The sequence below is a fragment of the Tachypleus tridentatus genome, chromosome 7 (assembly GCF_004210375.1).
Source record: "Tachypleus tridentatus isolate NWPU-2018 chromosome 7, ASM421037v1, whole genome shotgun sequence".
Classification (NCBI taxonomy): Eukaryota; Metazoa; Arthropoda; class Merostomata; order Xiphosura; family Limulidae; genus Tachypleus; species Tachypleus tridentatus.
The window spans coordinates 158,017,600-158,089,688 of record NC_134831.1 but is presented as its reverse complement, the minus strand read 5'-3'; the positions used below and the strand labels follow the sequence as shown (position 1 = coordinate 158,089,688).

Sequence of the window (72,089 nt, the reverse complement as noted above, 5' to 3'; positions counted from 1 at the left end):
CTCTTTGATTGTTTTAAATTGCAAAGCTATACGAGAGATATCTGTGTTAACCGTCCCTAATTTAGCAGTGTGAGATTAGAGAGAAAACAGCTAGTCATCACTACCCACCGCCAACTCTTGGGCTACTCTTTTACTTACGAAGAGTGGAATTGACCGAAACATCATAACGTACCCACGGTTTAAATGATGATCATTTTAACCTTTTAGCTTTGGCATAGCAGTAACATACTGGAGTATACAACATAGTCTGGTAGCTACCATAATCATTTATGGAGTGGTTGATACTTTGGCCTTGTCTGTTGCTTTGAACACCCCTTAGGTACTGCTATAAAGGCGAATAAAATTGTTTTAAAAACATCTAATTATATAAATATACTTACAAAAGACAAAGAAAATGTCTCAGATATATGATTTTTAATTTTCAATACTTTAAAAGTGTCACATAATTATTTGTTTCTACAACTAAAAAAAACGTCATTGTGCATTTGAGAACAACAATAAATCAGGTTTAGTGCATAGATAAATATAAAAACTGTCCTTGCTGTGATGTTATGTTGGATCAGATATTAACCTTGTAAATATAAATATGAACGTTCTAAGTCTAAACTACCTTTTACCATACAAGTCTTTCATGTTGCTTTTACTTTTTAAATTCAACTATTCTTCTGTTAACTTAAGAGTAGTCTAGTTATTTTTGTAATCTTGTTAAGTGTTTTATTAACGAAGAGACATGATTTATTTTTTTCTTTTCTCTAAAACGTTAGTATAACTCATGTTCATATATGGTATATTGCTTGTGATTGCTCATACATATACCGAACTTTGCCACTAATGACTACATTCATATATTGTACTCCAAAGTTATAAATAGTTTTACATTTATTTTGTTTATTGAAGAGTCACTAATTGAGTGACGAAATTTTCTCACAGTGGTTTCACAAAGGCCTCGTGACAAGGTTAGTGACTTCAGGCTCAGCTTTATCTTATCTCTTTATGAATAGTGTACAGGCATCCTTTGTGAGTCCTGCTCATCTCCAACCGGCTTCAGCTGGGTATATTACAAGTTTATGTGAACTTACGTAATGTTTCTTGAAATAAAACAAAAACTATTAGTTTTAACTTTATTGTACTCTATTTTATTCTTTCTTCAATAAATTCTAAAAATAGTGATTTTTAATTATTACATTTTCATTATATTGGACATAGATGTTAGAATATATGAAAGTGGGTGAGAATAGTGTAACTTTTATAACTCACGAAATACTGCACTATTAATTGCAATAATATTCTCATTATTTAATGTTTGTTTGTTTGAACAAAGCTACTCAAGGGCTATCTGCGCCTGCCGTCCGTAATTTAGCAGTGTAGGACTAGAGGGAAGGCAGCTAGTCATCACCACCCACCGCCAATTCTTGGACTACTCTTTTACCAACGAATAGTGGCATTGACCGTCACATTATAACGCCCACACGGCTGAAAGGGCGAGCATATTTGGCGCGACGGGAACGCAAACCCGCGCCCCTCAAATTACGAGTCGGGCGCCTTAACACGCTTGGCCATGCCGGGCCTTTAATTATTTAAAATAAAACATTTACATTACTTAAATTAAATTGTTTAGAAAGAAGCACAAAAAGTCTAAAGTCATGATTATGAAGAAATAAAATTATTAGGTTTTACTTTCTTTTTACTTTTTTATGGAAATATTTGATAATTTAAAGAAAATAGCTTCAAGTTTGAACAATACATTTATAAGATTGTACAGCACAAATTGTTCTTTTATTCAATCCATATTATGGGAAATGTTAAATGTTGGCTTTTGAAAGTGATTGAATGATATTTTAGTTATTGAAATGGAGGAAAGCATTCTAAAGAAACAAAACAGGGAATTGAATTTTCCCTATGTCATTAGTGTAGTATTAAATTAATTCACAAATCATTTTTTTTGTTAATTAACGACTAAACCCTCACAACTTTCAGTTTTTTATACAACGATGAAATTACAGAAAGGGTTCCTTTTCTGTTTCTAATAATAGGAAGAGTTACTGGTTTAATTCTACTCATTGGGCTACTTTTGTACCAAAACTACCACGATAGTCAAATCAAGTTAGAAGAATTTTAACAAAAATATTAATAATGTTATTTTATATTACAAAGTAAATTCGCATAATATCATCTGAACATGTCCGACAAATTTCCTTGTGCTAGGTTTCAGTAAAGCAAGCTGAGATTATTTAAGTCCCAAGAATAATATGTGTGTGGATATATGCTGAATTTCAAGTCAACATATTTAACAAGTAATTAAGTTATAACCATACACACTGAATCTACGGAGATATATCTTTAGAACTTGATCTCATAAGTCATATTTGGATACATTTCGGTTATATGATGAACACAAACATAGATGATTGATGAACATATGAATATGAGTAACCTGGAAGATAATTAATTCCTTATCTTTATTACTCCTCTCTGTGCTTTTTTTAACAATCCCAGATATTCTGTAAATAGTAGTAAGGTTATTCTTATTATGTGTTATAGATACGTTTTCTCGAATACTGTTTTATTGTCTCTTCTCAAAGATTTCAACTGCTTTTGGTTACTTTACAGTTCAGAAGAAATTTTTATATCTTAATAAACAAATTTATAGATGTGAACCAATGCCGTGAAAACAAATGTTTATACTGGAAAATAAAACATTGATATCATTACAAATTTTAATGTAAAGAAGTTTATACAGGTTTAGCATAAAGGAACAATAGTGTTGTACAAGAAAATAGAGTTATTTAAAACGGTTGCTTTCGGAAAGAGAAAAAAAAAAAAGAAAACGTTGCATTTTTATTTTCAAGTATGGTGTATTATTAGCTTCTATAAACAGAAAACAACTGTTTTTTATATTTTTAACATAGGAAGAAGCAATACACAGTGAACTAACTAATGTGTGCGAAACGTCAAGACAATTATGTAATAAAGAACTTATTGGTCCAGTCACGAAAGACTTGGACTATATAACAACAATAAATAACGACAAATTTTGTGCATCGCTGGAAGAAGATTTAGTCAATGTGAACGCTGATGACAAACAACCATATAGTAATTGTGAAATTGATCTTCATGTGTCACTGAAAGAGGCTCTGAAAATGAAAAAAATAACCTTTTATCAGTAGTTTGTATCAGCTCATATTACCCATTCGTGTTTGTAAATGTTTCTTATAAAGTACGTAAATACATACTTTGAAGTTAAAATCATTGAAAAAATGTAACTCCAAAAACTACGATTTACATAAACAAGTTGAACGTCAGTTTTGTTATAAACCAACTTGTGTAAGAAAATATTGAGTTACAAACTGAGTACCACCATCAGGACTGTACTGAAATATTCTGACAACTACAATATTTATATTAAGTTCTTTTTTACTTCAAAATTCCTTTCTTATTGTTTTTCAGACATATAGACAGACTTTTATATCGCACTACACGATTTTGTCTACCACTGGTTCTGTTGCTGGAGTTGTTCACGCCATCAGCCAAGTGATAATCGGCTTAACCCAGGACAAAATATTTTACAAAGTAAGAATGTATAAAGTGAACTTCCTGTACTTATTATCGATGATTATTAAAATAATATTTTGTGTGTAAACGTGAAAGCTTATAACGATAAAATTCAGGCTTCGATTTCTACCGTGGGAAAGACATAGATCATTATTTGATTTCAAGTTGAGTGAAAATAAACTTCTGGAATAATACTTAGAGATACTGAAAAGGTGAAAATAGTTTGAAAAATAAAATGAATTTAGAGACTCTAAAATAATTCAGTGTAACGAACAGAAAAAGATTATCTATAGAATCTCAACTCACAAACCTAATCATTCAGTTACAAATTTTCAAATAGTTGTTTTTTCTTATATAAAAGGATAAAATATAAAGTAATATAAGGTAACATTCTAATAATATAAAGATGGAATAATATATACATATATTAATATTACATATTATATTATATTATATTATATTATATTATATTATATTATATTATATTATATTATATTATATTATATTATATTATATTATTATATTAATATTAAATATTATAGGTTTCATGTTTATTGGGGTTTTTATAGGTTTTATTTTAATCTCAATTGAATTATAATATATATATTTTTGGTTAACGATTTTTCTTCCGCTAGGTTTTTTGTTTATTTGTTTTCAATTTTATTTTGAATAAAAGTGATGATGGAATATTGTCTTTATTCCCAGCGAAAGGTGGCTCGGGATGGCCAAGCGCGTTAAGACGTTCGACTCGTAATCGGAGGGTCACAGGTTCGAATCCCGGTTGCACCAAACATACTCGCCTTTTGAGGCGTGGGGGCGTTATAATGTGACGGTCAATCCCACTATTCGTTGGTAAAAGAGTAGTCCAAGAGTTGGCGGTGGGTGGTAATGAATAGTTGCTTTCCCTCTAGTCTTACACTGCTAAATTAGGGACGGCTAGCGCAAATAGCTCTCGAGTAGCTTTGCGCGAAATTCAAAAACAAACAAAGAAACTTTGATGGTGACACCTTATGATGGAGAAGTGATGTACTCCATCTGGATTTGTAGACCCCTTTACCACATTTCCTGTTTTTTTTTTGTATTCCGCCTGCTGTTGCTGAAGTTTATAAAACGAATTACACTGTTGAAATTTTTGGAATGGTATTTTTTTACATCAGTAAGTGTAGAGCAAAGGTTAACAACAATCTGACAAAAACTCCGTAATATGAATCTTTTTTTTTTACTGAATCATAATTTAGCAAATATTCGAGTAGATGTTTCGATAAGGAAATGATTCAACAGTGTAAAAACGTTTGTGTAAATCAAACCTTGCGAGTGAAGATTTACTTAAATTTAACAAATGTTACCTCCTAAATTTTAAAATATCACAAATGGAGTTGATAATTTGCTAAAATATATGAGATAAACTGTTCTAATATTAACTAATAATTCATACTTTTATTTCAGCCAGTTTCTTTCTTTCTCTGGGCTTTAGCTTTCCATCTTATTGTTCCTTCTTTTGGGTAGTTTAGTTCGTTTTGTGTGACAGCGACTGTTTCATTCGTAGTTAAGATTGGTCAGGATCAAGAAATTCAAGATTAAACAGTGTGTTATCATTTACTCTATTTCACTATTTTGTTTTGTGTTTTTATGTGTTTCTTCTCACTAGTACATTTTTTTTCGATACGTGGAATCAAATTATGTAAGAGTGACAATAAAACAACATTGATTGAAAAGTATCGTTAAGAATGAATTTGTTGAACAAGAGGTGGTTGAAATATTATTCTTTCGTAAATAAGACCTAAGGGAGGAAGTAAAAACAAATTTATTATTGAGAGTACACTATGTAAGCCTAAGACTATTGTCCTGTAACAAATATAATCAAAACTCGCTCCAGCGTTGAAGGAATTCACAATGAGTATAGGCAAGAAGGGAGACGTTGAGCCTCCACCCATTAGAGCCCTAAAAACGGGTACAAAATTCTGGAATGAGGTGAGAAGTGCCCGGTGGTCGGACACATAAAACGAGACATTCCCAACCCGGTGAACTGCATCCCTGCTGAAGGACAGGTGTTACATAGAACCTGTCTAGGTGACAAGATACTTCATGACCACTCCAAATGGCCACAGAAGCAGACCCATACAGCACACGCCAGTCATCAAAAAATTCGAAATCTGACAGCACCGCGTGCAGAGACTGTGTACACAGATCACCAGAAAAAGGATTGCCAATAATCTTGTGTTCAGTTGAAGTCACCACTGAGGACGATATCAGCTTGTGTTATCAAGAACCTCTCCAAGCCCAAGAAGAAAGGATCCACCTCTACAAACCAAATAGGCACATAGACATAAACAAGCCGAATATTGGATGGTGCCATGAAAATGCGGGTGAAAAAGGATTACCATACTACGCGCACGTGTCGTGCAAAACGACCAGAAGGCATGGACAGGAAAGCGTGGAGAAAATGAAAAGTGGTTTATCCAAGAGGTAAAATTGGTCTCCTGAAGGAAGATAGCATCAATCGCAAAGTGGTTGAAAAGGAAAACTGCATAGCATTGTCAAACAATGCTATGCATCCCCTGGATATTCAGTGTAATAAAGGAGAGACCCATCAACCAGTTCAGAGGGATAATCAGTGTCACTGCTGCTTCGTCTGTACCGTCATGGGGGCGAGCAGCCTCTTGAGGCCACCTGCGTCTGCCAGAATCCTATCACTGCCTCTGCACATCTGGGATATTCTGACAAAAGTCTGATGACGTCAAGGGGCTGCAGGGCTCCTGCTCCCCCTCACTTTCTTTCTGCAGCCCCGAAAGCCTCTGGAGACTGGCGGAGTCGACGAGGCAATCGAATGATCCAGGTGACAGTAGCTCGTCCAATGTCGAGATGGAGTCTACAGAAACGGTTGGGGAGAGGGCCAAAAGTCCCACAACACCCGAGATCTGGGAAAGGGGCCATTGAGAAACCCCAGCCACATCCCCACCAGCTGGGGAATCCTTGGCCACCCTAGAGGCACAATCTACCCTGACTGACCTAACCCAACAGATGGGGCTTAATCCTCCTTAGAGGATCCCATCCCATCACTTACTGGGATAGTAAGAGCGTGGGTGCCAATGCAGCCTCAAACCCCTGATCACCAGACACGGAGGCCTGAACCTCCACAGAAACGAGGACACCCCAAGTTCACGCAGGCTAGCCAGAGTTCCCTCAGAAACACCAATCATATATGGGCCATTAGAATGTGCCTAAGCCTCCTCAATGGTCTCTCCCACCCAAACAGTTCCGGGAGGAGAGAACCAGACCTCCTCAAGGAACTGGTACCCTCCCTCCCGACCTCACGTGCTCTGCCAGTGCAGGCACTTCCTCAGAGACACCACCCACAACAGCTGTCGAACTTGGGGGCGAGATGGTGGAGGCCCCACCCCTTTGTGGTGGCCACACGTCCTCGCATTACCTGAGGCGTGTGGCCTCAATACACACAAGACATGTCATGGAACAGTCACTGTCTGTGTGTCCAAACGCCAGACATTTACTGCACTTCAGGGTCTGGCAGGCACTAAGTAAGTGTCCTTTGTGGCCACAGCGGTGGGACAGCCGTCGCATGCTTGGGTAATTACACATTACCTGGAAGCCTTAGATATTAATATAAATTGGGAACCAGCTTCTTCATGTCAATAAAACCCGACGGTTCCCTGTACAGACGCCAGAGCGTGTCTGTTACGCTTCGTGCTTAATCTTTCGTACCGACCTATAATCTGATAACACATCCTTCACGGCGTCATGGGTCAGCTCGAAAGGAGCCAACAGGAGTTTCATCCACTTGATGTCCTAACCAACGGTCACACAATGGTCTCCAAAGCGAAAGTCTCCTTTTGTCATCAAAGTCTGGGCGTGTGTGGAGGACGCATGAGTAGAGAGACCTGGACAAGACTGGCATAAAGAAAGTAAGACAAACCAGAACCCGAGGTCAGAATAACCTGACGGCTGGCGATTATTAAACATTGACTTGAGATTGACTTAAAATTGACTTAAACGGCTCTTTTCAGGAGTATGCTAGAATGTTGCCTTAACAGGGATCTACAGATCCAATGTCAGAGATTTAGCTGTGGGGGGAAACGGGAGTACCCCGGCCTGGACGCCGAAAAATCTACCCAGATCGTGTCCGATGGCTGGTTGTCTGGTAACTAGGAAAACTGCTAGCTGCGGTCTTGTAGAACAGGTAGGAACTTCAGGTTGAACTTACGTTCACACCTGATGCACAGTGGTGATAGAGAAAAACGTGAGCTTGGTGATGAATTAACTGGCTGTTCTTCTTCATTGAATTGTTCTTCATCGGTCTGGGACGTTTTGTTTGTGTCTTCTGAGTGATTATGGTCTGTTTTTCTTTTAGAACTGACGCGTCAATAGTCGTCATGTGAATGGTCTCAGTCTGGCTAGTGGTTGTATTCCGTGAAACTGGAACTGAGGTCTGGCAGGAACTATCACTTGTCTTCCTTTGATTGTGAAGTCTTGGCGTGTTGTTGACAGAGAGAGTTGTCGTCTTCGGAGTTAAGTTGCCTGAATCTGCATTCATGCTCTTTCTGGCTGATTCTGGACTCGGCAGTATTTTTGTAGTTTTCCTTTGATTGTGTATTTTGTCTGGGCACTTTGTTTGACCACGAGTTGAAAAATCGGCGATGCGGGCGTTCCCGTCAGTTGCATGACTGTGTGCATGATTTTATGCAGCTATTAGCAATGGATGTGGTTGAAATAGCTGAACCCACTGATTAAAAGGGGTGTTCACATACTTTTGCCATGTAGTATATATATCCTGATATTGACTGCAAATTACTTGTTCCTGTCTTGTCGAAATGTCGTTCATTTATAATAAAATTCTTTCATTAACCAATCAAACAATTTCAAAACGTTTATTTATAAATATGTGGCTTTATATTTATCAAGCTTTAAAACCTTTTTTTTGTATTTTGATTTGCATGCTTCTTATCTCAAACGTAAACACTGCTGTTCTACCATACTGTGAAAAATAAAAACAAACTAGATTTATGTGAGTTAAAAATGTTTTTTTTTAATAATTTTCTATTCTGTACACAAGATACTGTTGTATAAATTATTACATCTGATACACAAATTACATACAATGTATTTGAAGAACTTACAGTTTTGTAGCATTTTGAATTTTCTAATGAATCGAGGAATTTTTACGATTTTGATTGTGCTTGTGTAAGGAGTTATACATAATTTTGTATTTTGAAGGACATATATATACTTATGTAATATTGTATGTTATATTTTAAATGCTTTATATTAGATATTAGTTGGCTAGACGGCGCCTGATACAATATCTGGATATTAAATACAGATGTTAATAAGCAGTTAATTATCTATTATAATCGCTTTCTATAAATTGTAGGGAAATACATTCTTTATAAAGACACATGGTAGTGTGTCATGATACTATAACCATCTACGAAGACACACTGTATTATTTTGGTTTTGTTTAAATTTCGCGTAAAGCTTCTCGATGGCTATCTGCGTTAGCCGTCCCGAAGTTAGCAATGTAAGATTAGAGCGAAGACAGATAGTCATCACCAACTCTTGGGCCACTCTTTTACCAACGAGTAAGGGATTGACCATCACATTAATCAAATTCTAAATTTAATATAAATCAATATCGATATATTTGCTGAATAGAGTATTTACGCCATTGAATTACATTATTCACGAGCTAATCGCTTGTGTGCTTCGTTATACATTTTTATTATATATATTCTTATTTATTTTCACCTAGTATAATCTTAGCTAACCTTAAAATATATTTTTTTTCATTTAGTTAATTTTACAATAATAAATAAATGTGACACATTTAGGGACAAACATCCCTAATTTAGCAGTGTAAGACTAGAGGGAAGGCAGCTAGTCATCACCACCCACCGCCAACTCTTGGGCTACTATTTTACCAACGAATAGTGGGATTGACCGTCACATTATAACACTCCCACGGCTGAAAGGGCGAGCATGTTTGGCGCGACAGGGATGCGAACCAGCGACCCTCAGATTACGCGGGTTTAGTCTGAATTTCGCGCAAAACTACATGATTACTATCTACGCCAGCCGTCCTTAATTTAGGAGTGTAAGATTAGAGGTAAGGCAACTATTTATCACCACCCACCGCAAACTCTTGAGTTACTATTTTGCCAACGAATAGTGGGATTGACCGTAACATTATAACGTTCCACGGCTAAAAGGGCGAGCATGTTTGATATGACGGGTATTCGAATCCTCGACTCTTGAATTACAAGTCGAGTGCCTTAACTCCCTGGCCACGCCGGATTCTGTAGTTTAGTAAGAATAGTGTTTCAGATCATTGGATATCCATAATCAGTAAAAAAAAACACGCACACATATGTCTGATTCAAAAACGTGAAAAAATATTAAACATACGTTGCTATTTTCTCAGTTCTTCGTTAAGAATACGGATAGAGTTTTTTAGAAGGTAATGAACAAGTCAGTTCTTGCATTTTTAAAATTCTGTTGCATTTTGTATTACTGCCATAAACATATTTTAAATCATTAGTTGGAAATAAAGTAATTGTTTTTTGTGCAACTGCAGCCAGATAAATGTTAATTTTATATTAGCATTCTGAAACGTTGTTTCTTTTTACATATGAACACGCTCAACAGCATACAAAAACTTAATCAACAGAGGTATATAGGGTTACATTCATACAAATATACAACTAATGTTATAACTAAATAAAACAAACCACCGCTACAACCAGTGTCTGCAATCAGAATTGGGAAGGTTGTTTCTACTTTTTTTTTTCTATAAATACGTATCTATGGGTAGATAGTTATAAAAAAAACACACACATTATCTTAGGTTTAAATACTATAATGTTGCTATTATACGTAGTATTATTTTTCACCTAATCAGTAGACGTTCTGTTTTTAACTCTAAATTCTGAGCTTGATAAAGATAACTTTAAAAATCATTTACAATATGTAACAATTTTTTGTTTTTTTATGTAAAAGATGTTCAAGGTGGGTAATGTAGAACATAGCAAGATAGATTATAGATTTTATTTTCGGCAAGGCACGTCAGCTGTTTTGTTTTATACACATGTAGAACTTGCTGCCCAATAAAATGCAGTATGTGAAATACTTGATAGTCGTTGTGAAACAGGGTAGAAAAGTTTAAAATAGTGAAAGCCTTGTAAAATATGCTGAATGTTTTCTGGAATAGGTCTTTTGCAGTTTGTGAACTCAGTTGATAGCCCGATGTGGCTTTGCTATAAGAAAAACATAAATATAAACACATATTAAAACTACTTGGTTAATTTCTAATTAGTTTGGTTTTTTCTTTCATGTGAAATAAACTGAATATATTTTTTAACATTTTTTATAACAATTAACTACTTGAAACACCGCCGTGCATTTTGTTTTCACTGTTGGCATCTGAAGCATATTTAGTTTTGGAAGAAGTACCTGCATCTGTATTCTTTTTTTTATAATCATGGTAATAGGTTGCTTTTCTTGCATTAAGGGAATGGTCAATTCTATAACCAGTTTTACATGATAAATGATGACGTTTTACATCACCATGTAGCGTATGTTTAGAAAAATTAAGTATTATTTTAACTGTTTTTTAATATTATCTAGTATGTTTTCTTCAGAAGTTTCTTTCATGATCTATGAACATTATTTTTTCTTCAAAAAAAGAGTCATGTATCTGAAGATTGTTAAAATATTTTAGCTTCTTATATGTCTTTATCCCAGAAAACACAATCATAACATAATTGCCAAAGTTCATTTATCCTTTCTTATGTAAGAGCATGAGTTTACTTTTCTTACTTTTGTCTGGTAATGTGTTACTGTTTGTAGCCTGACTATTTTTCTCTTTCTCTATATGATTATTCACCATAACTCAGACTTTTATATAAATTTCATTTACACTTTGTGTCTTTTTTAGCAACAAAATCACCTGTTGCTTTTCTGGCATTGGAGCCAACTTTAGTCTTTTCTGTGTCATCAATACGATGTACTTGATTTCCTCTCACATTAGTAGTTGGTTGTATATGCTCTTTTTTACAACGCTATGTAGAGCTTTATATATGCAAAAACGGCTCGTTTGGGTTGAGAAAATATTTTTTTTTTTTTTACGTAGGAGAGCGAACAACGTTTTGACCTTCTTCGGTCATCGTCAGGTCCACAAAGAAAGAAGGTAACTGACCAGAAGCTGACCACATGTTAGGAAGGGGTTGTGTAACTGAGTGTTGGAATGTAGAGGGCAGTGTTAGATGTTTGTATATATAATTTTATTTTATTATATTTAATATAAGTTTAAAGGCGTTCCTTTATATTGGTTTATTTTGGGTTTAAGTTGTTGTATAAGTAAGGCTTCTTTAATTTTGCGTTTGTTTATGTTTGTTTCTTTATTTAGTATTTGAGTGTTTTCTATGGTTATGTTGTGTTTATTTGACTTGCAGTGTTCGAAAACGTGTGAAGGTGACTTTTTATGTTCTTTGAATCTGGTTTCCATTTTTCTACTTGTTTCTCCAATATAGAAGTCGTGGCAGTTATCACATTGTATTTTGTAAATAATGTTGGAGTGATGTTTGTCAGTGTAGTTTTTACATAGTATAGACCTCAGTTTTGTGCCTGGTTTTTGAATAAATTTGGTATTAACTGGAATGTCATATTTTGTTACTAGTTTCTGCCAAATGTTCATTATTTGTCTGCTGATGTCGGTAATATATGGTATGCAGCAGTATATGGTTTCGTGATTTTTGAATCGTGAGATATATTTACTTTTGTTGGTTGATTTTGCTTTCTGTCTAGGTGTGTGCGTATGATGTTTTCTACGGTTTGTGGAGGAAACTTATTGATGCTGATGAAGTATTGTTTTATTTTGTCTACTTTACAGTCTTATCTGTAAATAATAACTACAGTGCTTAAAATATTCACCCACACAGCGACTGTAATCTTTAGGTGCTGAGTTAGACAAAGTCATAACTGAATAGAACTTGACTGTACTTACAATTTGGTAGTGGTCCAAAGTTGGATTGAGTTTTGGATAGGGATCTGAGGTTGTAAAATGGAGAAAGGAACTTTCTAATATAAAACTATTATCATAATTTATGACCTATTCAATTACCTAAGTTTCAATATTAAATTTTACCATTTATTTCTTTATTTTTACAATATAACAAGACTGAAATAGTAAATAGCCTTATCCTTTATCTAGTAATTAGTATATTAATTTTAATGTACCAAAAGTAAGTATTATTATTTACTTCATACTATGACAATGATTAATACACAATCGCCGTATTCTTGCTGTAACTAGTGTAACAGAAATTGTATATGGATATATAGCCTGCGTACGCAAATAAATGTCATATAAGATAACGTAAATGTAAATTTCTAAAAATACGAAAAGAAACACCAGTGACAAAATGCATTTTCTGTGTTTTCTATAGCCTACTTCAACATACTTTTATCACTATTTAAACATATATAATCTGGCTAGTAGAGCGATAAGCCTACGGATTCACTTCGCTAAAATCAGGCCTTCTATTCCCCTCGGTGAGCTTAACAGATATCCCGATGTGGCTTTGCTCAAAACACACACACACACACACACACTCCTCAGCGTAGATAACTGATAAAATCTTAAATATAACAAACACGAGATAAAATTATTTTTATTCCATATCTACTTTCTGTAGTTTATACTGGTATACAGAAGATATTTCAATACTACAAAAAACTACATTATAACAACAATTTGTTTTTCTTTCATTAGATACTCAACCTTTCGCTTTTCAGCTTCTTGGTTTATACCTTAGGCCTAGAATTCTATAGTATTAGCAATATAGACCAATTGTTTGTTTGACGTACTTTTTGTACCTCTAGTAAACCTAAACAAAATGTTTACCATTTCAGTTGTTTGTTTGAAGATTTGGCCCCTACCTTCTTCTTTTGTAAAAATATTTGACACATAAAATCAGTTTGTTGTTTTTAAATAAACTTAAATCGTAAAAGTTGTCATTTTTCTAATTCATAATATGGTATACATTTACAATGTGGCATACAAAGTTTATTTTATTCTCCCATCTTAATTTAATTTACAAATTGTGATTCTTTTACTCCATCTTATCTTTAAATATAGTTTTTTATACATATGTTTATGATATTTGTACCTGTACTATCGGCAATTCTTCTGTTTCTTCCGCTACTTCCATTTTTACCGCAAATATATACAGGGTGGCCCGTAAGTCCTTACCCATCCATATATCTTATGTATTCAGTGTATCTGTGTGCTGTCCTTCATTCTCGCTGCATAATATTATGTGACGCCATGTTCTCTGATACATTTCCAAGTTTAAATGGGCTTAAATCGGCCATATTTCACTGACAAAAAAGAAAAAAATTATAATACATGTGTAATTGAATATAACATGATAACATATGGATGGGTAGGGACTTAGGGGACACCCTGTATATTTATTCTACAATGAAAATGGACTTCTCAGCAGGTCAATTACACTGATTAATCGACTTTTATTATATAAGCCTAAACCACGCTGAAGTTTATCTTTCGATGTAATTAAAGTGTAAAAAAATAATACTGGTACAATACTAAAAAACTAGTTACCATAAAGTTCTTAGTTCTAGCAAAATCAAATAGTTTCATAACTTATCAAAAACAGAGGAAGATATATTTATTTATACACATATAGTTTCAGATAAAACGTTTCAAGGTAAATATTAATTTCTTTTATTGTTAATTATAATTGCTAAAATTTCTTTAGCCAATTTTAAAGTTTACCAAATTTCTAGTACCTTAAGTAAAAAAAAATAAAGTTTCATGTCACCTTTTAAATCTGAGTTACTAATGTAAAACCATTTCTGTATATTGAAAATAAACTGCACAATATGACAGCCTATTAGATGTGCAATGTTAAATCTCCAAAATTAGTTGAAGTCGATTTGCAGTTAATTCTAGCTAGCAGTTAGGTTCGATGTACGACAGATATATAATAAATCATGTTATAAAAGCATCACATTTGGCTCTAAAGTCAATTTAACTTATTAAGAACTTCCTTTGTAATGTCTACTATTTATGATAGGCCCCATACCCTGGAATTTTAGATTTCATTGTCTCATTGAAACATGTTCAATTATTTACAATATACTCAACAACTGAAACAAATTAACATGATATTAAGAGTTAAGAAGTAACAATATTATTGACTTGATGTATTGATTACATAGAACGAGTTTCTCAGCTATTTTAACTTAGCACGAGACATTCTACCCCTATGTCATGATAATTTTTTTGTTTTTTTTCTGTCAAATTTCAGTGAATTAGTCAAACATACGTTTTACGTATTATGATTTATTTCGCACGAGTCTCCAATTTATTGTATTACGTACTTTACGTGTTACTATTTCAAATAAGATTTTTGAATTTGAATTTATAAGTTAATTAAATGTTAATATGTATCAAATTTATAATATTTACCAACCATATTGATACACATACGAGGGCTGTTCAAAAAATACGCGGACTGTTTGAATTGCGCGGCTCCAGTTGGTTCTAACTACATTTTAATAAAACAAGTAAGCTTTCTTCATTTTGTACATCTAAAATAATCGAACCCATAGTTTTAGCGTTCTGCGTCCAAAAACATTATCTTAGAAGTTTGAAAGTTTTAATAAAAGGTAATATTTGTACCCTTTTGGTAACTAATGTGATCGACTTCTTTATGATTGAAATGATTCATTAAAATTGATCTGTTTAACCAAAACACAAAAATGAAACAGGAACCAAACTATTCTCTCACACAGTGTATTTACTTTATACTTTCAATATTATTTTAATAATTAACAGTAGCAACACAAGAGCAGTAGCTTCACTATACACATTTTTTTTCCTTCTAAGATGTCTTGTTCTGATTTAAGTCTGAAATCCTTGGACTGAAGGCGTGAACAGCTTCAGCTACAGAACAGCTGGTGAACATAAACGTCTGTTCATATGTCTGAAAAACAGTGAGTAAAAATATTTATTAAAATAAAATAAATTTATTTAAACACTTTGGTAAGAGTGTCCCGTCTCTCCTGGTGTAGGAATTTAGGTTTTAAGTATATAAATACGTTTTATTTTCTATTACGTTTTCATACACGAGGTGTGTTTCCACGCCGTATCAAAAGATGAGTTATGATGAAACTTGCATTATTAATATTTTATGTAAGTCATAGTTTCGAGATTTAGAAAATTTTATGTTCTTAAAAAATAAATTAATCTCAAGGTCACTTACGTTTTAAAACATCCACTAACATGAACGAATAGTATGAGCAAATACTAATTATCGATAAAAGGTAAAATTATTTCATTTTCAAAACTTCCCTCAGTGACACATGAACTTCAACTTTACCATTTCTTTATGGTTGTTTGTCATCAACGATCACATTAGTTAACTGTTCTTGAAATGACATACATACTTTTTCATTATTTATTTTTCTCTTCAGTTTACTTCTTTCGTAATTCGCTGGGCCCAGCATGACCAAGCGTGTTAATGCGTTCGACTCGTAATCCGCGGGTTCGGATCCCAGTCGCACCAAACATACTCGCCCTTTCAGCGGTGGGAACATTATAATGTGTCGGTGAATCCCACTATTCGTTGGTAAAAGAGTAGCCCAAGAGTTGGCGGTGGATGGTGATGCCTTCCCTCTAGTCTTACACTGCTAAATTAAGGACGGCTAGCGCAGATAGCCCTCGAGTAGCTTTGCGCGAAATTCAAAACAAAAATCGTAATCATCTGTCAAGCTCTTTACGATACGATTCTCTTGACGTTTTTAGATATTATTTCTTCTTGTGTTAGTTCTTTCTTACGTTTCGATACAAATATTATAATATAATGGAAAATATATTTAAAAACGTTTTTATTTTTCCTATTATATGACTTGGGACCCATTTTAAGGAACACTGTTTTTTTACACAACACAACAGTTTGTTACATTAAACTTTGGTTAAGCTTTTTTAGATGAAAATGTTATAATTTCATTAATGTTTCTGTCTAGCAATATAACCATCTCACTTTATAACTGTGGGCCACATTTTTAAATGCTTCCATTGAACAATAAAATTTCACTACATTTGTTAACAAAGTAAACAACAAACGTGTAGAAAAAAACGGCAAAACAGGCAATATTTAAAAAAATAAAATATATTTCGTATTTACCACTATTTTACAAAATGTTTACGATCACTCAAAAAGTATCGATAGGATTTAAAAGCGTTTCCAACAATCTACCCTATGTAAAAAATCCCACTGTGTTTCACGTCATCTTTGATTTTTCAATGAAAATGAAGTCATAAAACCAAAAATGTAATTATCCAGATAGGATATTTCAATTACTGTTTGTCCATTACAATTTTAGTAATGGGGTGCATGGGTCTGTGAGGTGATGAGCTGTCCTTTGAATATGAAAAAGAAAAAATCAAGTTATACCAAAAACCTTTATTTAATTGTAACCATGACATTAGATCTTTATTTATTGTTAATCATGTGATTAGGCCTTTAACAGTATTTTTTTAATTCTTTAACTGAATCACAAACATTTTATTTCTTGTAGAAACGAAAATAAAATAATTATCCTTGATTTGAAATAATAATGTACAAGATCTTGTGAGTGACATACGATAATAAAATCTATACTATTTATTCTGAGACGTTCTAAACATTTCCAAGCAGTATAATTAAAAATAACATTTACACGAAAAAGAAAAGCAAATAATGATTTTAATGATTTTTTAGAGAAAAAGTAAAAAAAAAGTTACGAAGAAATTGAAACCAATATTTTGTTCACTAAGTGAAAATGCATCACGTAATTTTACAAAATATTGTAGCTTACATATAAGAAGCGGGTTGGAGATTATTAGGATTCAAAATCATTTCTGAATGCTGTTCATGAAGAGTCGAGTTAAAGCTAACGCTGAAGCAACTATCCTTAAGATGAGACCATTGTTATTGGCAAAACAATGGGAAAGAATTCGGTAATTTATTTCATGGCATGCCTCTTTAAATACGCAAGTTAAAAGTTACGTCATTATATAAGATTGGAAGTATATTGAATGAATTATAAAGTGTCTCGTCATTACTGGCAGAGATCGCTATTTGTATTAGCAAACACATTATTCTTTCATAGATGTATACGAATTATACAGAAGCTAAGAATAAAAGAAAAATGCAGTAGCAACTACACCAATCTGACACACTTTAATAGAAGTATAGTTGAATTCAAGACCAAGAAATATTTTCTAGGAATCAAAGCCTTAATTTATATCAAATGGTAGTTTAGAGTATGGACACTGATATGTACATATAAATATATATACTTTCAAGATTAAGTCTTATAGAACGCGTATCCTCAGAGCGAGAACATTTTTATATTCTTATTTATATGTATATAATGTTTTTTTAGCTTTTGAAATAAAATAGGTGAATGATACCTTTTAAATAATTGAAAGGTCAAATTAAACATTTAAAACCGAATTACTTTTATTTTTCGAAAGCATGATTGTATTATGATGTTATATAATTAAACAATTGTACTCACCTCATTAGCAGTGACTACAGGATGATCAAAGTCACTGACAAACCCTAAAGTATGAACCGTACAAAAACTGATTATAGTAGCTACTATGCTATGTCGTATACTACAGTACGTCATTGTTGTGCTAAAGCAAATAGATTAGTATTTTTAATAACAAAAATAAGCACGACACATTCTTCTGAGTAAGGACTACAAAATTTACAAATACATCACACTCGTATTAACGAAAACTATACGATGTGTACAGCTGTCGTTGAAACCTCGAGAAAAGATACTTGAAACGGCAACATTACCATCTCTACTGCTCCTTTATATCAATTTGATATTTGTTCTACCATCTCAGTTTCGATACCCGTGGAAGGCAGAGCACAGATAGCCTATTGTGTAACTTTGTGCTTAGCATCAAACAAACAAAACACACAATTCTGTTCATGTCCTCAGCAGAATAATTGAAGATTTAATTTAGGACAGACTATTTTACACGATAAGAATGTGTAAAATTAAGCAGCTGTAACTGTTATTAATGATCATTAAAATAATATATGGTATATAAAGTGTATATAATCTTTATGGCTTTGCAGTAAACTACAGATAGGATAACCGTAAAATTCAACTCTCGATACCTCTCTAATAATGCTCAGTAGTAATAAAAACGTAAATGTTTGTTTGTATGTATGTTTTCTGATAGCAAAGCCACATTGGACTATCTGCTTAGTTCACTGAGGAGAATTGAACCGCTGAATTTAGCATTTGTAAATCCGTAAACTTACTGCTGTACTATCTCGGAACTAAACGTAAAAATAGGTTTGACAATAAAAATTATAAAACCACCGTTTTTCAGAGACTGTTTATAGTAATTCAACGTAACGCACACAAATGGATTATCCGAACCTTTGTAGTTCACACAGCTAATCGGTAAATTTGACAAGTTCTTAGTGTAATTTTTTCTCACTAAAATAAATCAAAATCAGGATATTTGTATTCAAGTTTACGTATACTAAAACCATGTTTGAAGTACAGTCTATAAAACTTTTCTATGTTTATATACCACATATATCATATTTCTTGTAGTTTTACGGTTTTTTATTTTATTTAGTATTAATGCAAATGAATTATAGTAAACATATATGTATACATTTAGAGAATAAAGAAAATATTCTGTCCACTTTCGTGGCGACACCTAATAGAGGAGAAATGATTTACATGATATGAATTTGTGGGTTTTTTGCTACAATTCCTCTTGGTTCTCCCGACACTTAATTTTTTTCCAACATCTAAATTTAAAAGAATATTGGACGTTTGTTTTTCGTTTTCCAGAAAAGGCTGCTATCCTATCTCAATAAAATTAGAATCAAAATTTTTGTTCAACCGTCTGTGATTTAACTCATAACATATGATATTTTATTACTGACAGATTCTTACCCTTAGTTCTCCATCGCATTAATTCGTCTTTGGGGTAGTTTGCTAGATTCTGTGTGACAGGATCTGTTTATTCATCTGTATGATAGGTCAGGATTAAATATTGTTATTCAAGGAATATAGTGGGATCTTATATAGTGTATTTCAGTATCTTGGTTTCTTTTATTTTTCATGATTTGTTTCACTATTACATTTATTTTATATATGACATCAAATGAGATAACTGAGAATAAAGTAACACCTTATTTCCAAACTTTTCTGATAAAACATCATAATATAACTTACCATTTTGTGATGACGAGAAACTCACTTCAATAAAAAATGTATTCTCAAGACGGCTGGTATGGGTATTAGAACTTTTATTAAAATAAAGTACAGAAGAACTTTTAGTCTTTCATAGGTCATATTCAGGTTGACAACGAGAATATGTAAATTACCATTTGTTTAAAATAATTTTTCACACCTTTTTTATTAAAGGATTATTATAATATATATTTTTCAAGTGATCTCCAGGTGTCACCTTTGTTTTATTTAAATCCTTTAAAATAGTTTTAAATTTACCTATATTTAGACATTTCTAAATTAAAATATCCCTAACACTTATTTCACATACACTCTCGCCATCGCCTACAATGTACCAGGAATGAGATGCTTACAACGGTACCTAAAAAATAGAGATTTCCTAGAAAACTATTTCACCCTCATGACTTCACTGAACTTCCTTTATATATATATCACTCATTCGATTACGCATTACCATTCCCAGTTTGCTCCTGAATAAAGGCCTACTATTCAAAAGTGTTCGGGTTATAAGGTTTTTGTTAATTTTTATCAATACTTCATGAACCTACATGTTTTTTAATATAATTAATAATTCATGTTTTAATATTTAATTATTAAAAGAAAATCATACTTAGGAAGAGAGAAAAAGGGCCTATATTGTAGCAGTTGTATTTTGAAGTTTCAATTGAGGATGGTACCATGAATAAAAATAAAACTGAATATCTTATCCATTTTTCCTTCGCTAGTCAAAAACACCCTAGGTAAGATAAAGAGGAACGACTTAAGAAAGACTGAATACAAGATTTAAAGAATTAAAATGAAATTAGCGGTCAAACTGGTAGATAAAACACACATAGCATAGCTGCTTTATGAATGACTATTTCCTGGAATTTTTTAATACCATAACCGTAGTCACAAGTTTTACCGCTAATATTTATTTCAATACTTTAAATTTCACACCCAGTCCTTTTTTAAGCCGCACCTTTTTTCACATTTAGAGTGCTTTTTATTAAAATCATGACCTTTGATAATTCTCACCAACAAACCTCAGCAAATAAGACAATGACCAGCATTAGTTTTAGAATCACATCATTATTATTCGGAATAGCACCTACTTTAAAAGGTGGTTATATTTTCCATCATCTAATGTTGCCGAAGTTTTAGGCCCCCCGCTAGTACAGCGGTATGTCTCCGGATTTACAACGCTAAAATCAGGGGTTCGATTCCCTCGGTGGGCTGAGCAGATAGCCATTTGTGGCTTTGCTATACGAAAAACACCCAACACCCGAAGTTTTAGAGCGTAGAAAAAAAATCCAATGAAACTCATTCAAAATTAGAAATATTATATCTGATATGCATCTTAATAGACTGCATTAAAATTTGTAATGTGAATTAAGGGTATAGTAGAGCAAATCCACTACAAATGTGTAATAGTTTGGTTTGTCACAATCCGAGCTACATAAAAATGAAAACTTGCTAAACTGTTATTCCTGTTAATGACTCAAAATGTATCCTGGAGGTTGTTTTGGCCGTACGACACATAACAGAGTGTCTTGATATTTCTCTCGAAAAATTGGACATTTTCTCTTTAGCTAACCCTCATATGTTTTACTACCAGTAACATAAATGATATACCTGAAGGTACTTTTGACGTTTTATTTTTATAGATGAATAAACTTCATCTCAAAGAGAATTTACGTGATCACTAAACAACGCACTCCAACGTTTCAGTTGGTTTTAAATTTAAAAAGTAATAAATGTATTTTGTTTATTTTTTTATTTGTACACTTCAAACAAAAATTATCCAGAATAAATTATATGATTTTCCAAAACAGAAATTAAATTATGACATTTAGAATTAAAATACTTTATAAATTTATTGGTGACACACGGTGAGCAACGTTGTGTTTTCGTTACTTAAAGTAACTTAATGTGGTGTTTGGTATTACGATTTATTCCGGACGAGCCTCCAACATATTATGTTACGTATTACAAGTTGAATTAGACTGAAACTGTTTTAAATAATAAAATAAATTTAGAAATTAATTACCTGTCGATATGTATCAAATTTATAATATTTGTCAATAAAATTGATACAAACATTTTCTTTTTTAAAACAGATATAGTATAACATACAAATAACAATACATTTTACACAAATAATCATATTACAAACAACGACCTATATAGAAATATTTGACAAAAAATGTAAAGTCTTCTTTCTGGTTTGGAACATTCTTGTTATCTTTTCGATGATTCACGACGAGAAAATTAATTCTACTTTGATTTTGGTTTAATTCCCTTATCGGGGAGCTTGTTAGTAATTCGCTGATCACTCTTGAGCATTTCACCGCTGAAGTTTGTTTGTTTTGAATTTTCGAGTAAAGCTACACGAGGGCTATCTGCGCTAGCCGTTCCTAATTTTGAAGTGTCAGACTAGACAGAAGGTAGCTAGTTACCTCACCAACCACCAATCTTGAGCTACTCTTTACCAATGAATAGTGTGATTGACTGTAATGTTATATGCCCCTACGGATGAAAGGGCAGGTATGTTTGGTATGATGAGGATTCGAACCATTAAGTTATATAGTGTTTTTATAAAATTACTATCATTTGATGTTAATCCCTTGATATTCGACGGTTTGTAATTTTCGAAAGTTATAAATGTTCTAGGTGAAATATCTATAATTTCCCGATTACTAAGTGTTGCTCACAATTATAGCTTTCGAGATTTAAAGTATATGAACTGTAGGAAGCTAACAATATATGCTGTCTCTAAGCGAGCCATACTGATTATGTTTTATAGTCGTTAGGCATATTTATAGAACTTTCAGTTATCCCAACAATACTGACGATACGCTAGGTCTTTCGTAAAACATATATTATTGTCTCTTACACTTGAAAATTTTCTACAGTTTTAGTGAAGGGGCTGGAATTTTGCAACAAACATTTAGTAGTATAATTTACATGCATTTATATCTACATATTTAACTGAAATAAATATCTATATTAAAACAACTATATGACAATAACTTCGATATAATGGTTATTGTTTTATAATAAATAAAATATGTTATTTATAACAAAGACGGAGCATGGTTTTTAAGACAAATTATATTTTTTGTGTGCTTCCTGTGAAAATATTTTGCAAAACTGTCAAAACGTTTTGTTATAGTTATAAAATAATGGAGTGTATTACTTGGTAAACACAGAAATATGCAAGAAATTAAGATATTACTAGTCAACTTTAGGAATAACTATATTTTTAGAATATTTTTCGGCGCTTAGGTGGTTAGGGCACTCGACTTATATTCTGAAGATAGCGGGTTCGAATCCCCGTTACACCGAACATGCTCGCTCTTTCAACTGTGGGGGCGTTATAATGAGATAGTCAATCTCACTATTCGTTAGTAAAAGATTAGCCCTAAAGTTCGTGGTGAGTGATGATGACTAAATTCCTTTCCTCTAGTCTTACCCTGTAAATTAGGAACAGTTAGCGCAGATAACCCTTGTGTAGCTTTGTGCAAAATTCAAGAACAAATAAACATTAATATTGTGTCTCTTCTGACATTATATTCGTAAAAATAAACGATATTGCAAATTATAAGATCAGAAATATTTTAGCTTATGAAATTTAAAGAATTAAAAATATTTCAGACGACAGACTAAAACTTAAAAATAAAACTGAGACGTTTCGGGTGTTCTATCCATATTGTCGTACATCGATACCACCTTTCCCTGTTTACAGTCAGATATGAGACAATGGCTGTTCTCAAGAAAAAATAAACGAAAAATAAAAATAACAAAATAATAAGAATTAAAAGATATGAAAAAGTGGTTGTACTTAAGTAAATGAAACAAAAATTAAGAACAAAAATAACAAGAAATAATAATAATTAAAAGAATCAGGAATTATAGAATACCATACACCAGTGGATGAGACAGCAAATCTGTCTTTTAAAGGGAAGGTGATACAGCTGCTCTTTTATAAATCTACTTATATATTATTTTATTTTTGGCTATCCAAAATACATACATAAATACATATATTTATATAAATAGAGATGTTGACGACGTTTTATATAATGTTACTAGGAAAAGACGTTGAATCCACATAATTTTAAACTTTCACACATTTCAACATCCACATTTCCGCCATTCCATTTGTTTAACTCAACTTTACCCCTGACAAAATATAGGATAGTTCGTAAAACAAAATTACAATATTGTGAACTTCATTATTTCAAAAAAAATTCGAATTCTTCATCTCGAGAAACCCACTTAAAATAAAAATGTATCTCAGAACGGTTTAGATAGAAGAAAATCGAATTGAGAGGTAAGAAGATTGTGGATTGACATATTATCTATAATAATTTTTTTTATTTTATGTAATTCATACTAATTTGTCAGTATTTAAAAAATGTTGTCTGGTTAAATAATCCATATTATTAAGCTATTTACATTAATCATCCATATTTCACAAATTATTTATAGACAAATTGTATAGGGCGAATGAAAAACTTTCCAAATCACTAAACATATAGTACAACTCTACTACTATATGTAGCTTAGTTTGTTTTTCTTGTCGAGCTTCACTAATAAAGGATGTAGCTCCCTTTAACCAGTAAGAGGTTCAGAACCGATTATAGACTGGGTTCACAGTTAATAATTTAAATAGTTTTTTATAGTATAATAAACAAGAATATCTAAATAACATCAGTGCTATATAGTTTTGAAATTCCTACATAGAATTAGGAATACTATGTGAGTAAATTTCATTTGAAAACATTATACGTATACTATTGTGTCGATTTTTGAGCTCTAAAACACTTAGCAAAAACTACTTTTTAAACATTGATTATTTAATATCCCTCACAAACATTATTATCTGCGTACGATTTAACTGACTTAATACTTACTGAAGTTATTTTATATGACTATATTATAATTGCTTTATACAGTACTGTTGTAACGTACTTTCTCCTTAGGCATACTTTTATGGTTATTTGGTGAAATTGATCTTAAATACAGCCAAATAATAGCTATTAATTATTTTTATTTCAATAATACTTATTATAAGACACTTTACAAATACAGTTTGAAAAAAATATATCCAAAAATGGTGGTAAACTTAGTGGTAGATTATCTCATTATTTGAAATACTGAAGTGGTCTATCACTTTGTCACTTCTATCTACCACAGATTACTCATTCATTACTCCTGGAATAGCTCTTTCATTACGTTTTTATATTGAATTATTTTCTATAAATACCACTAAAAATATCTAAATATTTCAGTTTCATGAATTTTTTGCCCCTCATTGGCACAGCAGTATTTCTTGAGACAAACAACGCTAGAAATCGGGTCTCGAAATATGTGGTGGACAAAGCACAGATATTCTGCTGTAGATTTGTGCTTAAGTAGAACGAAACATGAAATTTCCAGATATTGTGTCATGTGCCCTCTAACAAACAGACATCTATAATATAACATTAAAAAATATAAATTAATTAGAAATTTCTTAAATTATTTGCAAAATGTTTTTTTGGTGGTATTTGAATTTCGCACAAAGATACTCGAGGGCTATCTGTACTAGCCGTCCCTAATATAGCAGATTAAGACTAGAGGGAAGGCAGCTAGTCATCACCACCCACCGCCAACTCTTGGGCTACTCTTTTACCAACGAATAGTGGCATTGACCGTCACATTATAACGCCCCCACGGCTGAAAGGGGGAGCATGTTTGGCGCGACGGGGATGCGAACACGCGACCCTCAGATTACGAGTCGCACGCCGTAACAATGCTATAAAGTTATGGTTTACAAATAATTTGTTACTGGTACGTTACAACTAATAATTTATATAATAGTGTATTCGGCATATTTGCCTAGAGAATAGAAAACATTAATATAAATAAGCATTTTAACTCACAGAATCCTACAATTTTATTCCAAGATATTGTAGAACAGCAGTGATTTTGTTTGTGATAAATATCACACAAAAAAAACAGTTTCATCGTCACTAAGTTTATGATGCATGACATATCTTGGCTTAGAGTCTATAAAGTTCTTTATAACTAGGAGTTGCTATGATTTTCCTTTTAAAACGTGCTTTTAGTGGAGTGAGTTTTACAATACAGAAACATTAATTTTCAATTCTCTTGTAGCAACGTTTTTATATGGTGTGTAATAATAATTGCTTAAGATGTTTAATGAAGGTAAGTAGCCACTACCTGGTGAAAATTATTTCATTTTTCAACGTTTCACTACATCGTCTTATCTGGTGGTATACAGCTTACTGAGAAAATGCCCTGTCAAAACAAACACATCTTCTACACTCCAGTTTACTTTAAGCTATCATATTACATGAAGACGCCAGAGCATGTTTCAATAATTCAGTGAATCGTAGCCTTGTATCATTTTACAATATCAGATTGTTTTTCATGAGATACGTATTGAGTAGCATTGTCTTACTAAAGTTTCAAATGGTTTAAAGAAATTGTTATCAGATCAGCGACAGATGAACAAACACTATGATACTTTATTACACAAATATTACACAGGAAATGGAGGTTGTATGGAAGATATAGTTTCAAAATATCTTGAAGCAACAAATGTTAAAAAATTCACTTCTGATATTCAACAGATCCGTAAGGAGTCCGTTCTTTGTGTCCATCAAAACTACTTGATAATATTGGTTGGGTACGTTGGGTTTCAGGGAAAAAAATATTCACAATTATCCCTATGAACAGAAAAAAACATCCCATAAAAACAAGTATATAGATATGAAATTAAAATTCTATATCATTAAACAGTCACATAATATATATTTATTAAAGCATAAAATATTTTACTATTATTTATGTTCTATAAATAATGTATATCAAACTGTATCAAAATCGCACTTAACTTATGTTAATATCACTTAGAATCACTTAGGAATTCGTTTCGTAACTGACACTAATTTTGGTAATTATATTTGTTAAAAGACACCAATATCAGTCTAACTGTTATTTTTAATACTACTTTACTTTCTTTACTCTCTTAAATATTTTGAATATGAAGTGCTTATAATAATATTTCTGCTGCCTTATGTTCAGCACATCCATTACCGACGACAAGTTTCAATGAATACCAGATGCCATTAATCCAGATGAGATATAATTACCATGAAGATATTTCTTACTGTTCAATTTTTCAGGTTTTGACAATATTAAACATTATAAAATCAAGCTATATCTGTCGATTCATGAGTCAGACATTTTTTTCACTTTTATTTGTCTTCATGAACAAGCGGTGATTTAAGATTAAAAAAGTCTGCTGAAAATTTGGACTTTTGTCTTTTTTCGAATAGAGATATGCATGAGATGTTTATAAGTGAATATTAAACCATATGTTTTATTACGCTGCTTCATCAGTAAAGTTGAAATAAAAAGATATTCTTTTATTGTCACAGTTTTATAACTTCATGTCATATATAAAAGAAATGTATCAGAGAAAACATAATCATTAAAAATAAAATTAAACAACATGTTGAAATAAAGTAAGTCAGAACCCACTTCTTCCCTTGGATAAGAAGGTTATTCTAAAGTATTCTACCTATGAATGAAACAGTCGCTGTCACACAAAACGTAGCAAACCATCCTAAAGAAGAAGTGATGCGATGGAGAACTAAAGTCCAGAGGAAGAAACAAGCTGACTAGAAAAGAAAATTATGAGTTAAAACTAGAACGGATTACCATATGTTTTACAGCTATAAGTAAAGAAGTGACGCGATGGAGAACTAAAGTCCAGAGGAAGAAACAAGCTGACTAGAAAAGAAAATTATGAGTTAAAACTCGAACGGATTACCATATGTTTTACAGCAAGGTATACAACTTTTTCTGTTATTTTCATATCTAGAAGATACTGTTTTTCATTATAAGTAAAACTTCACAAGGAAGATTAGCATTTAAATAAACTGATCTGCATAGATGAATCATTTCTTTAACGTATCGTTTATTTATATCTTTGCTAAATTACAATTCGGTAATAAAAGACTGATATTAGGGTGTTTATCACAAACTGTTGGTAATCCTTGTTCTACACTTACTGATGTAAACAGTATAATTCCAAATATTTCAGTAGTGTATTTCGTTCCGAAACTTTCTGCAATGACCGCAGGAATACACACAAAAGGAAAAGAAAATGTAGTAAAGAGGCCACAAATCCAGATCATGTACATCACTTCTCCTCCATAAGGTGTCGCCACCAGAGTGAAAAGTAACACCGTCTTTATTCCCAGCAAGAGAAGACTCGTCAACTAAAGATTCATACATACAAACGCATATATATTATAACTCAGTGTAACTAAATTCAAAACAGTATTAAAAATACAAAAATACTGAAACAATAAGCAGATGAGCATTGAAAGATTTTACAATTTATATTCTGAGCAAAGCTTTTAGTAAACGTACTCACTATTTTGTCCTTTTTTGTATTTAGTTTATATTTATTTGTGTATCCTTTCATTTTGGAGAGAGAAACTACATCGTGTACTTATCAAATCTACCGATAAGGGTAAGCTAAAATTGTTCGAATATTCCTTTTCTGTGTTATTATACGGACCTGCTATTTATTTAAATTCAAAGCAAAAAATTAGGATATGTTGTTACAGGGTTATCCAGACTCGAATTTTATCGATATAAGTTCTCTACTTTACAGATAATCCATACATTTTATACATCAAATACTGTTTTAACAATTATTAGTAACAACACAAGTCGCCTCCCGCTAGTACAGCGGTATGTCTCGGAATTTACAACGCTAAAATCAGGGGGTCGATTACCCTCAGTGGACTGAGCGGATAGCCCAATGTGGTTTTGTTACAAGAAAAACACAAACAACACAAGTCACTTCACTTTACACATTCTTACTTTGTAAGATAGTTTATCCTGAATTAAGCCCACAATAACTCGGCTGATGGCATGAACAACTCCAGCCACTGAACCAATGGTAGACAGAAACGTATCATCTGATATAAACGTCTGTCCATATGCCTGACAAAAAGTAAGAAAGTATTTCTGAACTATAAAATATTTTTTTTCCCACTCTGGTAAGAGTGTCTTAATACAACCTCGTTGTTGTTGTTACTTTGTTTGTAGCTACACGTTCTTGTAACTTTATATTAGGTTTGAACATACAATCAAATCAATACTTAAGTGTTTCGTTTCATTCTTTCTTTTAAGATAATTTGTAGTGAGAATAATATTAATATTTATGTAAGCCGCAGTTTCAGCAAATTAGAAAATTTCAAAAAATACGGTACTAAGAATTGAATGAACGTACCTTGTAAAAAACATTCACAAAGATGAATGGGTAATATGAACAAATAAAAGCAACTGATAAAAGGTAAAATTCTTTCGTTTTCACAGCTTTTTTTGGTGGCACATGAAGTTTAATTTCACCATTACTGTACAGAAGTTCGTCATCAACGTTCACTTTGACTGAATCTCCATTTAATGATGCAAATATTTCTTCGTTTTTCATTGTTGTTCTACAGTCTACGACTTTTGTAATTGATTCATTAGTTTCTTTACAACATGATTGTCTTGACTTTGTGTATACAGTAGTTAGTTCACTGGATATTGTTTCTTCCTGTGTTAAAATATGAATACAGGTGTTTAGGTATAAAAACATACAATACAAAAAAGGAAAGTAGATGTGCCAGCCATGTAAGATATTTTTAAGTTTTTTTTAATGAATGTCAAAGTAGTCATTATGATTAATACTATTTACGTCAAAAAACACTACAGCTCATTTATATTAAATCCTGGCGTATCCTCTCTAGATGAAAATATTATAATTTCACCAATATTTCTATATAGCAGTTTAAACATCTTTATTCTCAGCTCTGTCACTTGTAATTAAGTCAAACTTTTTCAGTTGATATTATGCAATTTTACTTTGTAGTCTAAAACTTCATTTGTAAACTTATTTTAATCAAATTCCTCTATGTCTACGGATTTAAAACGCTAAAATCCGTGTTTCGATTTCCGTGGTGTGCAGAGCACAGATAGGTCATTGTGTAGCTTTGTGCGTAATTATAAACAAACAAACAAAATCCTCTAACCTCATTTAATTCTCGAGGTAGTTCTTGGTACATAAGCAGCCCAATCAGTAGAATTATACCAGCAACACTTGCCATTGTCAGAAACAAAGCAGGAACGCTTTCTAACATTTCATCGCTATTAAAGAACCTGAAAACGTATTGAAAGTTTATTTGTTGGTAAAAAGCAAATTGGTTTGTGATTGAATTAAATATTACATTACTGATTTGGAATGGCATTAGTTAGGTTCCCTACTTTAAAGCTAGTAATTTAAGCTTTTATTTTAGATCAGGAGAAATCTATTGTTTTTAAGTGTTTCTCGCTAAACACTTTAACTTCAGTAATATAAATATTTTATTGTAACACACAGGCTCATGTGTGTTACAAATGATTATAAAATTTAGACTATTCTTCCTGTTGTGGGTTGGTTTTACTATGAAATGGATGTATGCTCTGCTCACTGCGGGTATAAAAACCCTGCTTCTAGTGTTGTACGTTTTGAGCTTCTTGAAAGCCTCCCTCGATCCGACAGCGGGATAAAAATTATTATACGGATTTACAACGCCAGAAACAAATGTGCTAAACAATGAAACAAATAAAAAGACAATTGTAGATTAAACTCATGGGTAAATGGCTTAGACTTTTGTCTTTAAAATATCTTTCAGAAATTTATTAGCTGAAATATTATTTAGTTAATTTCAACTTTTAAAATTTTTATGTACAATAAGGTAGTATAAAACTAGTATAAGATTAATATAAAACTATAGAACAGAATTGTAAGAGTTTTCTTAAAGTTAGGAAATATTTCAATGGAAAAACTAGAAACCTAAGAACTTTATTTATTGTTAACCATAGATAAATAATTAGGTTATAATAGTGCTTTCTCAGGATGTTAACTTAAGCAATTTAAAAGTGTTCTTTCATGTAAGTTCTAAAATAAATAATGTTGACTTAAATCAATAACTTAACTGAGGTCTATACTATGTAAAAACTACACTGACAAACACCACACCAATATTATTTATAAAATACAATGTGATAACTGCCACGACTTCTATATTGGAGAAACAAGTAGAAAAATGGAAACCAGATTCAAAGAACATAAAAAAGTCACCTTCACACGTTTTCGAACACTGCAAGTCAAATAAACACAACATAACCATAGAAAACACTCAAATACTAAATAAAGAAACAAACATAAACAAACGTAAAATTAAAGAAGCCTTACTTATACAACAACTTAAACTCAAAATAAACGAATATAAAGGAACGCCTTTATACCTATATTAATATAATAAATAAAATTATATATTCAAACATCTCATACCGCCCTCTACATTTCGACACACAGTTACACAACCCCTTTCAAACATGTGGTCAGCTTCCGGTCAGTTACCTCTTTCTTTGTGAACCTGACGATGACCGAAGAAGGTCGAAACGTTGTTCGCTCTTCTATGTAAAGTGTTTTCTCAGCCCAAACGAGCCGTTTTTGCATATAAATAACTTAAAGGATTTAATAAGCTATGTTCGATAATGTAATCTAGATTACGTATCTTCGAGATATTCTGAACAATTGTAACCAATAAAATGAATGAATACTACCAAAAATCAAAAGCAAGCAAGTATTTTAAATAAAAAACAAAATAAGGTACGAGAAAGTTGAAACTAGTTGCAATTGTTTTAATTATTAAATATTAAGTACGTTAACTGAAACTTCTAATTTACCCATCAGGAGCAGGTTGGAGATTACTAGGATTCACAAACAATGCCTGTACAGTATTCATAAAGAGAGGAGTTAAAGCTATCCCTGAAGACACTATTCCTGTCACGAGGCCTTTCTTGGAGGGAAACCACTGTGAAAGGATTTGGATATTTATTGTGCAAATTGCCTTTTACATATACACACAAAACGTTACAATATTTATGAGTTTAGAACTATATTAAATGAAAAAACATATGGTGTAGTCATTAATTGCAAAGCTTGGTATTCATATCATCAAAAACAAACAATATATAAAGTTTAGTGGTAAAGAGAAAAAACATCGTCTACGCTCTAGTGTTACCTGTATCTAGATTAACAACAGAATAAAAAGTTGACCATTTGTAAACGTTTCGACAATCAAACTGAAGTGCTATTTTTTCTTCAATTGGAAAATTTAAATAATTATGTATTAAACAATAATTTAGACGTTCAACTTCATATATATATATATATATTCATTTTCAAGTTTAAATCTGACACAAAGAGTAACCATCAAACAACAACAGTTTCTCACATTTTTAATGTAATGTAACTTGTGTCATTATTTTCGTTTATAGTATTGTAGTTGTTGAAATAATACTTTTTAAATGAAAAGAAAGATTAATTAAACATTTGATTTCATATATATTTTTCGTAACTACATTTATATATTAATATGTTTTGCAAACAATTTTTCTCACCTCTATAGCAGTAACTAAAGGGTGACCACAGCAACAAATATAGCCAAAAGTACTAACCACGCCATATGTGATGATTGTTGCTACCAGGCTGTGTTGTACACTCCAGTACGTTACTGCTATTCCAAAACTAAAATATCAAAATGTTTGTAATTATATCATCCAAGAATATAAGCACGATGTTCCAGGATATATTAAAGAGATTACATTCAGTTACTACACAAGATGTATCAGACAAAATGTTTAATCTAAACGGTAACACAACAAACTACCATAAGCTATTATATAACAGTAAACACTATCTTTTCACTAATTGCTTCGTTGAGTTGCATTTTATTTAATGTTTTTAAAACATATTTAATCCTTTATAGAGGGTTAACATTTTTCTTTTTTATTTCATTCACCTTCTGGTACTTTATGCAAGACCTTCACTGATGACCAGGAACTAGTACTTAGTTCTACCGTTCCTTATTTCTTGTAAAACTCAGTCAGTTCTAAACGTTGAGGTTAGATTTCAATTTTGAATCTTATGAGATATTTTATATATTTGGCCTTCGTTATATAGTATGTTATAGATGTTATCTTGATCTTCTATGAATACTCAATATCTGGCATTAATCAAGGGTAATCCTTCTAATGTTCTGGTCCTTATCAGAATATGGAAGTACTACCTGCTTAATTTTAGGTGTTGTAATCTCCATCTAGACTTAGCTCGAAACTTATTATTTCTTGTGTTCGTGGTCCTAATAACGACATTTAAATTTTTGGGTCTACGTAAAGGCATTCAACTATTAACCCCTCAGGATGTACTTGCATAATTTTAGGTCAATGTACTATGCCTACCATGACTACTACCTGAACCTTGTTAGCCACTTCATTTTCAAAGATCTTGGTAAGTGTTCACTTTTAATGAAAAGGTCATCCGTGCCAAACATTCCACATCGTACGTTGCTAATTTCAATAAATTTCCTTTAATGCGTCGCGATGTTATCTTCAATCTTAAATTGTCTGGAAGGTATATGAAATTTTCATAACAATATTCCCATAACCTCTACCACTGTCGTAACATGTTATTCAATTAGGTGGGTTATTTAACATTATATTTAAATCTATATAATGACAAAAAATATCATCTTCAATAAACTTTTCTCATAAGTTATGATTGTAACAGTCTAAATTGAACAGGTCTCTACAAACAAACTTGAACAACAAAAATGTAGCCTCACTTACTTATAAAGTTTCAAGTCAAATTCATCAGTAATTTTTTTCTTTTTTAAATTTTGAAGTTACTTAACTCAGTCATCTCTGATTACTCATATTTCTATCCTGCTTTTATTTCAAGATACTTCTCGAAGGTTCTTGATTCTTAACGTTCACGAACTTTCTCGGCCTTGCGTTATGTGTCGTCTAGCGAATGTTAATTTAAAAATGAAACTATAGCCTACACGAAAACATTTCCTCAGCAGTTTATGACCACCAATTTCTTACTTCAGCGGAAGTAAGCACAAAAAAGCATGTTTTGGACAACAAAAGTTTCAAAAAATTATTTTGACTTTCATTAGGTCTTAGAGGGTGGTATGTGGGATCTATGAACAATACGGAAGGTAATGAACAACTTACTACTTGGATTTATCAAGAATTGGGTTGTACATTTCACTGCTCTCGGAAACATATATTTCAAGTTATTAGTTTGACATCAAGTTATTTAGTAGGACCGCATTTGCACAAGAAATGCCAATTTCATATTATTCATATAACACTTTATTTCTTATTTAGATATGCACACGGATACTATTCTACCAATACTAAATAAAAAGACACGTATAGGATTATATTTACATACATTTACAATAGCATTGTAACCGACTAAACAATCAATCGCTGCAACCAATATTGAACAAAAATAATAATAATTTATTAAACTTTTACAACCACAGATATCTAAAAGGAAACTTTCAAACATTTCGAATATAAAATATGTAATTTACCAAACACTTAGTTAATAAATATATGTCTGGTCAGAACTTAATATCTACTATAATGAACAACAGAGCACAAATATAACAAGAATAACAATAATTTTAATAAATAATGAAACCAGAAAGAAGATATAGAAGAAAAGACCTAAATAAAAAAACAGCATAAAAATACTGTGAGTTTAAAAAACGTCGAGATCAAAACAATATTAAATAACGATAAGCAAGAATATGTTTTAGCTATATTTGGTAAATTAACTCTTTTGAACTTAAGGCAGGGTTTGTATTTGGTCGTTAGATCATGAGGTTCCATCTCATGTGACCACCTAATTTAAATAACCTTTCACAACATTAGTATACGTATGTCATCGCTAGAGGAATCTTGTGACAGTTTTATAATACATACACACTAGAATTCCATGTGTTATAGCTAGAAGGTGAAAATTAGCGCTTTAATGTAACTAAAACTTCATAGTTAACTTTAACGATAGAAGAATTAATAAATTAACATTAAACAAACTCATAACACAAAAAAGTAGAAATTGTTATATTACAGCAAATATATATGTTGCATATTTTCATACACACATGGATAATAACATTTCTAAACCATATGAATAAATATGAACTAAATAACCAATGATATATTTTTCATTGTAACTTCATAAAAACCAAACAGCTTGTAGCGAACCCTGGACTTCAGTGAAAACGTATCCTTTTCATCTAGTTAAATATTAGGTTAAGTTTCTATGGTAATATGAAGATTACTTTCACTTTCAGATGTGTTTTTATATATATTATATTTGTTTGCATTTAGAAATTTAATAGTGTTATTAAAATTATTTTTATTGGTAATTATTAATATCTATATCCATATATACATGTACATCTTACCAGAAAATACAAGAACCAATAATCATGCTCCAACGACGTCCAATCAGAAAACCTAGTTTGCCTCCAAAGTAAAGCAGTGAGTTTGTTGAGATATAAGAATAGAAAATCCAACTAGATTCTTCATATGTTATGTCCTTCTTCACTCTTTGTTTCAGGTAAGAAGTTAAGTAAGGAGTGAGGTTTCCAAACGTTAATATTGTACCGAGTGCCAGATAAATCAGGAAACATCCAGTAACTGATACCAAGGGTCGAGCTTCCATTCCGCTTACTTTTATATACGAATAATACTTGTACTTTATAATTTTAACATTCGAGTAATACATATGATAATCTAGACTGTAAACAAGATATGATATTTTTATATATTGTGGGGACTTAAACGTTTATATTCTCATCAATGGAGCCTCTGACTAATAAAGTTTGGAAATCACTTGAATAAACTGTTCGATTCCAATAAACTACCAGATATAAGATTAAAAGAAGAGTGAATCTAAAAAACGACTTAGAAGCTAAAACTTTATACAACCTACCAAAATTAACATGCTACTCGAATAACAACCCGGTTATCATGTAAAGAAAGATTATTTACTGATAAACAATGAAAGTCAAATAGTAAAACGGAACTTAAGAACATTAAAATTTGGAAAAATATATGTGGAGCTATTTATTAACATTGTGTAATTAGTAAAGTAGAAATGATCATGAAACGAGTTTAAAGATAAAATTTATAAGGTTTGAACTCTTACGGTTCGTAGTTACCTCCCACCATTGCTATAAATATGACAACAAAATCTACTTACAGAGTCCAGTCTTGTTACTTTCTGAAGTTATTTTATGAAGTACACTTTAATTGTCACACATCGCATAAAGAACCAAACCCAAGAAACACAGTTGGTTTTCTAAAAGAGAAATAATTTGTTTTTCTAGTTATATTTGTTCTTATGTGACACTTGTTCTGTTTGTGCGCATGCTCACTATTTAATGTGTTTAAATGTACAGGTAGAATAATGTGAAACTTGTGTTTTAAAACAGGTGGTTTCTGATACTAAAGTAAATGTTACCTATTCTAAACTTCTACAGTGATATAACTTCCTATACTTTTGTAACTGTTAACGAAAAGAACATTCAAACAAAACATTCTCACGCGATCAAAAACAATTTTTTCATAACATAACCCACTATTAATATCGTGTCTGATAGTAAAATGTTTAGAACAGTTTATAGAATTAATGAAATTATAGATGCTTATTTTAAAGCATATCACCTTTGTTTAAACCCAAATACTTATATCTAAATCATCTTGTATTGTAGGAGATAACTGGTATTTGCTGAAGTTTTCACTCAGTCATAATTCATTCACTAATTCATATGATACACGGAATTTTAAATAAATGCTTTAGTACAGAGTGAAAAGCAAACATGTTACGCTGGTCTAACAGAAGTAAAAGCATCAATCAGAAAGGTTTCTTGCAGCTACACTTTCAAGTTATAACAAAGTCGTATTTCAGCTAATGTGAGACAACATACAAGAGGGTAATATAATAATAAATTACGTTAAAAGAATGCACGCTAGCTAGTTACACTAAAGATAAATTGTTCAAGACTTGGAGATAATAGAAGATCACTTTGATCTCTCCAAACCTAAATAACATGATATTAGAAAAAAAATTTTCTTTAAAAAGTAGCTTCAAAGTTCTACAAGAACAAACAGTAGTGATCATCCGTTACTTCAACAAGCTGTGGAAGAACTTGAAAGTATGTTGTATGGTATAGAAGGAAAAGGAAAGAAGAATTGATATCATAATGGACCTGGAATATAATCGCGAAAATAAAATACAGTGGCTAATAATCATTGAAACATATACACAGACTAGAAGGGTAGGGGTATTTTCTCATTTGTCAACTGTTAGCCTAATGTATGTTTGTTTGTTTCTTTTTTCAATTTCGCGCAAAGCTACTCGAGGGCTATCTGTGCTAGCTGTCCCTAATTTAGTAGTGTAAGACTAGAGAGAAGGCAGCTAGTCATCACCACTCACCACCAACTCTTGGGCTACTCTTTTACCAACGAATAGTGGGATTGACCGTAACATTATAACACCCCCACAGCTGAAAGGGCGAGCATGTTTGGCGCGACGGGGATGCGAACCCGCGACCCTCAGATTACGAGTCGCACGCCTTAACACGCTTGGCCATGCCGGGCCTTAGCCTAATGCAATTACATTGTTATGTTCATTACCAAGACACCCAAAACTAAGTAACAAAACATAAAGAAGGATTTAAGGGTTATACAGTAGGGGTCCAGAAAGTATCAATGCTGACAGGAAGATTAGCACTAGTTTTCTTGATCTTAGCAGCAGTTTACTTATTGTAATTTATCCTGGAAGAGTCTCCGATTTATTTTATTATGATTTCACATAGTTGGAAATTTTAACTTAATTTAGACGTTAATTGTTTGTCTATATATATCAATTGATGATTTTATGTTGATACATAGGTACACTTCACTTGACGGGAATGCAAGCTTGCTCTATTCTTGTCTAGTTTCAAGTAAGTTTCTCACTGCTAAAGTTATATAGTCTTCCTTGAATTACTAACGTATGAAGTTGAACGGTTTGTAATGTTCGAAATCTATAAACGTTCCTGGTCAAATATCTGTAGTTTTTCGATCAATAAGCGTTTTTCACAATTATAGCTTCCGAGATTTACTGTATAATGACTGTATCGACCTTACAACATTATGACATTCCTTTTGCGTGTTGCGACAGCTACTTTTAATACTCGAAATTGCATTTGGTATTGAAGTACATATATACATTGGTGATTCTTATGCTCGAGAATCTTCTACACATTTAGAAAATATGCAGAATTTGCATAATATAATTTGAACAATATAAGTTACATACATTTCTAAATATATATTAAAGTTAAACAAGCATAACTTTTAAAACAATATTAAATCCGTTACAAACAATGGGTTCTGCTTTGGCTATTTTGTATTGTTTCAAAGACTTAATATTAGCTCATTTATACACCTCAAAGATGATGAACATTTATCTCATCACTTGGAATGAAACAACCTCATAAAATATTGACAGCTTTACTAACTTTACTGGTTCCTACACACATAAACCACGAAGTCAAACAGTACTACATGGTAGAAGGTAATGGTTGTCTGTCAGGATTGCAAATAAAACCATCTTCTGTCCAGTTACAGAAGTGTTTAAATTAGCTGATGCTTCAGAGGATTGTTGGTCTTTATAAAAGAAAGGTCCCATAAGATGTGAAGTATGTAATTATTGTCATTCAATATATTTATTAAAATATTATTTTATATCTATTTCTTACTTTTTATAACACTCCTTCCACGGTTTACGTAATTTTTTAAATTAATTAATTATTTAATTTGTTTAATTTCTTTTCTTCGTAAAATACATAATAAACATTTTAAAATAACGCATACAGAACCAAACACGTACCATTTACTAAACTATTTATTGAAATACATCTGTGATACGAATTTGGAAATGAATTATGAATAAGTTAAAACTACATTCAAAACCACTTATCGACCCTGATGGTTTAGATATCATCAATGTTTATAAATAAGCACAGTCCATGTGTTTTGACACAGAGTTCTCTCAGTACACTCTAATTACAAACTGTTCTAAATTTTTCATAATAAGAGACGTGATTATCAGTTGATTATATTATTAAAATGTTTTTGCTCGCACATAAATGTGTTTTTTAGTTGTTGAAAATTCCTTCTTTTTCTCTAGCAAGTATAGGTACAAATACTATTTTTTTAATTTATATACTTTTCTAAAAGAAGCAACATATACAAAATAAATATTGAAGATTTACAGCTTCAATATTCTCTACTGAAATATACATTGTTGTATAAGCCTGGAGATAAATATATGACTTCGATGTGTCTTTGTGTCTGTTTTCTTCATATAACAAAGCTACATCGGGCTATCTTTTGTGCTATCTGTATTGAGATATGATTGTTAAGTACTGACATTTATTGTTTTAAACTTGGAAACCTGTCATATTATTTTCTGTCTAAACGTATCTTTTAGTAAGGCAAGTGTAGTTGCAAATATACTCGTTTTCTATAAACCTAAAAAAAAGTAAATATACAATTATAGTTTTAAAGTTAGCTTTAAGGAAAATACTAAGCTATGATTAACTGGCATTGTTTGATTAAACACATGGGTTATCTGTGTTGTGAGTACCATGGTCATGAAATTCACGAATTTACTGTCAGTTTCTTTTCTTTTGGAATTTCGCGCAAAGCTACACAAGGGCTATCTGCACTAGCCGTCCCTAATTTAGCAGTGTAAGACTAGAGAGAAGTCAGCTAGTCATCAACACTCACCGCCAACGTTTGGGCTACTCTTTTAACAAAGAAGAGTGAAATTTAACGTCACATTATAACGCCCTCATGGCTGAAAGGGGGAGCATATTTGGTGCGACGGGGATTGAAACAAGCAACCCTCAGATTACGAGTCGAACGCCTTAACCCACCTGGCCATGCCGGGGCTATTTACTGTTAGAAGATTTGAAACTTGCCGCTGAGACACTAGCATACTTTAACATGTGAATTATTGCCTTATACATCATAGAAAAATAATGTCTCGTTTGTTCAAAACATATATGTAAAGAAACAAGTATTTCAAAGTCTACGTTATTACGCTTTTCTTTGTATCTCTAATTCAGTTAAATTACCGATCACCAATAGATCACATGGTAGAATAACACAGTTCAAGAATTTATGTTATCTTCTGTATTTAATCTAACAATTAGAGAGAATAATTTTTAATAACATTTATATGTTACCACCACCGTCCATTTTAAATATTGTGTGATATGTTTTCAGGTCAATGTTGTCTCGAAAAATGGTTACGTCATCCTGTTTTGTACATCGCATATATAATTTTATTAGTTGACTTCTGCTTTATTTTAACTTGTTTCGGTTGTGTTCTTATATATAGCGGGCTTGTATAACTGTAAATGTACAAGACATATAAAAAGTATAATATGAAACATTCTGTTTTGTAAAATGAGCCTTTCATTTGTATACCTATGCATCTAAACTTACATAAGAGTGAGTATGCAAAAGATTAGAATAATTTACGTAAAAATAACTATAATTTGAGAAATGTTGTTTTCATATAAGTGAAATAACTGTGTCTCAAAATAGTGTTCAATGTTTCTAATATATGTAACAATCATTGTAATTATTAGCAAATATGTTAACACTCTTCAAAATTATCATAAACTAAACGTTCTCACAAAGTGTAATAAATTTATCAAACAAAACGCTTGAAACTAGCTTATGTTAAAAACAGTGTATTTCTGAATAATATTTATATCATTTAAGAGTTTTATATTATTTTGTTTTGGTGTTAAAAGCTATATTTTGATCATCTTTATTCTTCCTTTCATATCTAAAAAAAAAAAATTGCCGCAAATTAATGGAAGCGCTGTTAACACCGAATACTATTTAAACGTTTTACCGACACAATTCATTGGTAAGTTAAACAATTTTTTTAATATTTTACATTTCCAACATACGTTTAAACATACGTAGAAAACTATAAAATACCAATATTATTCGTATAGAAGAGTTAGAAGAAGGGAAGTTTGACCATCAGTATCAGTTGCTGAATGTTTCCTGATTTGTCTGGTGATCGGTACGACACTAACTTTGGAAATCTCACTTCTTACTTATCTTCTTACTTCAGACAAAGAGTCAAGAAGGATACAACGTATGAAGAAACTAGTTGGATTTTCGATTCGTATATGTCTACATCTTCACTGATTGACTTAAGAAGCAAACAAGGTTTTGTATTTGGACATCGTTAGAGCATGATTTTTGGTTCTTGTATTTTTAGGTGAGATGAACATATATATACTGCTCCAAAAAATTAAAGGAACAAGTACATATTTCAGTATAGTTTTGTCATAATTAAATGTATATATAAAAACATATCCGCTCCTACAAGTGTACTTTTTCAAGCTTGCGAATGAAGTTTGAAGCAATTCAAATGAAACTTACCTTACTCAAGGAAAAAACAACTCAAGGTACCCGATATAAGGCTGTTACGTGAAACTATGCATTCCTCCTTACTTCTCGAAAAAAGCACCAACATGGATCTTTTGCCGCTCGGTTTGTCAGTGTGCATTTGCATCTTGTCTACCCAAGCAGTCAGGCACATCTGACAAAGAACGAGGTTGCCAGGGCGGTCCAGATGCTGGAATATGGCCAGACACAAAGGAGGGTGGCACAGCGCGTCGATGTGTCACCAAGCGTCATCAATTGACTTTGGCGACGTTACCAGGAGACGAACTCTTATGGCAGAAGGCCAGATAAAGGCCGTCATCGCTGCACAACAGCCAGAGAGGACCTCCATGTCGTGACTACCCATTTGCGGGATAGTTTAGCTACTGCTCGATCACTGCGAAATGACCTTCAGAATTCCACTGAAACTAGTGTATCGACCCAAACAGTTTGCAATCGTCTGCAGGAATGACGTCTTAGGGTCAGAAGGCCTGCAAGAGGCGTGTTATTCTGACAGCACGTCCCCGTGCAGCCAGGTTGGAGTTTGCTCGTCAGTACCTGGACTGGGAACTTCGTCAATGGGCCACCGTGCTGTAAACAGACGACAGCAGGTTCACTGTGTCTCGTGGTGATGGACGTGTGAGAGTGTAGAGCGCCGAGGAGAGCGATTTTCCACTTGTAACATTGTGCAAGTCGACGCTTATGGAGGAGGTTCTGTAATGGTCTGGGCAGGCATATGCTTGGGTGACCGCACGTACTTACTCACACTCTACTTCAGTTTTGTACTCTGAACGCACGACAATATAAAAAGAAAATTGTGGAACCCCTTATGAGGCCTTATGCCTTTGCTCTCAGCTATGGGTTTCTTCTCATGCAGGTTAATGCGCGAGCCGACGTCGCCAGACTGTATATACTTCCTTGATGATGAAGGAATAAAGACTTTTGAGTGGCCCACCAGATCTCCAGATTTAAATCCGATTGAACATTGTTGGGATATGTTGTCGAAGCGTGTTAGTGAACGCCAGCACCTTTCTTAGAATGTACAAGGACTCCGACAAGCCCTGGAATACGAGTGGGCTGCCATACCCCAATATAACATCGATAGACTGATTTGAAGTGTGCGAACTCGGTGTCAGGAGTGTGTCAAAACCCGCAGAGTTCACACTAGATATTGAATGTTTCAAACATTTTTTGAATAAAGTACGTAAACTATTTAAGGTATTGTTTCATATGGGATATCAATTTTGGTGATATTGGTTATTTTAAAATAAAATATTTATCCATGTTTTATCCATCTTTTAATGTGTGATGAAGGGTAAAACATGGAGAAATATTTTTCTTTTAAGTCAACTAAACAAGTAAAATTATTATCCCATTTGGAACACTGAGATAAACTATATAAGAAAACGTACTTGTTTCTTTAATTTTTTGAGCAGTTTATATGTATGCAATACTAATAACCACTGAAAACAATTTCAACAAGGCTATTAAATTAATAGATGTAAAGACAAACCATCTGTGTCTATCGAAGTTAGAGTAATTATTATATTAACATAGAAACACAATTTGAGATTAAACTGGAATAGAAGAACACATTTTTATGGTAGTCTAGGGGTGGTTTATAGCTATTTGGGTTTTATTACATGAAAATATTTTTAAAATTATTTTGTCATTCGATTTATAAGAGGGGTTATTCAGAATGAATTTACCTCTAATGCCTGGGTTACAATAGAACCAAACTCTGCATTTCATACTGAGGTAATAATTGTTGAATGAGTTCCAATGGACTCAAAAAATAAAGGCTTCATCATTGTGGTCACGAACGTATAAAAACGATTATATAACAGTTACACAAATTACAAGCAACTGGACATGAAAAATGATGTCATCAAAGTAGAGCACGTTGTAAGGGCGACGTTGCTCATCTGTCTCATATGACACTGAAGGCGTTAGAGAACATAACGCACATAACATGTATCAACATGTCTCAAGATGTCTAAGCTTCAAACATTAAATGATTAGTTTTGTATTGAATTATATTTTAACCATTTACATGTTAATTGTCAATAAAACGACATTTATTTAGATATCATTCAATAAATTTAAATTTAGTATTTCACCAATTAGACTTTATTTCACCTAACAGATGATGATTTTCGTTGTTGTTCTTTTACCCAAGTTTTACGTGGTAGACATTTTATCTCTATAATTTGAATGAAATCACAAATCACGGTTTTTAATTTCATATATTTGTTTGTTTACACGTATTTTACAAAAGTGGACAATGCTACTCAGTGATGTGTGCAGATTTCATCATAAATTTGACTGCATATATTTGACAAAGACGTTTCTATAGTTCCAAAAGATAATGTTGGATAGAGATATATCAAACTATCGGTCAAACTGCTATATTACTTATTAACGTTACATCATTTACTAACTTTAGATGCGACATTTCTAGCCCTCCCTTCATCTTCAGTCCAGGACAATAAGTCTAGTCCTTCATCAACGACAGTGTTTTATGTTCCAATATAACTTAAGAAAGTCTTCGTTCGTTTAGTACAGATTAAATATAAGTTTTTGATGGTTTTTCTGTAATTCTGTATGACTAATGCACTCTCATTATCTCGGTGTTCGCTTGAAATTTTTTGTCTGGCATGAGACTTCGAGACTGTCAAACACTAGGTCCCTTAAATACTTTCTCTCTACCTACAAAACTATTACTTCAGCGACATTATGTTTAGTATTGTACATCTGTTTACCATAAAAAAGATTGTTTTTCATTTGTGATCACAAGACTATTTTAAACATTGTCTAATATCTGAACTTCGCTAATTGTAACTTGAGAGAGAACTGTGTGATATCATATCGTGTTATAACTTATTTCTGTTGCTACAGTAAACATTATTAACTTTTCGTAAATTAAATATGTAAAAACGTTATTATTATGTTGTGTAGTAAGAATAATTCTAACATTACTTTAATTTCCATGTTGTTTGAACAACTCATGGTTGCATTATAATAAAACCTTCAGTGATTGAACAATGCTAAGTAGGTCTGCCTGATAATACCTTTAGCATGATAAAGATACATGGGTTTTGAGAATTCTTAATCATGCCGTATAATGCATTAATTTTTTAGAGGCTGACGAAACTCATATTGTAGGATAAGCAGTATCAGAGCTTACTGATCTGTGTTAATTATATTTCGAGGTATGACCACATGTTTATGTTTGTGGCTGAGATCCTGCAAATCATAAAATAAAGGAATAAATAAAATAAGCATGAAAGTATAACCATGATAAAGTTTGCTGATACAAATAGGAGTGGAGTTTATCAATCATATTTGAAGTGTATATGTATGTTTTTAGATGTAGTTTTTACATATCTGTTTCAGTCGACTCCACTGAGAGATAGATATCAATCTATGATAAAAAAGAAGTTTACAGATTTCTTAGCTTTTGTTATATTACTAGTATTTTCCCTACAACTGCTTCAAGATATAAATAATATTCTCCAACTCTATAAAATCTGAGAACTTTCTTAACAGAAGGTTCTAGTCCTTGTTCATTATTGCCAAAATTCAAACAAACAAGGAGTTTATGTTAGACAATGAGGTAAGTTATAGCAGAATCATATAAGTGTTATTATAACTGTATTATAAAATATAATGAATAATCTTGAATGTTTGTTGAGCGTTATGACGAAAAAAAATTCAATTGTAGTAAGGTGTTCAATATCTGGGTAGACTATCATTCCGGGAGTGGATACTAAATTTTGAGTATCTAAAAGAGTTGATAATTGTAAGGTCTGTAATTGTTAGCAGAGAGATAAATAGAACAGTTCAGAGAAATAGAAAAAAACGTCACAGATAATAATCGCAATTTCAATAGTTAATTGTTCAATGAATAATAAAACATGTATCACAGAAGAACTTTTTGCTTTATCGTCATCACTTTTAAGGTTTGACAGAACTAGTTATATAGGCTACTAAATGAGTGCTTTGAATAAATATTATATTAATTAACGTTTTTATATGGAGAGTGGGTCTCTTTATGGTGCCTGTGAGCACCATGGAAACAACTTGCATCCTAATGGATTTGTCCATACCCAATACACGGAAAATGGAAAATTAGAATATGAGACACAGTAAACTCGGAGCAGGTGAAATCCTATGACAAGAACTTAAATTAATGGATATTCCAATTTAAAAAATGAGGTAGTTATAACATGTTTCAGCAGCATGTTTCCAACCTCGATATGGGTGACCTGGTTCATACCTGACACTCCAATAAGTTATTTCATTAAACCATATGTTAAAGCAGACATGAGATAAACAAGAGTGCATGAAATACATAACTAAAATGACGCTGTACATCACAGACAAACCATTTAAACATTTAGTGTGAGGATGAGAAGATAAAACCAGTAGAGGTGAAGGAGGAAACCACCTGTAGTCATATAAATTCAATCAACTAGAAATCGAACAATATTTATCTCATAGTTTATATATCAAACTAGAAAAAGAGTCATTGGAAAACACTGTGAAAGAGTCTAACGATTTTGACCAACCAAAGTCTGGGACGATCACTGGGTCGAACACTCGACAACTGAAAGAACCTGACATTAATGGCTTTCGAAGCTATCAAATGGTATTAAGAGATGAAGTAGTAACTACACATTATGATTATTTGTCAATCTTCAACAGTTCAGACAGTCATATGATTACAACACAATGACTGAAATGGCTTTATAAGCTTGCTTTCTGAGCCTGGAGAAGTAAGGTGCTCGACTGAAGATGGTAGCTAAGAAATAAAAAATTCAGTTTAAACTCATTTTCTTTGATCTATCAGGTGGTATTTCACTGGCGGGTAGAGAATTTTTATTGCAGAACTAAAATGTTTTTCTTTCTTGGATATGTACATCCAATAAACTTTCTTGTTTATTGTATATACGTTCGTATATGTTAACTTAAGAGGGTCTGCTGTCATTTACATGCATCATTTACGTTGTATAATTTGTGTACATATTTTGTTGTGATGAAGTGATCTTACGTGGTATTGAAAGAAAAGATTTGTTTTATTATTAGTGTTATGTATAAAGCGTTAGATATTCATTAATTTTTATACATAAATATATTTATATATCGTTCAATACATGGTGTAAATTGACTATTTCCCATAACTTATGTTTTCATGCAGGTTTTAAAAGGTTCCAAGTTCGATAATGTAATCGTCTTTGTTAAAGAGTGATTGTGTTATGAACGTAAAAAAGTATTGTCTGTTAAAATGTATGCAAAACAATTTCTATTTCAACAAGGTTTCTTAGAGAATCTTTTTTAAATTTGAGAGCGATTGCAACAAACATATACTTAAAAATAGCCAAGTTTCTGATTATCTCAGGAGAGAGTTAAGAGATCAAAAAGTGTACATTGTAAATACGTATCTTTCATTGTAATTCCAAAATATTATTATGACGTAATTATTACTATCAATAAAATAGTAACAAACATTTTAAACTTTTAAATATTGGTTTCTTCTCATTACAAGAAAGTAAGAAATATAAATATGAAAACGTGTTTTAAAGTTTAATTCGGAAATGTCGCATTTTATTAATTAATTGATTAATTAATGCACTGGAATGATTTCATCGTTTGATGTTCGATAACACTCTGGAACAGCTTTAGTTTCTTTTCAAATATATATAATAACATAGTTTAAAATAGTGCAAAATATGCTATTAGTAAAATAAGTTATAGGTTCTCGAAACATTTACATTCACAATAGTGTTTGTACCAGCTGCTAAAACATGTGAAAATATATTCTATTCATATTTTACGTCCCCTTAGATTGGTAAAGTATGCTGCTGACATTTAGTTAAACATGTACACATATTGTTAATAATAAACACACAAACTACAAAATTTTGCGTATTAATTTTGTTGGCAAACATAATAAATTTGATACGTATTAACATTTAAATTGTTTAAATTTCGCGCAAAGTTACTCGAAGGCTAAATTCGCTAGCCGTCTGTGATTTAGCACTGTAAGACAAGAGGGAAGGCAGCTAGTCATCACCACCTACAGCCAACTCTTGGGTTACTCTTTTACCAATGAATAGTGGAATTGGCTGTAACACTATAACGTCCCCACGGTTAAAAAGCGAGTATGTTTGATTGACAGGGAATCGAACCCTAGACCCCCAAATTATAAGTTAAGTGCCTTAACCACACATCCATTTTAGGCCTTTAAATGATGGATCTACTTACAAATTAAGATAGAATGCTTAAGGAAACGTGTTACATTACATATGTAATGCAAATTATTATTTATATTATAATTTTCTAGTTAAATTGATACTCTTACTTGTAAAGTATTTATATTTTATAATACACGGAAATTAATTTTTAAATGCAAACACGATCAGCAATATTAAATGTCTTGATCATATATCTGTTATACTTTTAAAGAATTAAATAACGTTTTAATATATTCAATTAAGTATAGAATTGAAGACCACACCGTTGATGATTTAATTATACATTGTAATTTCATCTGATGATTTACTAGCGACGTCACCTAAAAGCTCGCTCTCTGGTGCCATTTAATGGAATCATCATGTGAGTCTTTCTATAAGACACCCTGTGGTGTCACTCTGTGGAACTATGAATGCATTGCCTCCTGCCATGTACATTATCTATCCCTAACTTTTTTGAGTATTACATAAATGTGTTTTAACCGTCAGGTGTATACATTTTTTGTGTATTACTTAACATGGGGCATGATCCTTTGGATAATAAGTAATAGTCTTTAACATTGAAAATATGTCCTTTGAAACCTATTCATCAGGCAACTCCTTACTGATAATTCGAACAAGGAATATCGAGCACTTCTACCATTTTTAAATTTTATTTTTAGTAAAAAAAGCAGAGAACTCACATATTGAATACAAATAAAATAATTTAGAAACATGTGAATGAAAATAAAACCAAAAAAGTAGAAAAACGTACACTTTTTGCTGACTTTTATTCGTTTTCAAGATCTCATTTTGGTAGGATTTGAACTCTCTCAATTCCATCGTCTTTCTTGTTCCTAATGGCAGTGTTATATGTCAAGTATCGATTCTTTGAAATGCCATGTTGTATTTGATTAACCAAGTCAGAATTCATTTTTTTTTGTTATATTACGTGGTATCTTTACAAGTCGATGTGTATTATAAGTTTTTAACAATGTTATGCTGCTTAGGTACTATCGTTATTCTCTTCTTAATCTTTACAGACTAATCCTTTTATTTTCATTTACATTAAAACTAAGAAGTTAATTTTTATTTAATTGGTTCAGTTATTTTTGTATAAAATGAGTTGAATATATTTTCTAATCGTTTTTTGTATGATACTTGACAACATGCAACATTGCCATTCATTTTGTTTTCACTGTTGTCATCTGGTGCATAACTAATTTTTGAACAAATAACTGCATCCGTATTCGTTTTTTGTAAGTTATGATGATATGTTTCTTTTCTTGCAAAAAAAAACTTTAAGTTCTATTATTAGTTTTATATACCAAATGCCGACGCTTCACATCACCACATAGCATATGATTAGGAAAACCATGTATTCGTTTAACTCTTTTTCTAACATTATCTAGTATGTTTTCTTTAAAGGATTTTCAACATCTATGGACATTATATTTCTCCTAAAAGCACCGTGTATCTGAAGATTATTAAAAAATATTAACTTCCTATATTAATTTACCCCACAAGGAAAAATCATTTACACTCTGCCTTTTTTGCAGCAAAATCATCTGTCGCTTTTCTGGCATTCGAACCAACTTTAGTCTTTTCTAATCAGTGATGTCGAGAAACCCACTTGTTGAGAAATTTATATGCAAAAACGGCTCGTTTGGGTTGAGAAAATATTTTACATAGAAGAGCGAACAACGTTTCGACCTTCTTCGGTCATCGTCAGGTTCACAAAGAAAGAGGTAACTGACCGGAAGCTGACCACATATTTGAAAGAGGTTGTGTAACTGTGTGTCGAAATGTAGAGGGACGCTAAAATCAGGGAATTGATTCCCCTCGATGAACAGAGCAGATAGCCCGATATGTCCTTCCTATAAGAAAAGCACACAAACAAATAAAAAATTAGAAGCTTTAAAAATATATAATTTCATATACTATTTCAGAGCGAGGAAAATATATAATTTAGAATATTCAAATGTTTTTCAATTTTTGTATAGGTGCTCTGCGTTAGTTAGCGTCATTACTAAGAAGATGAAAGGTCGTAAAAACAGTTAAAAAAGTACAGTAGCTGAGGTAACTGATTGACTGTTTATGTATTATTCATCCACTGTTGTGCTGGTTGTACTCAGTTTGAAGGGTAGTTCAGAAATATGTGAGAATTAGCATTTCGATTAGAATTAGATCATTTCGATGAACTAGTGCATTTTAATCATTGTAGTTTGTTTGAATTTCGTGCAAAGCTACATGAGGGCTATCTGCGCTAACCGTCCCTTATTTACCTGAAAGAGTTGAGCCAGTAGAGGGAAGGTAGCTAGTCGTTACTACCCGTTAATCATAGCAGATTTTGTTTATTTTTGTGCGTTTTGATTTATTAAATTATATGTTTCTACTAAATTAGTTACATGAAATTACGACTGTAATATATACATATTTTTCTTTTCAGTTTTGGTCTATAGTGTCGGTTAATAGTAAAGAAATGTGGAGAAGCCCAAAATTGTATATATAATATATTACAATGTCAAATGTCCTACTTTCTGTATGTCACGATTGTATAGAATTAATACTATCAATAACATCCTCTTTCATAGTTTCTAGTGACTAAATACATAAAAAATTATACAAGATTGAATAATACTGAACAGGGCTAAACTGTCACTTATATTTTATTTAAATAAACTGTAAGAAGACTTTAACCTACTTTTATCTGTAAAAGTCAGTTCTACGGTCGTTTCTCCTTATTTTCATATCAGGAAGATTTATTCATTAGTTCCGGAAGTAATTGTCTCTATGTAGAAAGTAAATCTAAATTAAAAAGAGAGATTATGGAGAACAACTACCGCGAACTCGTCCGTTTGCATTATCTATTTTAAAATTATTAGATTCTAATTTTGTGCTGATAAAATTAAAAGAAATATAAGAAATGGTATTATGTATCGTAGATAAAAAGTTATCTACAACAAATTTATTTATTTTTATTGAAATGTTAACAAGTAATATTAATATGTTAAGGCTTATTGGCGAAATAAACAAAAGCTCAAGCTTTTTTTGAATTGACTACCGAAACTTTAGTGCAACAGGGTCGCGATCTCTCTCTGCCAGTTGGCGAAGGATACGACGGCCCCAGTAACATGAAAGCTAGACATGCTGAACTTCAAAGTCTAATCAACACTGTGGACCCCAAATTATTATATGTTCATTGTTTTGGTCACTTGCTTAACCCTGCTGTTTAAAAAAAACCTAAATAAAAGTCAACCACTGAGAAACACTTCAGGAACAATACAATCAATTTATTCTTTTACCGAGGGAAGTTTCAAGTGTCACCAATATTTTTTACAGGAAATTCAAAAATGTCTTGATAAAAAACTTTAAAAGAAACGCCATTTTCTTTCCCACTGTTCAAGCGTTAATGAGCAAATTCAATCTCGTTTGATTAAAATGATCAAAATATTCTCTTCGGTCTGTCTTCTGTCATTATACAACCAGGAAAAGAAGATGCTACAGATGATGTCTTGTTTCTTTGTGATTTTTGTGGACTGAATGAGAATCAATTATTTTGAAAAATAAAGATTGTGGTTGGTCTTCTCGATTAAGAAAAACAAAATCTTCATTTGTTTTCGGGATATAATGACTTTTTCATTCAGTTAACTTGATAATAGTGGTAGCCAAAACGTATGTTTCTTTCTATCTTTACCACATTCCTTGATTCTTGTCCGAGTCTTTGTACTATAATAATAATAATATTTGTAGATTTCTGTTTATTTTTTTTTACGAGAATGAATCGTAGTTTTCTAGGATTTCTTCCAGGCATCTGTGTTGAATATCTTGGCTGTGTTTCAATTCTTAACTGAACTTTTACTGGTAAATGATGGTTGTAGTCATGTTTTTTCTCTATTGTTGTTTTATTCAGGGTTTTTTCGATGAAGAAAAAGGTGTAGCAATTCTGTTTAAAGCACTCTAACATCTTTTGACACTCTATTTCAAGGGATGACTTATTGCAAATGTTTTCTGCTTTCTTCGTTAGACGTTGGGTTATACCACGTTTTATTGAGGTTGACTGATAGAACTATTATAGTAGGTATCTGTGTGGGTGGGTTTTTCTGCATACAGTTGTGGTGATTTTTCTCTTTTTGTCTATAGTACTAAGATGTTGTAGAAAAACTGGTAACTTTTTATGACCATTTGGTTAGATAATAAGGTGTCATCAATGTAACTTCTGTAGCAACTTTATTTTTTATGTGTGGATGGAACGACTCTTTGTCAAAGTCTTCCATCAAAATGAGTTAGGATTGGAAGGAGTGGCGATCGTCTGGTTAGATTATCTGTTTGTTCATAGAATTCCTTATTGTATTGGAAATAAGTTATTGTAGGCAAGTAATCATCAGCTCCATGGTGGTTTCTATCTTCATGTCAGTTCTGTGAGGTTTTCATTCAGTTGTCTGGTGATGTGAAGAGTTTCTGAAGTTAAAAAATTTCAGTGAAAACCTTAAACGCAATGCCAAGAAATTCAACTTAGATGTTCAGTGGAAATCCAACTGGACTAAAATTCATTCTGGTGTAAAACATAAACCAATCTATGAAAAACACAAAACCGCCATTTCTGAAATAACATGTTACTGCAATGAAAAATACATTGGAGATTTGGGAAGAAAACTTGAGACAAGAATAAAAGAACACGAAGACACATAATTCAGCCATTGCAGAACACACCATGTCAACTAGATACAAAATAAACTGGGAAAAAACTAAAATTATGAAACAGACACATTTTGGAAGACAAGGAAAATTAATGAATCATTTTACATTTACAAAATAAAACCTTCATTAAACAGAAATTTTGAAATGGAGTTGAAATTACTTGTGGCTACCATTAATTGAATGCACAGGAAGTTTTCACCAATCAGAAACAGGAATAAACCAACTAATCATAACACACTTTTCACGGTACAGCACAATACTATAAAAATCGACAACACGCACTTATCTGAACTCTTATTTGCATTTAAGCCTGGATTAACTTCTCTCTACCGCCTTGAACCTACTGGACTTTTTTGGTTGTTTTTATCTGAATCTACCTTCACAAGGTAAATCTACACAATCATCTGATAGGAAACAAAAACTAGGATAATTTAATTCAAACTTCCAATACACATATCAAATTTCTATCGTAAGCAGGCAGAAGAGGGATATTAATATCCCTGAGCACTCAAATTGGAAAGTTCATCTTCTTTTAAAACTAAATACCTGCCACGGAATTTTTCGTGTTTTTTTTTAAAATCTGAACTCGCCTATTAACATGAGCAAGCACGTTAACTTCCTCGGCATCACATTCGACACCAGATTAACATGGAAAAAACGTGTCAACAACACGCATTTATCCATCCAAAAACGTATTTCACATTTGTTGATCATAGCTAGCAAGCACTCTAGCTGCTCACCTGAAACTATCATTAAAACATACAAGAATTACATCCGCTAGTTAATAAAATATAGGTGTCAGTTCATTTACAACATGTCTAACAACGCAATAAAGAAGATCCGAATACAACAAAATAAAATACTAAAAGCAGCAAATCGACTACCAACATACACACCTGACAACTATGTACAAAAAATCAGTAATCTGCCCACATTTAGGAAACGTCTAACCGAAATAGCATACAATTATTACTCAAAAGCAGAACATAGAAATGAATTAACTGCGTCACTATACAAATTAGCCATTGCTCTTACAAAATACACCTCACCATACAACATATTTTAACAGTCACAAATCATACAATAAAACACACAACATAAATAAGATATATATGTATATATGTTTATGTTTATATATGTTTATGTTTATATATGTTTTTTTTTTTTTTCATCTCTGGGCACAGAACAGGTAGAATATTCGGCGCCTCTCCTGTGAAAGTGTGTTTTCTCAGGGTACTCCCGTTTTCTCCACAACAAATTCTGAGGCACTTGGATATATAGAGCCCACTGGATTCTCACTGGATTAATTTTCAGCTTGTTTCTTTTCTGAATGCGGAGTCCGGACTTGCCTACTTCCATTTTGACGCTTTGGTCTCGCTCAACGTTCTCACTCGACATTTTCATATTGCCCCACCTCACTTTATTACCTTAAACAAGTCAAATTAAAATATAGGAAAACCCCCAGGCACAGATAAATAATATTCCATGAGCGGGGACGAAGAGGAACTACAACTATCCTGAAACCCCTGTTGGGGAGAGAATTCGTCTCTCTCTCTAAACTAAACCCCTGCCAAGGTTTCGTTCGTTATCTAAAAATGAAATAGGGAAGACTTTAAAAAATGTCATTTTCTACACTTGAGTTTCTACAAGAAACAGCTGTTATCCATTCATCTAGGTTACGCCGCGAACACTGCCTGAAAAGTCTATCAAAGAGTATGAAACAGACATACAGTATTCCCTCGCTATTCGCGGGGGTTACGTTCTTTACCCCCCGCGAATAGCGAAAAACCGCGAATATTGGATGCAGTTTTAAAACTTCTATGTATGAGATTATATACGGTACTAAATGCTTCCCAGACACTTTCTAAAGACACTCTTACTCATTAATACAGTAATAATGTAGTAATATTGCATGCAGTCATGTATTTCACTAATGTAGTAATGATAATGTAAACACATTTTAATTTTGTACTGCAACAATATTTTAATCAAAAAGAAACGTACATAGTATAGTTACCCATACTGTATTACTGTACCGTAAAGTCATTTTCTATGCGTACAACACATGTATTAGAATTGACAGAAAGTGGAACAAATTTAAAGGCAAACTTAGACAGATAAATACAGTACGCACAGTTCAGGTAACAATAATACAGTACAGTACAATTCAGTAATAATTGTTCGATAAAGACGTCAATCGATAAAACTGCTTGAGAGAGTAAATACAGACATACCCTTGAAAAGCGCTTTTAGTCTCTATGACCTACAAAAACCTGGTTTACCGAGCATTCGTTTTTATGACGTTATGACGCTAGCCTGGTATACCGGCATACGATGCGATAGGGTTCAGAGCCTAACCCGTGAATATGCGGGGCCGCGAATGGGGAACCGCGAATAGGTGAGGGTATACTGTATTACTGTTTTTATTCAGTCCTGTACCACAGAAGCATGCACACAAACTTGCAGAGAACCAAGATTTTGTGCTAGAAGTCAAACGTTATCCACACAGAAAAGATTTAGTTTGTGATAAATAACTAACCGTGGGGTTACAATGTCTTTCAGAAAATACTGACTTTATCAAGCTTTCTTTAAGACTCAGAAAAAAAAAATCTTTATTTTCCAACTAAATACCTCATGTTTAGCACTTATTATTCATTACTACGACACTGCTTACAGTGTATCTGAATAACTATGATGTATGAACTACGTTGAATGAATGACAACTGCCTTTTGTAAAAATGCAATTATGGGGATGATGATTCAAACTTCCCCTTTTGTATATTAAAGAACTATGATATATATATTGAAACTTAATGTAAAACAGTATAGAGTATTTTGGACACGGCTCAGTACTTCATATATGATAAGTACCGATACAATAAGTGTTTCGAATGATTGTTAGAACCTCTGCTAAATCTGCTGCAATGCTCACTGTTTTGAGCTCTTTCCTGGCCCTTCTATTTTTACCAAGAAATATATGACATTTATTTCAGATCATTTTATTATTTATCGTAACATTGATCATGCTATTACTTGTTCGAATTCACAAAACGATTTCACAGATAACTTGATGTGACCCTGTTAACTGATGTGACTTTGATGCTTTAATCACTAATTCGCTTAGATATGTTATGTGTACAATAATAGAAAATTTAGAACTATATGGTTATATAAAATCATTAGATGTTTGTAACTTAGGAACCTGAGTCATTGTTTTAAAGTTTAAATCATGAAATCGGATATTAGTTATCAACAAATTAAGACCAGCAAAAACTTTTAGCACATTTGATTCACCATTTTCTTCGTGACACGAAGCTGCCATATTGATTAGAGGTTGTCAGAGTTCAGTGACGGAGAGTGATCACATCTCGGTTTAGCTAGCAAAAGTATTTTGTTGATAACACGATTCAGTCGATACTAGTGAACGTTTATTGTCCGGTTCTAGAAACAGAATATTTAGATCAGGCATCATACAGCTAATGGATCCTTCAAACTGCTATTTGCAGTCCTCGTGCAATTTTTCAAATGTGAAGGAGTGATGTGCAATATCAACACAGCATGATTTCTTTTGATAGAAAATAGTGATGTTAAAAATTAGCAGCGCATATGTATATAACATAAGTAGTTTAATTTATAATATTTCGTTGTTACTTCTAAATATCAGCAAGAAATTCGTAAAAACTCATTTTTTACTAACTTCATAAAATCAACGAATTGAAATTTTTACTTTTTACAAGATTTACAAGATAATTCCTTGGTGTGTGTAACTAACCATTCAGTGGTGTTTTTGATTTCCCTTTTCACATTGCAGGTTAAGAGATACCAGTTATTGAATATCTTGGAACAACATTAATAAGTTCCTTCCTATCGTATTTTATAAAATATCTGAATTTGTCTTGTTTCTGTTGTATACAGTATTGCATTTAATTCTTTTGAAAAGTAGATTTCCATGAGCTATAATGTAGGTACGTTTCAGAAATAAATGACGAATTTGAAAATTAGATTTTTCCTTCATAAATAAAGACGAAGTTATCATTTCTAAAAATTAATGCCATATTGTTTGTAGTGAGGAAGTACTGTATTAATTATTATTTAAATACAATATGTAGCCTGTTACGATTTCATTATTATATATTTTAAACAAACAGGTAAACATTATAAACTGATATTAGCCTACAAAAAGTTCATTAAAATGAAAGAGTCTATAAAGTTGTGGTAAGTGAAGATGAATTCTAACTTACCACAATTTATATTTGATTATCACCATTAACCTTTTCCATACCGGTGTCCTTTGCTGTATATGTCACAGGGATCTTAGTAACTTACTATTCAAATTTAATTAAACTATATTTTGTTTGCTATACCAGTTAATATAGTATAAAATCATAACTTTTTTTTTGTTTTTGGATTTCGCGCAAAGTTACTCGAGGGGTATGTGCGGTAGCCGTCCCTAATTTAACAGTGTAAGACTAGAGGGAAGGCAGGTAGTCATCCACCCACTGCCAACTCTTGGGCTACTCTTTTACCAACAAATAGTGGGACTGACCGTCACATTATAACGCCCCCACGGCTGGGAGGGCGAGCATGTTTGGTGCGACCGGGATTCGAACCCGCGACCCTCGGATTACGAGTCGAACGCCTTAACACGCTTAGCCATGCCGGGCAAAATCATAGCTAATCATTCATATTTTAATACTATATAACTTTTAGATATTAATTTTATAATCAGTATTTTAAAAAAATCTTGAATTACCCTTGTGTGAGAAATGTCACTTTTCTCTCTAGACATACCTTCTTCTTTAATTTATTCACCATCCCTCCAATAAATATAAAGTGTAGAATATATTCACTATGATGTAATAATTGCTCAGACACAGAATATATTTATATACTTCAATCTTGTTTAGTTACAGAGTCATCAAACAGAATATCAGACCCCTCCTGCCACACCCACCTGTAACAACCTCTCTTTCAGAATTTCTTAGTAGTTTTGCCTTACATTCAATACTACATTATTTATAACCAATAGAAAGCCCAGGTTTTGTATTGATTATTAATAATGTAGTATGAAATGTATCAAAAAATGGTCAATTTTATTAACCTTATGTAGTTAAAGTAGAGGAAGTAACAGATAAAATATAGTTTAACTGACAAAAAAAAACTGAAATGCATTAACGAAAAAGACAAAATTGTTTAATACATGGGTAGTAATTGGTGAACTACATCTGGAAAAGTAGTCCAACATTTTAACACTAGTCACAAAACAAGACAATGTTGTTTGATACATGGGTAGTAATTAGTGTACCTGGAGAAGTAGCCCAACACTTTAACTTTAGCAGTAAAACAAGACAACAGTGTTTGATAAATTAGTAATTGTTAATCTCTGTAATAATAAATAATGCAAAATATAATGACCAAGTGTACTTCTAGTTTTACCTTGTACCTTGTTCATACACTGCACCTCTCTCTACATTTTATTTTCTCTTCATTTTTCTGGCTCTCTCCAATGTAATCCTAGTAGTTTAAATTGACTCTTATTGTAGAGCTAATCGCCTTTGTAATATGTATTGTATCTAAGTGTAAATTAGTATATGGCAAAGACTACATCAGTGTAGGTACTCTTTAATATACTTGCTCTGTTGGTTATATCTTTTCACTGTTTACCCCATAGACTAACCAAACCATGTGCCATTATTTAAAAAAGAGAAATGGAGAATGAACTATTGTCTTAGCTTTGGCAACTTGCAGGAATGTGATATAATTGAAGACAGTATTACAAAACATGCAGATAGATTAATAGCATAACTCATTATAATGGCATGGATGTGTCTTGGGTATGTGACATACTTAGATCCAATTTCATATATGATTTTCTAAAGTGTTCTTTAGAAGACTATTATTTGTTTTAAATTCGCAAGACTAACTGGTGTATTATTCTTAGGGTATCTCATCACTCCTTTTAAAATGTTGCATTAGCCATGTTGAGTGCAAATGGTTAATGATTAGCCACTATAAAATTGCACTAACCACTAAACTCTAGAAGTGAGTTTGTAACTGCAGACATCTTACAAACACTGAAAAAGTAAATGATTTTATGATTAGGGGATAATTTTGTATCCTTTTTAGGTACAGAATTTGTTTGAAAGTGGATTTTTCTGCCTGAACAACAGCTTGGCATTTTGTACAATAAAATTATTGGACCTTTTAAGTAGCATAGCTAATTTTTTTGTACAATACCATCCTACTAATTTATATCTTGACTTTCAAAACGTTTTTGAACACTGCCACACAAAGGTTTGATTAAATTATGGAAAAATCAAAAAGTTCCAAGATAATTAGTTTGATAATATAAAGATAAGAAAGAGTAGTGACAAAATATACCATTGTTCTTACTGGGGGAATGTTCCTTTTCATATACTTATTCATTATATGTATCAACAATTTCAATTGTTTTTGGAATGTATTATTTTAAATCTCATGATCACAACAAAGTTTTGGGATTGAATGTAGGGAAAAAAGTCACAATTTCAAAATTCATCTTTATAATTTTTTAAGTTCATAGAAATTAAATTATTGAATTACTCCACTTGTTCATGTGACAGTTGACCTCATATGTGCCTGAAAAGTGCACTTGACTTTGTATTATATATAAATACACTTATCAAGTTAATAGACTGTATGTAATCTTTATTCAAAAAGCATGACACTATGGATCTTAATGAAGGAGTGTTTGGATTATACACTCAGTGTATGATGTACAAAATGTATGGGGAGTTATCTAGAATGTTATTCCAGACTGATCTCGTGTGAGTTCAGGTTAGGCATCATGTTCATCAGGTCACATGTAAAGTTTTATTCTTCAGGTAGTGGTAAGCCAGGCAAGTATCCCTCATTTGCTTATATATATATATATATATCTTTGTACAACAGGTATCTAAGTTGTGTTATTAATGTGTATATGCCGCATACTCTTCATATAATGTTACATACCATGCTATTGTTGCAATAAATAAACATTTTTTATTGTATTACTTTACATTGTATTTTCTGTGACTTTATTTCCATCCACCATTAAGATGTCCACAGTAATAGTTTAAGTATATAAAATTTAGAATGGACTTGCTTGTACATATGAGAAGAGCATTTGAGTTATGATAGAAAATGTAAGTGTGAATATTGGGAAAAGCATAAATCTTATGTCTCACTGTTTGGGTTTCGTTAGGAAGCAAATAGAATTATTGGATTTGTTCTCATCTATTTGGAATTTTTTGAATAAATCAGTTTTATTAATTTAGATAAGACTGTAAAATCTAATTTAGGATATTGTGTGTGGTGTTGACTGCTCAAGTACTGAAGATGTGGAAGCACCCCCTGGCTTGAAGTATGTGGGATATGAACACCTACCAGTTTGTTAAATAAAAAGTCGTTGATATATACTATTTTATTTATTTTGCATGTTTTTGGATAAGTCATACAGTGCTATGTAGGTTCAACTCAAGTTTCTTTTTTTAAGAAATCTAGTATTTTTCACTATTCTGATATTTACTACCAAGGAAAGACGGCAGCAGCCATTTTAGGAAAATGTTTATACTTAGTATTTAACTTTGTAAAAGCCTTATGCTTTTGTTGTTTCATGATGAGCAATGTGTAGACATTGTAGCATGGACTGTGGTAAAATATTTTTTTTAATATATAGATAAACGTGTTGTACTGGGTTCATTTAATTAACGTGTTTTAACGTAACAGCAACCAAATGTTTGATTTCGGTCATTATACAGGAACTATAATTTTGTTTAGGGGTTTTCAGCACCTCTACTTTAAAAGCTGTTCCAGCATCAATGGAAACGTCTGGAATACTGAGGTTATTTATTAATGGCAATGTTGTTTCCATTACTACAAAATTAAATCAAGTTGACCTTAATCAGTGATGTCGAGAAAACCCACTTGTAGAGAAATATATATGCAAAAACGGCTCGTTTGGGTTAAGAAAATATTTTACGTAGAAGAGCGAACAACGTTTCTACCTTCTTCTGTCATCGTCAGGTTCACAAAGAAAGAAAGAGGTCACTGAACGGAAGCTGATCACATGTTTGGAAGGGTTTGTGTAACTGAGTGTCGAAATGTAGAGGGCGGTGTTAGATGTTTGAATGTATAATTTTATTTTATTATATTTAATATAGGTATAAAGGCGTCCCTTTGTATTAGTTTATTTTGGGTTTAAGTTGTTGTATAAGTGAGGCTTCTTTAATTTTGTGTTTTTCTCAGAGTATTTGTACTTACCTGTTACCATTATGTATGAACTAGCATACCGTACACCACTATTAACAATACACGCTCACACGATCGTTAAAAAACTAAGAAATTTAAACCAAAGAATTATCAATAGAAGAAATGACATCTATTTCATTCAACAATGTAGAAAGAAACAACTAACCCCTAATTTTGTAAAGGTAAAGCTTTCAAAAAATGTTGATAAATACACAAACATTATCCAAAATTTATAGAAAAAAGTACTTAAAGCCATGCTGAACACAAAATAAAAAGAACTACATGAATTAGAAAAGGAAAAAATGAACCTAGACCATCAACTGGCATGCTGCATTAAACCAGAGATTTACGGACTTATACAACGAAACATAAACCAAATCAATACTAAGAACGACAGAGACATAAAGATCTGCCACAACAAAAAAAACTAGAGAAACTAAGATGCAAACAAGAGAAAAGACACCAACACGACAAACCGTTGACTAACTTCAAAATTAACAGATCAGACCGACCATTAAACACAGACGAGATACATCTACTTAACAAAGGACTCGGCCCGGCATGGCAAAGACTGTTAAGGCGTGCGACTCGTAATCTGAGGGTCGCGGGTTCGCATCCCCATCGCGCCAAACATGCTCGCCCTTTCAGCCGTGGGAGCGTTATAATGTGACGGTCAATCCCACTATTCGTTGGTAAAAGAGTAGCCCAAGAGTTGGCGGTGGGTGGTGATGACTAGCTGCCTTCCCTCTAGTCTTACACTAGACTAAATTAGTCTAATTAAATTTAGACTATTTAATTAGGGACGGCTAGCACAGATAGCCCTCGAGTAGCTTTGTGCAAATTCCAAAACAAACAAACAAAGAACTCAACTTGTCAATAGCACCTAGGTACATTCCAACCATAGAAATCAAAACATGTTTAGAAGATCTAGCCAGAAGACTTGTGATACTTTCTACAGAAAACAAAAACAAGAAAACAACCAACAGCAAGAAGACAACTTAGAAAATTTTATTGACATCCAACAGCCAAACTTCCCAGGTAAAATTAAAAAATTATATTTTCCAGAAACACCTAAAAACAACATCTTAAACGATTTTTTCAAAGAAATTTCTCAAAAACCATCAACATAATTTCACAAAACAGAAAACTAAAAAACAACCTTACAAAAAGAGACATTAATTTCATTAAAAACCTAAAACAAGACAAAAACATAAAAATTTTAAAAACAGATAAAGGTAATGCTATAGTCATAATGAACACGAATGAATACATCCAAAAAATGAAGAACATCCTATCAGACACGAACAAATTTAAACCAACATACAGAAATCCAACAAACACACACGAGACGCAACTAAACAAATTACTTCTAAAAATGAAAAACGCCAACTCAATTTCACAAACACTTTATTCCTACCTACGTAAAACCGACTCACGTACACCACAAATATACGGCATCCCCAAACCTCATAAACCAAATTGTCCATTACGACCAATAATGTACATATATGAATCGTTTAATTACAATCTTGGAAGATACATAGCATGGGTATTCTTCAAATGTGTAACATCAGACAGCTCATTCATCAAAGACTTTTAATTTCAAGTCTAATCTAAATCAACTTAATCATAAAGCCTTAATGGCCAGTTTCGATGTTGTATCCCTCTTTACAGAAGTTTCAACCACTGAAGCCTGCAAGATAGCCTTAGAACTCGATATCCGAGACCCTAACCCAACTATAGACATTCCCAGCAACCAATTAGCAACCCTCATAGAATTCACCACGATAAAGACAAACTTCATGTTCAACAACCACAACTATATACAAACAAATGGCCTAAGCATGGGCAACCCAGTATCACCAGTTCTAGCCAATATTTTTAAGACACAAGTTGAAACACAAGCAATTAACACAGCATTACATCCACCACTATACTGGTACAGATATGTAGATGACACGGTTGCGGGATTCAGATCTACAGAACACATACTTAATTTTTTTAAATCACATTAACTCTATACATCCCAACATTAACTTCACATGTGAACAGGAAGAAAGCAATTAAATGTCATTTCTTGATCTCAAAATTACAAGAACCAACACACAATGCAAAACAGAAATCCACCGAAAAATCACCCATACTGGACTATACATTCCTTGGGACTCAGCAGATGAAACAAAACAAAAACTCCACATACTAAGAAACCAAATAAACACAGCCATAAAACTATGCTCACCAGATAAACTTAACGATGAATTAGATAAAATAAAACAATACTTCATCTACATTAATAAGTTTCCTCCACAAACCGAAGGAAACATAAAACGCATAACCCAGACAGAAAGCAAAATCAACCAACAAAAAGTAAATATATCTCACGAATCAAAAACTTACGAAACCATATACTGCTGCATACCATATATTCCTGACATCAGCAAACAAATAACCAACATTTGGCAAAAACTAGTAACAAAATATGACATTCCAGTTAATACCAGATTTATTCAAAAACCAGGCACAAAACTGAGATCTATACTATGTAAAAACTACACTGACAAACACCACACCAACATTATTTACAAAATACAATGTAATATGCCACGACTTTTATATTGGAGAAACAAGTAGAAAAATGGAAACCAGATTCAAAGAACATAAAAAGTCACCTTCACACGTTTTCGATCACTGCAAGTCAAATAAACACAACATAACCATAGAAAACACTCAAATACTAAATAAAGAAACAAACATAAACAAACGCAAAATTAAAGAAGCCTTACTTATACAACAACTTAAACCCAAAATAAACCAATATAAAGGAACGCCTTTATACCTATATTAATATAATAAAATAAAATTATATATTCAAACATTTAATACCGCCCTCTACATTCCGACACTTAGTTGCACAACCCCTTTAAAACATGTGATCAGCTTCCGGTCAGTTATATCTCTCTTTCTTTGTAAACCTGACGATGACCGAAGAAGGTCGAAACGTTGTTCGCTCTTCTATGTAAAATATTTTCTCAACCCAAACAAGCCGTTTTTGCATATAAATTTCTCAACAAGTGGGTTTCTCGACATCACTGATTTATATTTTCTTCTTCTTTACTTTGGAGAGCAGTCACCTCTCTATTATAGTCTGCAGGCAGTAAAAGGTGATATAGATGTGGGATGGTGTGGGCTAGAGCGTCTACATCTAGCTTTCCTAATTTTCATTTCTATATCTATTATTTCTGTTGCTAGTCCTTTATCTTATTTCTTATGTGAGAATGGCGAATGGAAGTTAAGACTGATAGGCGGTGTATTCCCACTACAATGTGTGTCCTACTAAATCAGTCACCTCCAAAACCGAAAGTACATTTTATATCCCACATCATAGCTTGCATCCTGGGATCAATAACATTTAACAGAAAGATAAAACAATTTCAAACATATTACATATTCTTCCATGATTAATGTAATATATGCAGGAAAGGACTTTTGTAATTACTTTTGTACGTTATCACATTCGTATATTGTTTAATATGTGTTCAAGTCACTGTTGTCTTTAAAGTGGTGGCGTATTTTTATACATCGTGTAAAAATTCAGTAAAATGTTATTCGTTAACTTTCTTTACTTTAATTTGTTTTATTTATGACCTAATGTGTAACATCTAAATGATTTAACATTTACAGATATTGACTTCTTTTTATCACGTGTATACGTTACCTCCACCGTCCCTTTCCTACGTTATTTAGTATGTTCCATGTCACTGCCTTATGGAGTAATGGTCAACTTAGTTTTTATTTATGTAATAATACCCAGCAGGACTGTATAACTGTAAAAAATATACGACAGGTAACACACACATGAATTCTTGAAGCCGTCTGTTTTGAAACACGAGTCTAACATTTGTGTACCTGTACATCTAAACTTATTAAATAGTGAGTATGCGCAGTTAGTTTAGGTGTGTTATACATTATGTGACAGTTGAAACTTATTTATTGAAATAACTTTAACTATTTTGCCAGAATATTTTTATACAGAAATAGAAAGAATTATAATTTCACTTCATAAGTAGATATCATTGTTATCAGTGATTGAAAGTATTTCAGATAAATTACATTTCAAACCATACAGATATTATCTTTGAAACTCGTTTTATGATAATTTCTACTTTAATAATTTCACAAAGTTAATAAATATTTATTTTCATAATAATTTAGTATATACCTATTCAAGTCTTACTTTTGTTAGGCACATTACTATCAGACGTTCATCACTTATCAGTTGAATTTTTTTGGTATCATAACCGTGTTATTGTTTTGGCATGTTATTGTTTTAGTTATATTGTGTAAAGGTTCAGCTCTGAGTTAATTTTAGGTGAAGATGTCACATTTTCACAAAATGTCGTAGCCTGCTAAAGGCGATTGTAGTTTTCAAGTGGAAATAGAAAAAAAAAACATATATATCGTTTCCCCTTTGACTTATTTCAGGGCCATGACTCAAGTACGTTCTAAAGGAATAATAGTTGAATGAACTCCTTTAAACACAAAAATAAAAACGTCACCATTGAGGCTACGAACACAAAAAACAAAAGAGCCATAAACCTCGAGTCAAGCTAAGATTGGACATTGGCACATGAAACAATACAGGTAGAACTTTGATATTACAAAATATCAATTGTAATCGTGATTGCTAGAAAGTGGAGGAAGCCTAATACCATATCCTCTTATAATGAGGCAAGAGGATTTCTAGGAATATATTCTTACTATTCTGTACTTCCTTTAAAAACTGAATTACAAGCTGAAGTAGGAATTAGCAACCAATAATAGATAAACAATAGATATTATAGGTGAAACCTCATTTAATTTAAAACTTGGCTGTCTAAAATTATTCAGCAGAAAGGGAGTGCCCAAAGATCCATTTGGGATTGTCTCTATTTATTATTGTCCAACATCAAAAAACTTGGGTGAGGTAAGCATATTTTCTACACTAGGCTGTTACTATCGTCGTTATCTAAAATAATTTTCAACATAGTTCATCGTCCACATAAATTATATTTCAATAATCCAATAAGTTATTGAGAGTTCATTGCGAAAAAGCATTTAAAAACTGAGAAAGAACTGACTACACTTCTCTATTAAAATGCTCACTCTTGAAGTTCCACTGATATTAGTAACAACTAAGAGTTATTTAATAGTGATGACAGTTTTGCCCCAAGAAGACAATTTGAAATAGTACTTTCTACTATAGCGTGTCAATGAATGTTGCAGAATGGAGCTGCTGTATATCTTGGGAAAGCTATTAAATGTTTTATGAGATATTTCCATCATTAACTGTGCATACAAAGTTCACTCTTTGTGAAAAAAACAAAGATAAAGTTGCAGTATAATATTATCAAATATGTCTATGCATAGATGTCTATGCTATGAGTGGAGAACAAAAATGACTGTACCGTTTAGATAAAGAAACAACAATAGTGGTGATGTTTTGGAAGGAAATATAAAATAATGTTACTGAGAGTGTAGCGTGTTTAACTTTCACAATTACAAACATCTATTCTAATGAACAAAAAGAAGCCTAAAAAAAGTGAAAACGTGGCACGAATGAAAAGGATCCCTAGGTTTTCGACTATAATGTGGCATAAAATGTACCCTAATATGTAACCGCAGAAGTAAGACACACGTTGTTGTAAGGTGACTGTTCTAAAGGCATTTAATATATAACTACGTAAATCTTCGAATATAAAAATAAACTTTCATTTTAGTTTTCGAATTCAACTATACTTGTATTTTTTTCAGTAAGTACTCTAGATATTAACCTCTAGCAATATGTGTCACTAATGTATATACAAACTTTCTTTTTTCTAAAATTTCAGGTAATTCACGAACATCTGTGATATACCAGGTGTATTTACTACTAATTATACCAACGTATATAGTTCATAGAACATAATTCTTGCCATATAACATAACTTTTTAATTGTGTTTATTTCAAAAGGCATTTTAGAAAAAAAATTACCAAGCTTTTTTAGAGTGATTTTCCAGAAACAAATTTCTCGTAACATACGAAGAGTAGTTTCAGGGTTAGCTTTAATTCCTTTCTCTTTGAATAGTGCACTGACATTCTTTATGAATCCTATTAATTTACAAAGTGTTTCTGATGGGTAAGTTACAAGTTTTGTGAACTTATGTGATTCTGCTTGAAATAAAACATAAACTATTGTTTTTAACCTTTTTCTTAAATAAATCCTATTTTTCTTTTAGATGTTGCTTTTTCATAGTATTGGTAAAAAATGTTTAAAATATCTTGAGAGAAGAAAATAAGTTTTATCATCTCATGTAACTCACAAAATCCTATACAGTATTGTTTGAAATCATTTGTAGTTATTTAATGCGTAAAAGGGATAAAACATTTACATTCATTGACTTTAAGTCCTTAGAAAGCACCACAAAAATGACTAAAATCATGAATGCAAGTAAATAAAGTTCTTAGGTTTTATATTTTTTATCATTTTTCATTTTTCGAATGAAATATTTCCTAACCTAAAGGAAACGCTTTCAATTGTGTAATTTTTTTCAAATGTTTATGTGTTATACATTATTGTTTTGTTAAGTTCTTGGGAATTGGAAATGTTAACTGTTGAAAGTGACTAAATGGAATTTTAGTTACCAAACTGGAGGAAACTGTTCTATTGTTACATCACATATGTAAATGAAGCTATAATTTACTGATAAGTTTTATCTATTACTATTTATCCTTTGTAAATAATCGTAAAGATACACAATGGACAGTATGTGTTGGTCTTACGTTGGGAATATAAACCCAGTTTCTAGTGTTATAATTCGATAAAATTACTGCTGTGCCACTAGAGGACCTAACGATTTTCTACGTCATCAGATAATTTGTAAACCCTCTCTTTTCATAAATAAGTTATCGTTCAATATTGTTTCTGCTTTTTAACAACAGTGAAACTATATAATTGTTCCTGTTTTGTTTCAGATAATGACAAATGTTACTGATGAATTCTACTTACTGGGTTGATCATATGAGAAAGTTCGACTTATTCGCTATTAATAATAGTAAAAGTATTCTTCTTGTTTTATGCTATATTTTTCAAACGTTTCACTAATAATGTTTATAATTTTCCGAGTAAGCCAAGGAATTCTGAGAAATAGTGGTAAATACTAAATATGTTCCAGATCAGTTCTATTTAGTAATGCATATCTTGTTCTTTCTTCTTCAAGACTTCAGCTGATTTTTACAAACAAGTGCAGTGATAATTTATTGTTGGGTATAAATATTGACATATTAGGATACAACCTTAATGATGTGAACAAGAGCTGTGAAAACAGATGTTTGTACTACTAAATATAAATACTGATAAAATTACAAAATTTTCATATATATATATATATTTACCCTCAAGAAATGTTTGAAACATTCAATATCTAGTGTGACCTCCACGGGCTGTAACCTGCATGAGAATTAACCAATCGTTTACAGCATAAGCAAAAGGTCTCACAATGGGTTCCAGAATTTCGTCTCTATATTGTCGTGCGTTCAGAGCACCCCTATAGAGTATTAGTAAGTCCGTGCGGCCACCAAAGCATATGCCTGCCAAGACTATTACAGAACCTCATCCATAAGCGTCGACTTGCACAGAGTTACAGGCGGAAAATTGCTCTCCTTGGCGTCTCCACTCTCTCGCACGTCCATCATCACGAGACACGGTGAACCTGCTGTTGTCTATTCACAGTTTAAGGTCTACTTAAACTAACTTATGTCTGCCATATTTATCATCGTTACCACCGACGACGTCGATCACTCAGTTTCAGAGGTCATTAGCTCAGATGCAAATCATATAAAGGTCTTTTTTGTTCTTGATTTTTTCAGATTTTGACAGCTTCAAACATTATAAAAATAATTTAGTTCATTTAGGTCATGAGTCAGGCATGTATTTAATTATAATTTTATTCATTATAACAAACTTTGATGAAACCACAAAATATAATATGTTAAAATATATGTCGTTTTTTTTCTTTCCAATAGAAGTATCTATAAGATTTTTAAACAATATATAAAACCATGGGTTATGTCACATTGCTTTTGAAATAAAGACTTCTAAAGTATCACTTACAGTCATGTGAAAAAGTTAGGACACCCTATAAAAGCCTGTGTATTTTTATAACATTTTTGGATATATAGATACTTAATATCAATTTTAAAAATACTGAGAGATTATAGGAATATAACTGAACAATTAAAACTGAAGAAAAGACTTTTCAAGATCTTCTGTAAATGTAATTCCACAAAAATGCATATTCTAACTGAGGAAAAAGTTAGGATACCCCCACATTTATTCCCACTTAAAATGGCTCAACTCACACCCAAGTGTATCACACCAGGTGCACATGATTAGAAGATCGTTACTCAGCATTTTGAATGATGCTTGCCATATTTAAACCTCAGACATCTAGTTTGGTGTGCTCCTGACAGTTGAAGTGAGAGTGAGCACCATGGTGAGAGCAAAAGAGTTGTCTGAGGCCTTCAGAAAGAAAATTGTAGGAGCTTACGAGTTTGGTAAGGGATTTAAAAAGATCCCAAAGAATTTTGAAATCAGCCATTCCACTGTCCGGAAAATAGTCAACAAGTGGAGGGCTTTCAAAACAACTGCCAACATGCCCAGGTCTGGTCGTCTAAACAAGTTCACCCTGAGAGCAGACCACAAGATGCTAAAAGAGGTCTCCAAACATCTTAACATGTCATCACGGGACCTTCAGCAGGCTCTAGCTACTGTTGATTTGAAAGTGCATGCCTCTACAATCAAAAAGAGACTGCACAAGTTTAACTTGCATGGGAGGTGTGCAAACAGGAAACATTTGCTCTCTGAGAGAAACATTAAAGCCAGACTGAAGTTTGCCAGAGAGAATGTAGACAAAGACTAGGACTTCTGGAATAATGTTCTTTGGACAGATGAGTTAAAATTGAATTATTTGGACACCAGAACAGAGGACATGTTTGGAGTAAACTACATACAGTATTCCAGGAAAAGAACCCCATACCAACTGTGAAGCATGGAGATGGAAGTGTCATGGTTTGGGGCTGCTTTACTGCAGCAGGACCTGGACAGCTCACAATCATACATTCCACCATGAATTCTACTGTGTATCAGAGGGCGGTTGAGGATCATGTGAGGCCATCTGTACGAAAATTAAAGCTAAAGCGGAACTGGACCCTGCAACACGACAATGACCCAAAACATACCAGTAAATCCACCAAGAATTGGCTGAAAACTAAGAAATGTAGAGTCTTGGAATGGCCGAGTAAAAACTCAGACCTTAATCCCATTGAGATGCTGTGGGGTGACTTGAAACGGGCTGTACATGCATGAACCCCTCAAACATCTCACAGCTGTCAGAATGTTGCATTGAGGAGTGGGCAAACTTTCTTCAGACCGATGTCAGAGACTAGTAGATGGCTACAAGAAGCGTCTAACTGCAGTTATTTCAGCCAAAGGGGGTAACACTAGCTATTAGGGGGTAGAGTGTCCTAACGTTTTCCTCAGTTTGAATATGCATTTTTGTAGAATTACATTTACAGAAGAACTTGAAAAGTCTTTTCTTCAGTTTTAATTGTTTAGTTATATTCCTGTAATCTCTCAGCTTTGTTAAAATTGAGATTAAATATCTATATATCTAAAAATGTTACAAAATATACAAGCTTTCATAGAGTGTCCTAACTTTTTCAAATGACTGTATATTCAAGCATAGTGAATGGTTTAAATATGTTCAAACATGTGATTATCATCTCCGTACATTCATTTTTATGAGTGTTTTATGTAGTACAGATCGTCAAGCAGCGAAATAAGTTTTTATTTACTGTGCTCTTTGGCCATTCTTATAAATCAGTCTACAACCAAAATGAATGGTGAGGGAGACCGAATATATTTCTGCTTCATCTCACCATTCAAACTGAAGCTGTCTACAAGCTGGTTGTCACAAATCACTTTGCACTTGTAGCCATCATACAAGCTCTTGATGACACTAATGATTTTCTGTGAAGGAAGATATAGTCATTTTCAAAGTCTATGGAACCCACATATAAAAATTATTTTCCAATATCTGTCGTAGAATCAATGACTTCTTGGACTTTAACTTATCCACATGTCTTTTAATTTTAAACCTTTCTTGTATCGTCCTCTATAACTTTGTCAGAACAGGTAACTAGAATTTCTTTGCTCACAGAGATGTCTGGCATCAAAATTGGGGAGATCTGTACAAGATGCACTGGAAATCTTTTTTCAGTCTTTTTTATTCTTTCAATCTCACTTTATGTAAATCTTCAATATCTTATTCGTAGAGATGTGATTTGGTTTGTTCCGTAATTTCTCTTACTTTCTTAATGATAATGTTCATTTTATTTGTTTTCATAGCAAATTTTTTATACGTTCGCTAATATGTCTTTCCTTACACTAATTTTTATTTGCGATCGTTAACAAGTTGGAAAAAAGAGGCCTTGTTCACCAAATTGCCTTGTTTCTGGCAAATCTAAAAGGACTAAAACTGTGAATCAAAATTTTAGGAATGAGTATAGTGCAAAATATCCGTTCATTACATCAGAAGTCAGTGACAGTCATGCGTTTTATACAGTTTGTCACATCGATTTTTCCGTGGCGCATGGCGGGATAAACGATTCTTCCAGACATACAAAATCGGCATCTCACCAACAAAAGGCTAAGGCGAAGATAAAAACGATACAGATAACGACATTTATGAGTAGGAATTCAGAATATGAAAAAAGAATTTCAAAAGAATTTTTTAAAAAAATATATTTATTAAATACACAAAACAAAGACATAAATGAGAAATCTATAGCAGTATTAAATAATAAAAGTTATAATAATAATATAATAATAAACAGCTTAGAGACATTGGTCAGGCCTAGTTGTCGCAAATGACAAAGGACTCTGTCTACAATCATTTCGCTCAGTCATTTGAAATAGTTGGCATCTCTGCTACTATGCTTCAGATGTGTTATGATATCCATTCTTCTTTCTGTTTCCTCCTGTATCAGTTAATATATTTTCCAGCATCTTTTACAGCTTTGTGAAGTTATAAACGCTTATTTCTATTTGTTCTTGTGGACCATTGAGACTATTCTTAAAACAGTTTTCCTAATATCAGATTGGTTAATATTAGAGATATTGGTCTTTTTTGAATATTTATTTTTAGTGTCACTATCTAGTGTGCATCCTATTAACATAATGTGTGTCCAGATTATCCTCCTCTATGGAGTCTCTCAATTACTGAAGAACAACTATGTTATGAACCGAAAGTTTGGCTCGCGAAACTCTTCTAATGATCCTTTTCTATTGTTAGAACCAGAGTAACATGTTTCAAATCGTAAAAGTGTATATATTCTTAATATTTGTCTATGTACTAATCATGTACACACAATAGAAATAGTATTCCCTAATTTTGGAGAATGCAAGCGATTGCGGCCCTATATTCCTTGATGGAATCAAGTGGTGAATGAATGATGATTGATTGAATGAATTTTGGAGAATGAACTATAAAGATAGGCAA

General features: G+C 32.3%; 1 protein-coding gene across 3 annotated transcripts; it reads right to left on the bottom strand.

Annotated features, from left to right (window-relative positions):
• Positions 1 to 26,372: 26,372 nt before the first annotated feature.
• LOC143258181 (apicoplast pyruvate carrier 1-like) lies at positions 26,373 to 36,183 on the bottom strand. Of its 3 annotated transcripts, none has more exons than XM_076517184.1 (10): positions 36,047 to 36,183; positions 35,247 to 35,514; positions 32,380 to 32,506; positions 31,663 to 31,790; positions 29,961 to 30,087; positions 29,177 to 29,485; positions 28,765 to 28,887; positions 27,942 to 28,151; positions 27,449 to 27,548; positions 26,373 to 26,591 (listed from the first exon to the last, which is right to left on the bottom strand). In XM_076517184.1, exons 2-10 carry the CDS (start codon positions 35,504 to 35,506, stop codon positions 26,476 to 26,478), a joined length of 1,500 nt encoding a protein of 499 aa, XP_076373299.1. In that variant the 5' UTR covers positions 35,507 to 35,514; positions 36,047 to 36,183; the 3' UTR covers positions 26,373 to 26,475. The 3 variants fall into 3 exon arrangements, with proteins under 3 accessions (XP_076373299.1, XP_076373300.1, XP_076373301.1); XM_076517185.1 differs by having other exon boundaries at positions 32,437 to 32,506; XM_076517186.1 differs by lacking the exon at positions 27,449 to 27,548.
• Positions 36,184 to 72,089: the final 35,906 nt, after the last annotated feature.

Excerpts from the sequence above, each read along its gene's own strand:
- LOC143258181 (XM_076517184.1), bottom strand. The coding sequence starts at position 35,506 with ATGGAAGCTCGACCCTTGGTATCAGTTACTGGATGTTTCCTGATTTAT. Across the intron at positions 29,486-29,960 it reads TACCTCGAGAATTAAATGAG|GAAGAAACAATATCCAGTGA; the intron begins GTTAGAGGATTT and ends ATTTTAACACAG. Across the intron at positions 26,592-27,448 it reads AGCGACTGTTTCATTCATAG|GGATAATTGTGAATATTTTT; the intron begins GTAGAATACTTT and ends TTCTGTTCATAG.